Source organism: Micrasema longulum, unplaced genomic scaffold, assembly GCF_059751315.1.
Source record: "Micrasema longulum isolate JH-2025_06_02 unplaced genomic scaffold, ASM5975131v1 h1tg000970l, whole genome shotgun sequence".
In the NCBI taxonomy this organism is placed as follows: Eukaryota; Metazoa; Arthropoda; class Insecta; order Trichoptera; family Brachycentridae; genus Micrasema; species Micrasema longulum.
This window is the reverse complement of record NW_028278161.1, coordinates 213352-285089: the sequence shown is the minus strand read 5'-3', so window position 1 is coordinate 285089 and position 71738 is coordinate 213352. Positions and strand designations below refer to the sequence as shown.

General features: G+C 34.5%; 7 protein-coding genes across 10 annotated transcripts in view; 3 read left to right on the top strand and 4 right to left on the bottom strand.

The window, feature by feature from the left end:
• Positions 1-1315, bottom strand: part of LOC148277848 (dual specificity mitogen-activated protein kinase kinase 6-like) — a 5324-nt gene extending 4009 nt beyond the window's left edge. Inside the window, exons 1-3 of the mRNA XM_088232302.1 lie at positions 1191-1315; positions 870-1018; positions 1-6 (exon numbers count right to left, since the gene is read on the bottom strand). The exon at positions 1-6 is cut by the window's left edge and continues 160 nt beyond it. Of these exons, the coding sequence (XP_088088428.1) occupies positions 1-6; positions 870-934 (71 nt within the window). The 5' untranslated portion in view covers positions 935-1018; positions 1191-1315. The remainder of the gene's footprint in view (positions 7-869; positions 1019-1190) is intronic.
• Positions 1316-1393: 78 nt separating this feature from the next.
• Positions 1394-4623, top strand: LOC148277847 (DNA excision repair protein ERCC-6-like). Its single transcript, XM_088232299.1, has one exon. The coding sequence runs from the start codon at positions 1628-1630 to the stop codon at positions 4484-4486; it is 2859 nt and encodes a 952-aa protein (XP_088088425.1). The 5' UTR covers positions 1394-1627; the 3' UTR covers positions 4487-4623.
• A 438-nt stretch (positions 4624-5061) lies between these two features.
• On the bottom strand, positions 5062-7505 carry LOC148277846 (uncharacterized). Its single transcript, XM_088232301.1, has one exon. It carries the CDS (start codon positions 7164-7166, stop codon positions 5091-5093), a length of 2076 nt encoding a protein of 691 aa, XP_088088427.1. The 5' UTR covers positions 7167-7505; the 3' UTR covers positions 5062-5090.
• Positions 7506-18979: 11474 nt separating this feature from the next.
• On the top strand, positions 18980-29627 carry peng (Pumilio and CPL domain-containing protein penguin). Its single transcript, XM_088232297.1, has 7 exons — positions 18980-20102; positions 21073-21200; positions 22775-22940; positions 23716-23892; positions 25192-25423; positions 28206-28417; positions 29399-29627. The coding sequence occupies exons 1-7, from the start codon at positions 19170-19172 to the stop codon at positions 29570-29572; spliced, it is 2022 nt and encodes a 673-aa protein (XP_088088423.1). The 5' UTR covers positions 18980-19169; the 3' UTR covers positions 29573-29627.
• Positions 29628-50639: 21012 nt separating this feature from the next.
• Positions 50640-58167, bottom strand: LOC148277844 (uncharacterized). Its single transcript, XM_088232298.1, has 4 exons — positions 57793-58167; positions 56234-56334; positions 53003-53150; positions 50640-52459 (listed from the first exon to the last, which is right to left on the bottom strand). Exons 1-4 carry the CDS (start codon positions 57866-57868, stop codon positions 52158-52160), a joined length of 627 nt encoding a protein of 208 aa, XP_088088424.1. The 5' UTR covers positions 57869-58167; the 3' UTR covers positions 50640-52157.
• Positions 58168-58306: 139 nt separating this feature from the next.
• On the top strand, positions 58307-61975 carry LOC148277843 (uncharacterized). 4 transcript variants are annotated; one of them, XM_088232292.1, is made up of 6 exons: positions 58323-58462; positions 58566-58646; positions 58722-58852; positions 59991-60082; positions 60677-60890; positions 61308-61975. In XM_088232292.1, the coding sequence occupies exons 3-6, from the start codon at positions 58741-58743 to the stop codon at positions 61676-61678; spliced, it is 789 nt and encodes a 262-aa protein (XP_088088418.1). In that variant the 5' UTR covers positions 58323-58462; positions 58566-58646; positions 58722-58740; the 3' UTR covers positions 61679-61975. The 4 variants fall into 4 exon arrangements, with proteins under 4 accessions (XP_088088419.1, XP_088088418.1, XP_088088420.1 ...); XM_088232293.1 differs by having other exon boundaries at positions 58307-58646; XM_088232294.1 differs by lacking the exon at positions 58566-58646 and having other exon boundaries at positions 58335-58462.
• A 3751-nt stretch (positions 61976-65726) lies between these two features.
• On the bottom strand, positions 65727-71413 carry LOC148277842 (Golgi to ER traffic protein 4 homolog). Its single transcript, XM_088232290.1, has 4 exons — positions 71288-71413; positions 70921-71203; positions 68673-68980; positions 65727-66382 (listed from the first exon to the last, which is right to left on the bottom strand). Exons 1-4 carry the CDS (start codon positions 71398-71400, stop codon positions 66121-66123), a joined length of 966 nt encoding a protein of 321 aa, XP_088088416.1. The 5' UTR covers positions 71401-71413; the 3' UTR covers positions 65727-66120.
• Between the last annotated feature and the right edge of the window lie 325 nt (positions 71414-71738).

Here is a 71738-nt window from a genome sequence, read left to right as displayed (position 1 = left end):
GCGGACCTGCCCACAAAAAGCAATGTCAAAAAATCGGCACCGTACTGCAGTAGGGCTCCGACCTTGATGTATCTTGATAATTTTTATTACATGGAAGGTAAGGTGATCAGTTTACACTTCAGGGGCCAGTCCAGGGACAGTGTAATATTTTTTTAAGTTCAATAATTTTGTCAACAGAGTGAGAAAGAAAGGATATGGAAAGAAGTTATGAATCATACACCACAACACCCTGAACCTGCGATGCTAGTTTTACAATCGGCCGTTTAACCAACTGAGCCACAAAGCCTATCTAAGAGTTAGCGTATTTAGTTAATATGCATAAAATTTGGAGTTTGATTCCCAACATTGACATGAAATATTTATTTAATAGGTGGGACCCTGGATATTTAAAATGAGACTCGTCATTTTGCCTTCATGGAACAAACGAACAAGATAGAACTTATATTTCAATAAATCAAATATACTCGGTACACTTTCAGTTGTTTATTGAACCAATATTCATATTCTAAAGAGCATTGTCAGATTGGTCCTAAAGGCATATTTTATGTAGCAAATAACAGTTTAAATTTGGCATTTAGCATTTGCATATAAAACTGACCAAATTTCAATAAATACATGTTATTTTCATACAGTTTAAATTACGTATTGTTAAATTCTGTTTCATTAAATTAGGTTTTTGATAGTGTTCAAGGATTGTTATGTAAATCATAATATAAACACAGTAAATATAATGTATGAATTCAGTAAACGGTCAATTTTGTAACCTTGATGTTATAGCTCAAACAAATGCAAAAATCCCAGAAAAGAGTCATAAAAGTAAAACTTTAAGTGAGTTGGATGCAAATAAAAATAAAATGTGATAAACTTACACCGCGGGAATGAATTCATCCGACACTTGAAGCTTCAGGTTAGCGCGTTTTTTTCTACCAGACATTTTGTTACCGGTTTTATCAAAAATTCAAAGTGATAGCCTTTCTCATAGGTCTATAATAGTTTTGTAAAAGAATCTAACTCGAATCTAAAAAGAAAAGAAAAATTACATCTTAAATGCGCATCAAGACTTAAATAGCGGTATAGTATTCATAAATAAAAATTGTACAGTATAAATAACTATGGAATTCTTTATTAATTTAGATTGACAGAATAATTGTAAATATTTTGTAATCAAAATAACGAAAGTATCGGATTACCGCAAGCAGCTCGGTAAAAAAATGTCACAAATGTTTTCGTTAATTTCTAAAATTAATTTTTGGCTATGAAATGCGTTACATAAATGGTTTGGAAACGAATTTTCATTATGAATATTCAAATGGTAACACTCAAAACAACTGTCAAATGTTCCACAGAGAAAAGTAAAAAATAAAGATTTATGTCGTCTCGTCTAACCAGTTGTCTGTTGTCTGATTGTCTGAATAGTTCTACATTGTCTCTGATTGTCTGTCGTTTGGCACATGTCACAACAATATATTAGTATTTAGTACGGTAATCTCGTAATCTGTGCATAATATGCAAACGGGCGACGAATGACAACTGTGAACAATTTCGTAATTTGTGAATATGTAAATGCAAGCATAAATAATAAATAAACTTGTGCCAGTTTTAATTTTGGAAGACCTTTTTTGTCGTCATGTCTGACATGGAGAGCTATTTCGAAAACCAGAAAAAACTTCTTTCTAGTTCAAAGATTAAGAATGTTCCTAAAAATGTAAGGGCCACACAAACGAAAACAAAAGTAAACGATTCTTGCGGTGATTCCCAACCCGGTCACTCCAATGCTAACCAATTGCTCCATAATGAGGAAAAAAGTGAAGACTCCGAGACTCATTCAGATGATGTTTCCGGAAGTGAATATTGCCCTTCTGAGGAAAGTGACACTGATGCCGATCCATCGTCGCCGTTTACCACAAAGAATATTACGAAAAGCTCCTCTAAACTGGGCAAAGAATATGATGACGGCGACAATGATAGGTTCCAGGCTAGAATAAATCAATGGAAATTGAATAAAAAGAAATCTTCAATTAATAAAAGAAAAACTTTAGAACCCGATGAAGATAAAGAATCCTCCAATTCCGAAGAAGCTTGTCACGAGCTCCCGGGGGGGCTCCTTGTTCCTGAATGTATTTGGAAGAAGCTTTTCCGGTATCAGAAGACAGGAGTCAAGTGGCTTTGGGAGCTACACCAGATGGAGACCGGCGGCTTGTTGGGGGACGAGATGGGACTCGGGAAAACTGTGCAAATCATCGCTTTCCTGGCGGCCTTGTCGGTGTCCAGGATGGGGGCTTGGAATGGGCTCGGCCCGTGTCTCATTGTGGCTCCCGCCACTGTCTTGCACCAGTGGGTTCTACATTTCCATCACTGGTGGCCCCCGCTACGGGTGGCGGTGCTTCACGCTTCCGGCTCTTTTCAGGGAGCTCCCGAGCGACTCATCAGAGACATTAACTCCTCTCACGGCATTCTAATCACCACGTACACCGGCATTATCAAGCACGAGTCAGCTATCGAGTCCCGGCGCTGGCACTACATTGTACTGGACGAAGGACACAAGATAAGAAACTCGGACACGCAAGTTAGTAAGGCCGTCAGGAAAATAAGAACTCCTCATCGTATCGTAGTCACGGGTTCTCCCATGCAGAACAATTTGCAGGAGTTGTGGTCCCTGTTCGACTTCATGTCTCCCGGTCTCCTGGGTACGTTGCACGCTTTTGTGGACCATTTTGCAGGTCCCATCACCCAGGGCGGCTACACCAATGCTTCGAAAGCCCAAGAGACTGCGGCCCTCGCCCTCGCTGTGACCCTTAAGGACACCATCACTCCGTACATGCTCCGACGTACTAAGACTCAAGTCAAGGAACACTTGAAGTTACCCGAAAAAAAAGAGCAAGTACTTTTTTGCAGTTTAAGTGCTGAGCAGAAAGACCTTTACAAAAGTTTTCTTCTCGGTAGTGATGTCAGAAGTATCTTGGATAAAGAGCAGCGTTATGGAGTTCCGATTCGAGCCAGAATACTCGTAGCTCTCGGTATTTTACGTAAAATATGTAATCATCCGGATTTATATATCTGCGAAGTAGATGAGGATCTTCCGGAGGAATCCAGTCTGCCGTCGGACCGTACATTTGGATTTTGGAAAAGAGCTGGAAAGATGGTAGTTATTAATTCGCTTCTTAAAATATGGAAGAAACAAGGTCATCGAGCCTTGATATTCACGCAATCTAGAGCTATGATCTGCATTTTAGAAATGTTCTTGCAGCAGAATGATTACAAATATCTTAAAATGGATGGTACGACAAGCATTGGTTCCCGACAACCTATTATTAGTACTTTCAACAACGATAGTGCATACTTGGTGTTTCTAGCGACCACTCGAGTAGGGGGATTGGGAGTGAACCTTACCGGAGCAGACCGGGTGATCATATATGACCCGGATTGGAATCCTGCTATAGACGGCCAAGCCAAGGAAAGAGCCTGGAGAATCGGACAAAATCGCGATGTGACAATTTACCGTCTGCTTTCTGCAGGCACAGTGGAAGAAAAAATTTATCAACGTCAAGTGTTCAAACAGTTGCTGGGTAACAAGGTACTGCTGGACCCCAAACAAAAAAATTATCTGAAAACCAGCACTCTCCAAGGCTTATTCTCTCTTGAGGAACCTGGCAAGGAAGGATCTACAGAAACTACCAATATATTCAAACATACACAAATTAAATCTAGAAAACCGGGTAGTGAAACTCTTCTTTTGAATGGTGGTGTCTCTTTCTCTCAGTCTAAAATGGAAGCCATGAGGAGATTAGCTCAACAAATTAGTAAGAACATATCCACTAGTAATGCGAACTCCAAGACTGTTAAGCCGGAACAACCAGATCCAAGAGAAGTATATAAAATTAAGCGTATACCACCCCCTCCTATACCGGAGGAGCCACTTGTTAACATGGTGAATGATCAGGAGACCAAGGCTGATTTCTCCGCTGTTCTATCTGAAATAGATATTGTAAATATGTACAGTAAAGTAGAACCTATGGATTTCCTTAATTGGGAAGATGAACCTTCAGCTGCAAATACATCTGCTGATGTGAAGATAGATGCTGATGATAAGAAAGAAGATAAAACTGAATCCAAGGAAACTAATAACGTTATTGAGGATAAAAAGTTAGATAAAAATAAGAAAGTCAAGAACAGACGCAAGGAAAAAGATTTAGAGTGCATGTTGAATGAGAATGGACTCCACAATGATGAAGAATTTAGAAAAATAGTTCGTAAAGTAAAAAATAAGCGGAGAAAAATTGAGAAAGAAGTACAGGATGATCCCGATCAATATGTCCTGGAGAAGTTGTTTGCTAAATCCGGAGTGCAGAGTGCGCTGCAGCACGATAAGGTGGTCGGCTTAGCTGCGAGGGAAGAAGCAGATCGTATGCACGGACAAGCGCAACTTCGAGCTGTGTTAGCTCTAAAGGCCCTACGCAAGTCTAGGGTTAAAAACTGGAGATGGTGATCTTTTTACGAACATATAAATTGATGTATCATATGGGTGCCTATATAAGTTTAAAGCTATATAAATATATATGCAACTAATATAAATTTTTGTATATGGCTGGGTACCATATTTATTCAGCAAGTGCAAATAATAATAATATAAATTGTATTATGTTAAAATTTTACTGTAAAAAGTTTTAGATATATTAAGGTTTTTTCTAATTTTACAATGTATTTTTTACTACCTGTCTAATAATCAAGTTTGCCCCTCCCCCCCCTTTTTGTTTCAGTACACTAAATACAACTCATGCATTTTTTTTTTAATCATTGATCTTCAATTCTCAATTGTTAATACGGTATGTTGCACAAAAATATAGCCTTTGTATGAAGTAATTCTCCCCATGAGGTTTACCAACCATCCAGAATGTTTACATGAAGGAGAAGATGATGTAATATTAATATTAAATGTGTTGTTATTATAAATAAAAATCAAAGATTTTGATTGTGTGTGTTGTGCGTACTCGTACAAACTAATTGTATAATTCATTGAAGTCAAATAAAATATTTTGTCAGGAGGAAAATAATAATACCAACTGTTAAGGAAATACATTTTATTACAGATTTCATAACCTCCTGCTTCTTGTTTTAGCGACACTTTTTTGTTTACCAATAGTCATAAAGGCAGAAAACCTATCATTCTCATCCTCCATGTCTGAACCATCATCAGCATTAAAAAACTTATCCAAGTTAGCTTTGTCCATTTTGGCTTCAAACACAACTAACATTCTGGAAGATATCACTTCCTTGGGTGTCCTGAGAGGTTTTACCTTGGAGAATTTCTTAAAATTGACTTTACTTTCTAAAGATGAGTTTGTAATGTTCTGAAAAGATTCTTTGCGGTCCGTTACACTTATTGCTATCAAATTGTTGCTGATTTCTACTATTGCCGGTTGCAAATTCAGTTCTTCTAATTTAGACAAAATATCGCTGTCTGTTGAAGCATCGATCTCTTCTTTCTTGATCGCTGTGTTGTTTATAAAACTTTTTTTACATAACCACTCCCCACCGATTGGAGAAGAGGATTCATAGGTATTAAGTTTCGCTGTACTATTTGCAGGAGTACCAGAACTGAGACTATCCAAGAATTTGTCTTCTTTGCTTCCATCTACAGTGTCGGGAATATCACACATGCGCTTTGTAGATTTGCGCAAATTTAATGTAGTGACAGTTTCACCGGTCTGGGAAGGGAAGGAATTTGTTTGGGAGGTAAAAACCTTAGGTTTTTCTTCTGAAATAAAATTGAAGAGGTTTTCTTCCTTACAAGGGCTCGCGGAGCGCTTCCTTTTTGAACTCTGAAATGTCAATTGTAAAGATGCGGACGGTTTCGGTATACTTGCACGTGTATCATCTTCAATGAAATTGAACAGAAGATTTTGATCTGAATTAGGCGCCAACATTCTGGAAGACTCTACGTGTTTCTTTTTTGACGCTGGTTCCTCGGGGATGGGAGACGCTTTTGTTTTTTTGCCTCTTGATGGTTCTTCAAATTTAAAATGATTCCTATCAAATATTCCCACACTTTCTTTAGAGCACGAGGACGAAGGGGAAGCGAGACTACGGAGGGTTTCCTGAACAATAGCGGAGCGCACACTGGAGCCCTGCGAGTCTAAGTCCTGAGTCTCGGGAGCGAGTACGCATGGGGCACCCGCGGGTGGCTGGATGTCTCTCTTCTCCGTCAATACGGATGCGAAACTAAATAACGGGTTGCAATATTTCTCTATAGACATGTAAAGAATGGCCAAGCCGATGTCAGATTCCGGTACAGCGCGACACTTCTTGGAGGCCATGTATTTGATAATACTGTCGATGCGCATCTGGATATCCTGGGAATCCTGAGTAAGGCGGTTGGAAGAGTACTGCACCACTACAGAGGATGGAGCACACAGCTGGGAATTAGTCATCAGGGAGTCCTTCAGGAATACACTCTCCCCCCCAGCTGCGACAATTAACTCTCTATAATTATTGAGCTGACTGCGAGAAAAGAAGATAAACTTCTTCCCTCTGAAAAGAGTGGTCCTTTCTGGGTTGGCGTCGAAGTTAGCGCTCTGGTTGAGGTGAGCCTCGCTAACTCGGGGCCGGTAGCGCTCGGGGGGAGGCAGCGGGAGGCGAAGGTCACGGCAGCGGAGACACTCGGCCCAGAAGGCCGGGCTGACAATGGGCCGCTGGTGTACGAGAGCCTGTACCACCTTGAGAGTTAGAGTGATGCAGGGCATGGTGAGGTGAGTGCAGTCCGGCTGCCACTCCTTAGACACGGGTACACCTAGCTCTTTGAGCTGCGTCTTTAAATCACTGATCTCTTCCTTGACAGTGGACAAGCATGTCTTGTAGTCGAGTTTCTCTAAAGTCCACACATTTTCTAGTTTCCCAAACCTAATGGTATCGCCAGATTTCAGATGAGCTTGTAAACCGGGATCAAGACGCTTATCCTGTGAAATACCTTCGTTTATGTATATTCCGAATGTGGACTTAAGATCTGTGATGGAAATTGCATCAGATGTAACATTTATTATAGCGTGTTTCCTACTAATAGATTTGTCACCAGGAAACGTAATATCGCCTATGTTTCGTCCTATTATACTCTCTTTGTTAGGCTTGATATAAATAATTGTGTCAACGTTATCTTGTTTTAAAAACCACATGTTTGTTTAATACTCAATATAAATGCCAGAATTATAATTATCAGCTAATAATATAAACTAACAATACCGATTTGCAAATTGATCATTTGTTTTTCAAATAATATAGTGCATAAAATTGAAATATAATGATTGTTACAATAAACTTATACTATTTTGTATTTCGGAATAATTTAATGAATCACAACTACTGGTTTGGTTTTCGGGCTTTTGACTTTTAGCGCTTTGACTGGCCTCGTGGCTTGGATTTTGACTTGACCTCACAAATTATACTTTTCTTGACTATCTTGACCAAAACTCGAGAATTTTACGTTCGACCGATTTGACAATATTATTTGACATACAAATAACCACAGACTACAGATATCTTGAAATAACCACAGATTGCGATAGGCTCAAAGACAATGAAGTCATGTGCAAAGTGCTCAAAGCATCTCCTCATTTCGTATTTTGTCATTGAATCGTTCATATTTATGTTTTCGCCAAATAATAAATATGATTGAAAATATTTACACAAAAATATAACACAATACAGATAAAAATAAATATACACGATAAAAACTTTTTTTTTTAAATACGGAAAAATACTCGATGAAACAAAATAATTATCTAATCAGCATCAAGTTTATACTAACATATCAATGTTCAGTCGTTTCTTTTGCCACCATTTTTTAAAATTCACAATTGTGTCATGTGTATTATGTATTCCTGGGATTGTTTCGTATAGACGTAGTGCGACACGAGCTATACAATACATGCGTGTCTTAAATATTCATCATGAAAAAATATATTTTCCCCGTAAAATGAGCAGATATTTTCATAGTTCACAAATCTGTATTTGTATTGGGAAATTGACAGGGCAATATTTTTAAAAGATTCAACTATATGTTCCAATACATCAGCAATATCTTCAACTTGAGGCCCCACAAAAGTACCATTACGTTTGCGTCTTATAAATAACAATGTTAAAATGCGCTGATAGCTTAACCGACATAATATTTTTCGTTTTGCGTGTCAGCAGTGTTAAATTTTTGCCTTTTTTACCGTTATTAATTTCAAGTGGATCAGACACTGTTTCTTCGTTTTTCTTGGCCCTAAGATTCGGAAAGACGTTGTTCATATTCGTCGTGATGACTTTTATAATGAATGTCTCGAAATCTTTTGATTCATCAACTGAGAAGGCATTAGAGTCTGTGGTGTCCGTATCGCTATGACAATTTTTTCAATGTTCTCCTTCTTTGTAAGGTGTAGGTATCTTTTGATTCTGATGGCAGAGAAAAATCTTTCAGATTATTATTATTACCCTATTAGGGTATTTTCATAAACTGGGGATATGATTTTTAATGTATTCAGTATTTGAAGAATATTTTTACGATTGGAACCATATTACTATCAAAATCTGAAACGAATGTTTTCATTTATAATTTCCTATTTAAAGTTTGATAGAAATAAAACGGCCCGTAACTGGCCAAAAGGGTTGATGACGTCACGCGTGACTTATATATCCTACGTTCACTCAAATCCTATACTGAGATACTCCGACACGGGTGGCTTGTGGCTTTTTATTGGTTTTTTATAGTTAAATTTCGTCTTTTCCTTTGTTTTTTTTTTGTTTTCATTTATAAACATCCATAGCATTATGACTGAAATTGGTTTTTTACAAGGAAAATCCGATAACTTGCCCAAAGTAGATATAATCATGATGGGTATTTTTTTCTCATCCAATACAAACTTTTTAAGTTCCGAGTATAGAAATGTAAAGGCCGTAAGGTAAGCAAATATATAATGTTTGCTTCCAGAATGCATTCATTTTAATAGTTGTATTATTTGCATGTACTATAAATATATTGTTTCGCGTACATTTAATGCAAAAGGGAAGTAACGTGACTTTGACACAACATAATCCAGAAAATACCATTGCTTGTAAACATCTCTGTTGCTCCAGTGCGTGTTAATGCCTTTTTTTATGAAATGTGATTTACTTAATAATAAATCAGCTAGGGTAAATTACGGAGACAATGCCATAGGTTACATTCAAGTAAAACGGACGGGTGATATTTGAATGGTAAAAGGTCGAGTCACCCCAGCAGAACATAAAGTTAGAACCAAATAGAACTCGGTGACGTTGATTTGCGATGAAGTCTAGGAAATAATAGATTCCTGCAAGTGTGAAGACTGTCCAGCATCTCAAGGTCAGTTGCCATTTTGTAAATGCAATAAATTTCACAAATAAATAAGGTAGGTTTTCATACAGTAATTTTTTAGTAATTTTATTTTTTATTCATATAGAAAACCAACAGTTCAACAAATTAAACTAAGTAACATAAGTACAGAAATATAATACAAATATAAACAATAACGTTCAAAGAATAAACTATTTTAGTACCTGTCAAGCTTTATAAGTGCTAATTTCAGTACCTACTGTTAGTAAATGTTTATAGTCTACAGTCTACACCATAAAATATAGTATTTTGTACTGAACAAGACCTACGGAAAAAAGAATAGTGGTTTGTTTTTTTTAACATCTCGTTTCATAACGTTCAAATGCGTTCAACCATTTTTTCTGCATTTTTTCATTAGGTTAGTACCTAGTGGAATGGCCAAAAAAGCTTTATTTTGCGTCTTCACCGTAGTGTTTGTGCACATCGGAACTAAACAGTACTTGTATCTTATAACTAAAGACATTCTATGCGCGTTAATTAGTTAAAACAGTGTAAAACAACCGATTACAACAAAAACAACACGTAGGCTTTACAAATTCGTATGAATTTGTTTGAACGGTCAGTCAAATTCGTAACGCGTGACGTCACAAGCCCATACGCAAGGCCTACTACATACTAGTAGGCCTTGCCCATACGGCATCCGAATGTTCGTTTTGGCGCCAATTCAAAGTATACGTTTTTAAACCGCTCTGAAAAATTAACGCGTGGACATAAAAAAATAAAAACTGTACAGTTACCATCGTAATTTTTTTGTCTATTTTTTGGCAAAATAAAAAAAAAAACGTTAAAATACCCTAGTGCTTGTCATTTTCAGCGTGTATTTGAATTAAAAACCCCATCAGATTTTTAAATCGTGTTTGTTGAATCTTTGGCAAAAAGTCTGATTTCTGAGCCAGTTTGAACAAAACATCCGCTTACCTCGTTTAGAATCATGTTTTTTTCGCTTACTTCATTTTCTTTTTTATTTTCTGTTTTATTTAAGCAGTAGGTACCTACTTGCATTTTCTTCTGGTCGGCTGATGTATTCTTTTTCTGTAATCTGGTTTTCATCTTGGATAATGTATTTTCAAAGTAGTATGTAGCGACAACTCTAGACTTGGGCAAAATTGTCAAATCACTAGCCAAGAAATAAAAGGGAATTTCAACCACTTAAACATCTATTGTGTTTGTTAAAATAGATTTACAGAAATACATTCTATAGCGTTATTATTATTTATGCAATAAAATAAATACATTTTACCTGCCTCGTTTCAACACAAACTCCGCAACAACGAAAGTTTTGATATTATTTGTAGATAAACACAAACTTTTACTTCTCAAATGTAGTTTTAATGATACCAGTAATTTTTTAAACTTTAATACATGATTTAATTTTATTGACAAAGTGAAATTAATTTTTCTAAATAAAAGGCAAAATATGCACACATTTTTTTCTTTCAAACATGTTCAATTATAAGTTGCCAATGAAGATATTTTAAATTTTCATGCAAGTATACTTTTTTTAATACACGAATATCGTTTTTTTTTACAGACAAACAAAAGACAAGAAAAATATAAGTACAAGAATAACAACAAAATATAAATTGTAATAATAAACACATATCTAAACCAATAAAAATTTCAACATAAATTGAAATAGGCACTAACAGAAAAACCCACCAAAACCTGATAGTGCCTATTTAACAGAAAATAGAAACTTACAGTAAAATTAGAAGGAAAATAGAACTTAATAACTAGAAAAATTACAACAAAATAATCAAAATATTAACAAACTTAATCTAATATTAATGATAAATTATAACTATTAAAATTAAAATTAAAAATTAAAAATTAAACGTCGGAAGTAATAATGACAGAATATTTTACATAAACCTAAAAATGTAAGATAAATTTATTGTAAAAAAGTAAAGAATTAATTCAAACATAATTATTTCAATGACACAATTATTACAAATCATAATAGGGAACAGTTTGAACTTAACAAAATATAAACAGAATTGATCAATAAACAATTTGTACAAGAAAAAAATTGAGATAAATGAATTGGAAAGGTTATAAAAAACATCAAATAATAAGTAAAATATCAAATAATTTTTTCCTCCCAGTCATTAAAGGACATGTAAAAAAAATGTGATTAAGATCTCCAATGCACATTCGCAGGCATTGGAGTCTAAAATTTTAATATTAAAAAGATGGGACGGAGTGCAACAGTGGCCAGATCTGATACGGCAAAAAGTTATAATCCTAGACCTATTGAGTTTACACGCGCTATTGTACCAAGGTTTGGAGGGAATATCAGGCTGGATATTACTATAAAAAATTCTCAAATTAGAAATATCTGAGAAATCCACCCGGTCGTATTTTAAATTACCAACTTCAGATCCCCACCTTGCAAGAGAATCCGCTTTTTCATTGCCTGATATTCCAATGTGGCTTGGAATCCAGGCGAAAACAATATTTTTGGCGCATTGATATAATTTAAAAAGAGAAGCAAAAATATTACAAACGATAATTGAAAAGTTAGAACTAAATGAGGATGACTGAAGTAATTTTAAGCAACTGAGTGAATCAATAAAAATAACGGACTGCGAATAGTTCATTTTTTCAATATGGATTAAAGATTCCAGAATTGCTATGCATTCAGCATTAAAATTAGAGAGTAAAGAAGGGAGTTTAAAAATACCAAATAAATTGTCTTGTTCACAAAGAAAGGAAGCGCCAACGCCATTATTTGATTTCGAACCATCGGTAAATACATACTTGTGATTGGGCCACTTACAGTTAATAATTTCTGAAAATTCAATATTAATAGAAGAAATCGATTTGTGAGTGGTTTGAAATTTTGAAAAGCCAAGATCGAGATGAATTTCAACGTTTGAGAAAAAACTGAAATATGGAGAAGAATAAAGTGGTAAAGTATGATAACGAAAAATCTTAGTAGTAAAATAGGAAAAACGCTCGTGACTAATCGAAAGAGCAGGGTGATTTTTGTTTCGCCAAAAAGGAGAATTATTGCAAATGGAATGAAGATATTGGACTTTAGACAGAACAGGATGATTTTGAAAACGGATGCGTTTGATTAAGAACGAATCCGCTTGTTGTTGTCGTCTTCTAATGTGAAGGGGGGGTCAACATTTTCAACCTGTAAGATATTAGTTGGAGTAGATTTCATGCAGCCAGAAATAAGACGAAGTGATTTGAATTGAATTTTATCGAGTTTAGAAGACAAATGTTTTGTTAGTGGTTTGAGCAAGAATGATGCATAATCTAAATGGGATCTAATAAGAGCATTGTAAAGGAGTTTAAGGGTCTTGGGGTGAGATCCCCACGAAACGCCAGCTGTAGACTTTAAAATATTGAAACTTTTATTACATTTCGAAATAATATGCTGAATGTGAGTATGCCAAGCTAATTTAGAATCGAAATGAATGCCCAATTTAATTTCGTTGGTAAATTCAATGCAAAAGTTTTTCATCAAAAGATTAAGAAGGAGTGATAAATTTCTTTTTATTGTGAAGACCATAATTTTACATTTATCAGGGGCCAAAATGAGTTTGTTTTTGGTAATCCAGGAATCAAAGAGATCAAGCAAAAATTTCATTTGGTTCAACAGAAAAGGAAGTTCTTTACCAGAAATATAAATATTTTTTTTATTTTTTTTTTATTTATTAATAAAACATATAATACATGAATATCATGATATTATATTCCCAGGAGTTGTACGAGAAAACTCATTTGGGACGGTACATAAAAAAAATAGTACATTTCTTGTAACAATACATAGTATACATTTAAACAATAAAAATTTTAACAAATTTTAACAATCTATGAACTTAATATTAAAAAAGGAAAGAAAACATTTAAACAATCTGCGAATTGTAAAAAATTACAAGAATGATTAAGACAGTGAAAAAGATCATGAGTATAAATATTAAAAAGAAGAGGACTAAGTGGACTACCTTGAGAAAGCCCTTTCCAAACGGATTTAGATCCCACTGTGTGGCCGTTGACCAAAATATCAACAGTTCTACTAAGAAAAATATTATTTACAAAATTTACAATTTTCGAGGGGACATTCAGAGAAGAGAGTTTTTTAATGAGAAGCGGAATTTCAACGTTATCATATGCTTCTTTGATGTCCAGAAAGGAAGCTATTAGAATTTCTTTTTTACTTAAAGCAATTTGGATGTCTGTGACAAAAACAGAAAGGTTGTCTCGCGTTTCCTTACCTCTCCTGAATCCAAATTGGAAATTTGGAAGAATCTTGTTGCTTTCAACAAACCAATCAAGCCGATTTTTAACTAGATGTTCAAGAATTTTTTGAAAACAGGAAGATAATGCAATAGGTCTATATGAGGAGCCAATATGAGGATTTTTACCAACTTTCAAAATGGGAATAAGATACTGCACTTTCCAGGAGTCTGGAATACAACCTGAATCGAAAATTTGATTATAAATATTTAAAAGAAAACTACGAAAAACAGTATTTGAACATTTTATAAGGGAATAAGGAATGTCATCAGGACCGGGAGCAGAGTTATTTAAATTTAGGAAAACCTTTTCCAGTTCAGCGGAAGAAAAGGGAGCGTTAAGCGGAGCATAGGAATAAGGAACGGGAGAACAAATAATTTCTTCAATATTGGGACAGTAGAAGGAGCTAATTTATTAAGGAAGTCGTCCAACCAAAGTGCTACCGGCACACGCTCAATTGAGGGATTATAAGAACCTCTGAATTTTCGAATCATGGTCCATATAGATTTTTAAGTGCTCGAAGGGGAAAGTCGTTCGCAAAATTGAGACCATCCATATTTTTTTTTACTCCTTAACAACCGTCTGGTCTGAATCTGAACCTGTTTTAGTTTTAAAAAGTTTTCCAAAGTCATATGTTTACAATAAGATTTGCAAGCTAATTTTCTTTTCAAAATTGCTTCAGTACATTCAAAGTCCCACCACGGGGGGGACGAAAGGTGACTGTTAATATTTTTAGAAAAAGGAATAAATTTTTTAGCTGTTACATGGAAAATTTTAAGCATGTTTACCCAAGAAGTTTTACAATTTCCAGGAATAACCTGAGGAAATTTGGAAGTTTCCACTTCAAGAAGCGTTTTAAATGCTATTGGGTTAGCTTTTGGTGAATTTAATTTGTATTTTGGTATTGAATTATTGGCAAATGCTGCAAAAACGTCTGATGAAGATATTAATATCGGAAGATGGTCACTGCCATGTGAATCCGATAAAACCTCCCATGAAAAAGAAGATGCTAAACCAATTGAACAGAAAGAGAGATCCAAAGCATTACGGGATTGGTTTGGGGGAGGAATGCGCGTCGGAGAGCCATCATTCAAAACACATAAATAAGATTCATCTAAAAATTCGTTAATCAATCTACCGGATTTATCGTCTTTAATGCAGCCCCATAGAGTGGAGTGGGCGTTGAAATCATCCATGAATAAAATAGGTTTGGGAAGGGAAGAATAAAAGTTTGACCACCATTGAGTATTAAATAGAGAATTTGGGGAGGTATAGGATGAAACAAAGGTAATATTGTTAATCCTAACTGCGCATACTTGCGTGAGATTATCAGGAGGGGTGACCGGTATACGCTGGAAAGAGATGGAATTTTTCACAAAGATGGCACAGCCACCGCCCCCATCAGAGCGGTCACATCTAACACACGAGTACCCACCCAATCTGAAAACCAGATCGGATTTGAACCATGTCTCAGAAATGGCAGCAACTGAAATTGAAAAAGAAGTTAATAAATGAAAAACATTAATATTATTGGATACAGCACTTCTGCTGTTCCATTGAAGAATTCGAGCCATTGCTAACCGCTTGAAGTAAAATATTTATTATATCGGCAGCGTTGGACGGTATTTTATTAGACGTAGTAATGTTATTAAGAGGTTGACTAAAGTTTTGATAAGTTCTTGGGGATTATCAAAGCTTTTATCAGAGGAGAATGCAACACCATTAGAATGGTCAGAATCAGAGTTATTACCGTCAGGGGAGATAATTATATAGATTTAATTAAATCTTTATCTTTACTTAAATGGAGATTTTCAGGACGTTTTGGAGTTCGGTATGTGAAAATGGTTTTTTTTACAAGAAGTAGAAGGCGAAGTATTACTACCGAAAATTACATTAGCCGGGCGAGAGAAAGAAGAGAAAAAGAAGGTTTGGCAGGAGGAACAATCTTAGCTGCTTCAAAATACGAAATATTATCCGCAGCCATATGGTGTTTAATACTCTTCTGTCGAGAATATTCTGGACATTGATTATTAATAGCAGTGTGAGAACCTTGACAGTTATCACACTTTGAGTTATCACACTGGAGGTTTGTCGGAAAGACAGGATTCACCCAAATGATTCTCAGAACATTTGAAACAACAAGGAAGTGATCTGCATACCGTTTTGCTGTGACCAAAGCGGCAGCACTGGAAACATAAAATGGTGGGGAAGATATATTTTTCTACAGGAATGGAGTTGTAGTGGATATAAACATGAGGGGGTAAAGACTGACCTTCAAAATATACAATAACTGACTGAGACGGATTCCAAATTACAGATCCAGATTTTGTATGTTTATAATTTAGTCGTCGGACTTTAAAAAGTTTTCCGTATCTTTCTGGAACCCGACATTCAGAGATAATTTCATCATCCGACATTTCAGTCGGAACTCCTTTAATCAAACCGAAACGAGTGATTTAGTATGAGGGAATTAACGCCTTAAAATCGTTATTTGTAATTGTCACTGAATTTGAAAAATCGTTGGCAGATTTGAAATCCTTAAATTCAACTGAAATACGAAATTTGCCAAGAGATTTTACCCCTCCGGGTAAAATGTTTTTGAAATTTTGATGGGACAAGAAGTTACCAAAAGAGATGGGATGAATCGGTGAAGATTTTTCATCGGTTAAAGCTTTTTGTACATGTACAATAAATGGACCACTGTCAGAAGATTTGTAGCAAGCCTCTGGGAGTACAATTTTTGGTTTTTTGAGAGGGACATTGTTGTCCACATCACGCCTCTTTCTCACGCCAGCATAATCATGATCGTCTACTGGTGCGGGAGATGGCCTCGCAGCCGTCTCCGCGGGATCCTCCATTATGGGCTATCCAAGCCCTAAGCGGGAGGAAAAAACAGTTTACTAACAATTAAAAGAAAACACACCCGGTAAATTGATTGAAAAATGAAAAGGGCAAGAAAATAAGAAGGAAAATTAAGAAAGAGTATCAGAATAAATCATATATTCTATAAAAATAATTAAAAAATTACAGAAAGCAGAAGAGAAACAGAAAAACAGGCCGCGAAAGCAGCAAAAGCAGTGACGGTTTCTAAGCAGCGAAAAAAGAAAAAACAAAAAAAATATTCTATTTTTTTATTGTATTTCTTTTTTATTAGGGTTACATACAATAAATACATGACTTTTTACATTCACGTCCCGGCTTTCTAGAAATAAAATCTGTATTAGAACGTAACTTCTGTTTTTCATATAATATTATTAGTTTAAGTAAAATAAAAATTCAAAACATTTGAAAATATTCTAAAACGTAACCAAGTCTAAGTTTTCATACAATGTAGGTATCGTTTTTAACAATATGCTTGTGTTCATATTGTTATTCCTTTATATTTGTGTTGTTTTTAATTTTAATTTGTAAATCTATGTCACTTGTTTTTGGCCGATGTTATCACATTTTGGTAGAAGGCTCTTTTTCTTATAAAGGAAAGAAAAGTACCTAACATTCCCAAAGCATGGATATTTCTCCCGAAAAACGGAGTTTGTCTTTGAATAAATTTCTGTGTATCTGTGGTATACCGGAAATAAACGATTCATTCGAATGATTAATTTGATTATTTCCTTCATTCGATTAGTAAATTTAGTCGATTATTTTCATCAGCGATGCGAATTACTACCAATTCCATTACTACCGACACAAGGAGGGTAAAACACTTCGGAATAGGGACTGTCACCCCAGTGATTCGGTCGTCAAGATGGATAGGTTGGAAAATTCTCAACACTGATGGATCTCGGTCAGATTCGCCAACTCATACGGGTACGGCTATATATTGTGAAGACGACAACTTTCAAAGATTGTACAAATTGCACAAGAATGCATATGTATTTACCGCAGAATGTATCGCAATCCAAGAAGCTGTCAAGTACGCCTTAAGCTCACAACATGGCAAGTTCCTAATTCAGTCGGATTCCTTGAGTGCCTTAGAAAAAGTCAAATCCCCTCCATCCTTTTATCCCGACGATGAGCTCTGCGTGGAAACTCGATTTCTTCTTTCATTATCAGAGGCATCCGATAAAAGTATTGTTATGTCCTGGATCCCTAGCCATTGTGGTATTCCCGGGAACGAAAAAGTGGACGCGTTAGCAAAGGAGGCGGTCCACTCCGGAGATCCTGCCTATAGTAATTTACTACCACTAAGTGATCTCCTTGTTATGACGAAGGAGAAGCAATTTCGCACATGGCAAGAATATTGGATAGCCCCCTCCCAAGCCAAGGGTAGACATTTTTTCCAACTGAAGCCAAGTTCTTCATACTATGTACTTTTTGGTTAGGATGTATATTGTATATTTTATAATTGTATATTGTAGTATAAATTTATTAGTCTATCATATTATGTATTTTGTTATAATTGTTATACATTAAACTGGTCCATTTCTGGTTGATCTTTAAATGATGTACTTTTTTTATAATTGTTAGATTTTTCTTTCAAGGTAAGATGTTTGTTTGTAGTTAGGATGTATATTTTTAATTGTATAATTGTTACACTTTAAACTGGCATATCTCTATTGAAATTAATCTGATCTGGTTGATCTTCAAATTTCTATTTGTATGAACTGGTTTAAAATTAGCCAGAAATGCGATGTCTCTTGTAACTCTTTATATCATGTACATACTTTATAAAATTGTTATATTTTCCTCAGTCCCGGAATGAGTTCTAATAACTCCTGGGAGTATAATGTATATGCATTGTATGATTATATTAAATAAAAAAAAAAAAAAAAAAAAAAAAAATGTAACAGAAAAGCCTCGGTTTTCCAAAGTGATTCTGAACAAGTTTGAGACATCCTTCATATGCAGAATGCACATTGAGCACTGCTGAAATAGTTCTCTTCTGTTCAGAATCCATGTCCGGGACTCTGCCATTTGCGAATGTCAGCTATATGAGGAACATTTAAACAATATTTTTTTTGGATGCCCCATAAATGATTGTAATCCCGATTTCCTATCAGACCTCTCTGATATTAATATCCCATTCCCTATTCATATTCTAACTCTCCTGTCCCCACTCAATAAACGTGTATTTAAAACCTTATGTAAATATCTAGTTATAAATGGTGTAAAGCTGTATATATGTTCTATTTTTATATGTTTATGTTATATTAAATACAAACATACTAACTTGTTTATATCATATTACTAACACAAGTGTAAATATGTAAAAAAAAAAAAAATACTCGACACGGGCCAGAACACCTTAGTTGAGATGTGATTTGAAAAGGCCATGAAAAGACGAAGAAGAAGAAAAAAAAGAACTCTAGTTTATTAGTTTTGGTTCATTAATTTATTTCATCTATGGCTGCGCATGCTCCCAAGCGGATTGAGCGCATTGCATGTTTTTGACACTTTGACAACGGGCTGGATATTTTAGGTTATATTTCTTGTCGCTCGTTTGCTAAAAACTCATAGGGTTGTTTAATAATGTGCAGTGGATTAAATTATCATACATAAAATAGAGATATAAATATATTATAGAAATATAACAATGATAGGGGAGAAAAGAAAACGCTCGGAAACTGTTGATAAACCGGCCAAATTAAAAAAGCATGGTGAAACAGATAAACTAAAACCGAAGTTTGAGAAGCATGGAGGGACAAATAAAGTAAAACCAGCCAAATTCGAAAAGATTGGAAATACAGATAAAGTAAAACCAGCCAAATTCGAAAGGAATGGAAAATCAGACAAAGTTAAACCATCAAAAATAAAAAAACAAGAAGGAACTGATAATCAGAAACCTAAATATACTAAAAGCGTAAAAAAATCGGTCGGCGACAGCCCTACGAAAATTTTTCATGCCAAGAAAAATTTCAAAAAAGATGATAAAACCGCTGGTAAGCCATTAAAAAAAGGTCAAGAAAGCGCTGAAGCTCCTCCCGACTGGGCAGAATTCAAGAAGAAAAAAAAGGAATTGAGAGAAACTAGGCGGTTGTCTAAAATCACCAAAACCAAGCCTGACGCTCATAGCCTGGTGGCTCAAGCTAAAGTGATAAGCGAGACGTTGCGGAGAAAAAAGGGCACGCCAGAATCGAGGGTTAAACTGACAGAAGAGTTACACGGGCTTCTACGCACCAACGGAAGTTATAAACAGATGGCCCTGGCACACGACACCACGCGCATCATACAGTGGCTGCTCAAGTTCGCATCTCCCCACATCCGAATGGAAGTTTCTCGCGAGTTGATGGGTCTGCTTGTGCAGATGATCCAGTCCAAGTATGCCAGGAACTGTGTGAAGAGGATCCTGAAGTACGGATCGGGGGAGACTCGCGCCCAGGTGTTGGAGGCGCTGCACGGGAACATCGTGAAGCTCGCCTCCCACACGCTGAGCGCCCCCATCCTGGACTATGCGTATGGAGAAATTGCCAACAAGAAACAGAAGTTGCTCTTGGAGCAAGAATTCTACGGAGATATTTACAGAACCGTAAGTTAATACTTTCACTTTGTTTTTTAAATATATTTCTATTTATTTTTGGAACAATAATAAACTATTAGCAACACTCTCATATTCATGTACAAACCAAAATAACTGGACCACTAATCCTCAAGGCTCGAGACACAAACTAGGCGGCAATTTGAATTAAAAATCCACCAAATAATCTCCTTGCAATAACATAATGGAATGACTGAGTGTTCGGGAGATTAAAATATGACATAAACATATTACAACAGAGATGGAGAACATTTTAGGGAAGGGAATATGTAAGTCTAGGCATTTACAGGGCTTATGACCTGTCGTTGGCTGGTTTTAGTGGCCACTTTACGCACATATTTCTTCAATTCTTCCATCTGTTGACTTTTGTGAAGCAAAAGAACTGAAAACTATTTTGATGCGGGTGAGATTCATCTGACAGAAATATTTCACCTATATACTACACAAGGAAAATTATAATAAATGCTTACTTTCTAAATTTACAATGCAGATTAATAAACATTCTTATTTTTCCACAATATTTACATCGTGGATAAGATTTTTTACACACCTTAAGAATTTTCGCGACACATTTTATATAAAAAAAATTACCACTGTTTCATGAATCGGGAGACACTTCCTCTTGTTAGTAGACATGTTTATATTTTGAGGGTTAGTTTTGAACTGATCTGACATCACCCGCCCGTAATGTTTATTATGCATTGACTATAGAACATTTAAGAAAATTGAAAAGCATTGTAAATAAGGATGTCATTCATAAAATACAAAAGAAGTTGTAAATTGTAATGTGGTGCCGAGCCAGGACTTACTCACAAAGCTTGGATTTTTTACAAACAATTTTAACCATGTGTGACATTTTTCAATGTTGTCGACGAAAACACCAATTAGGTACTAAGACACTTACATAGTATCATAAACACCACCCGTTCCTTTAATATTGTAAATTACTAATGAATTACAGAGCAAAGATGCCTCCATCGGACATTTGTCTGACACATACAAGAAAAGTCCTGAGATGAAGGCGGCTATGCTTGGCGCTACTAAAGATAATCTTCTACGAGTTCTTAACAAGAATGTCCACGACTGCGGGTAAGAAGCCATTTCTTAGATTTTTTATAATCAGCTTGAATAAAATATTAGCTGCAGTATTTCTGGGTTTAATTGGTTGGTTACATTGCAACTAACACACGATTTGTTTCATTATATAATTAATGTTTCAGTAAAATTTTTAAAAAAAACAACGGCAGTAAAAAAAATTAAAATTTTTTACATATAACGTTGTATCGTTACAAAATAAATTGTAAGAACCAATGGCATGTAACAATATTTCAATATTCACAAGACTGCTGCGTTAGTGAGGTGACCGTCTCAAGCAAGTTCTTGGGATTATTTTTTAATTTCTTTTGTTTCCAGTGTTGCAACTTTGATAAATCTAATCATAGTGGAATTGAGAACTACTTAACGTCGTTGCACTGGTAATATATGTGCAGAAATATTTTAAAACGGTTCATGAGATGAATTAATTAATGTATATTTTTTGGTGCCTGCTTTTTTATTGATAACAAAAAGGATAAATTAAAAATACTTAAAAAAAGGATTACCTCTTTTTTAGGTTGGTATTTCTTTGAGTTTTTTTGTACATTTTGCCTAAACATGTATTCAAACAAACCGTCATACTGTTTCGAGTAGGGGTAGGCAGACAGAATAGAACGCCATATCACCCTGTCTTTGCATACAGACCTCGCATTCATTTATCTTTCCACACACGCGCGCTGATTTGACATGTCCATCATTAAGCATTTGTTGGATTTGGTCATGCCGCATCTTTTTCAGTCGTACCCGTTTTATATATCCATCTACATTCACATTGTAAATCTTTTTGGCTGTCCATTCGTTCTACATTTTCAAACCAACGCAGAACTCCTTTCTTGATTTTGTCGATAATGCTTAATCTCAGCCTTAGATAATTGTGCATAGTTTGACAATGCATTTACAAGAGACATAAATAGGTACTATTTATGTAAAAATTATATCTGTTTATTATCACACATCAAATAAATTTAAATGTTCACTTCAACTTCAACAACAACAACAATATTTATGTATTAGTAAATATTAGTATTTAACCACTTACCGACTTTTTATGTCTATCAGTTTCGAGACGTACCTGTCTCTTCGTCAGGACACTTACTTCACCAACATACAAATACTAAAATATACTTTCACCTTTACCGTCACCATAGTATACATAGTATTTATGAAAAATACATAAATTACATGCAGTGCTAAAGGGATGCAAACACCACCATGTATTTTAGTAATTGCATATTGGTGTAGTGAGTGTCCTGACGAAGAGACGGGTACGTCTCGAAACCGGTAGACATAAAAAGTCGGTAAGTAGTTGAATACTAATATTTACTAACATTAATTAAAATGTTTGACCACAAAGTTTGAACAATGCTTTGAACATGAATAATATTTTAAGTAATTTATAAATCTGAAACCGCTCTGCTGGAGAGCAGTTTTATAATTTTTATTTTAAGAAGGTAGTTTGCCTTTGAATTAAGTGTTTTTCTATCTGCTAACAAGTCTATAGAAATATTTCTTTAAAATCTAACCTGTTTTTATTTCTGTATTAAGAATCATGTGTTTTGTCTTTGCAGTTTGGTCCACGCCGTCTTGTACGAATACCTGAAAGAGTGTACCAGTGATGAGCGAACAGAATTGATCAGCACCCTGTGTCCTCTGATCGCTCCTCTGAGCAACTCCAAAGCTGGAGTTCGCGCAGCTGTGATGTGTGTCTGGCACGGCTCCAATAAGGACAAAAAAGTAAACTAATTTATCTAGGTGTTTTATATGCTTATTATTGTTTTTTATTCATAAATATAATAAATATCAGCACCGTGGAACTCCTGTAACCATACCACTCTCACTACAGCTCCCTTACACACTTATTGTACATCCTTTCCTCCCTACTGGCATTTAATTTATTTAAAAAAAAAACATGTAATTTTTATTGTGTTTTAGGTGTTATTATTGTTGTTGTTGACTGTAAACACTTTTTTGTTTTTTGTTATTCTGGTTTGTCTGCCTCGTGGTGTAATGGTCAGTGAGTTTGTCTACCATGCAGGAGGCCTTGGGTTTGATTCCCGACATGGTTGACATGAATTTGTTTTAAAAATGTGTTTTTACATCAGAATATTTCATAGTCCCTGGACTGGCACCTGAAGTGTAAGACTGATCATCTTACCCTTATGTAGTAAAAATTATCAAGATGGTGCGGTTGGTGAACCAATTCAGTGCCCTATGCACCATTAGGTGTGGAAATGGAATAAAGAAGTTTTGATTGAATTTCAGTTATTTCTGTTGGGTTCATGGTCGATAAATAATCGATGACACAGACGTGCTAAAACGTTTCACCTGAAATATTGACTTTTCTTTGGATATGGTCCAAAGTATTACAAAATCCATAATGTTGGTTGAAGTGCCAATGTAGTGCCCTGTGCACCAACGTGTTGAGATAGAGGAATGATGATGATGAATAAGGACTAAATAATCGGTAGTTTCCAGTGTTGTGGTTTAATATGCGTATCCTGTATTTTAGACTATTCTGAAGGTGGTTAAGGAACACGCTGTGTCTCTCAGCAGTCACGAGCACGGCCACCTGCTCATCCTCGCCATCCTGAGCTCCGTGGACGACACAGTCCTCGTGTCCAAGGCTTTGCTCTCCACTCTGCTGAAGGAAGCCACCAGCCTCGCCAAGGATGAGTGGGGCAGGAAGGTAAATTACTCCCGTTATCTAATTACTCTAGTAGGATTTTTTGCTTTTTGATGTAGGGAGCTCCTACCCTAGTTAGAGTCGAACAGAAGAAATAATGTTGAAGTTCCGATGTTTGTTTATTACGTGTTGAATAAGATGCAGAACTTGTTTATGAAGCGTGAAAGTAACGGCGATGATGAATGGACTGGGCTGACTGAACTGACGATTGCTTGGTTTTACCAGGCCCTATGGTCCTTTTATAGGTCGTATTAGACATTTCATTTATTTTTTTATTTTTTTTGCACCACAACAGGCCAGGAGGCCCAATTACAGTGGTGAATTACATTACAGAACAACCAGGCTTGAGAAATATCACTTTTTTTTTTTTTTTTTGTGTTGTTTTTTTTTGAACCCGGAACCTTCCGTGCGTGAGTCAAGCGTCTTGACCACTACACCACGGAAGCCGCCGGGGCCCATGAAGGCATGGCGGGGATGAAGTTAATGTACTCCAAAAGGTGCTGTGTCCAAAACATCCTGTGTGTAATTATGATCTTTTAGAGAGTGTTAGGGTAACCAATATAACTATAGTAGCTTTTACCCGTGGCTTTGCTCGTGTGGTATTAGGGAGAAATTAGTTTTGTTGTCTAACAATAAGAACTTTCCCAATTGAATGATGTGTTTTCGGGATAAAAAGTAGCTTACAACACTTTTCAGCTCTCCGGCTATCCCTATGCATCAAATCATGTCAATCAGTCACTTCGGAGTGTATAGACTTCTAGGATTATGGGTTAGTGGTAAATGGACCAATCGGCGCATGATGAAATCAGGCGAGAGTGTAAATCTGAGTCAAGTATAGTTGATAAGATTAAGAAAGGGTCTCTGAGATGGTTTGGTCACGTAGAATGAATGGACGATGAAAGAATGGTAAAACAAGTATATATGGCGAAAATTAACGGTAACATGAGACGAGGACGACCAAGGAAGACGTGGCATGATCAGATAAACCAAAATCTTAAGTCTGGTCATGTCAAAAGCAGATAGAACCGAAGGACATGTATGACAAGATGTATGAATGTGGAAGAAGCTAGGAATGTATGCCAGGATAGATGTGTGTGGCGGTCTATTCTCTCTGCTTACCCCTACGGAGAAATGGCGTGATGGTAGGAGTAGTAGTAGTAGACCAATCGGCAGAACTGACAGAGAATAAGCGGAAGAGAACCTCTGTCGTCACATGCGAAATAATTTCAGAAATACAAAACACGTTCAAAACATTCATTTTTAAAAAACCACTGAATTTCCTCATAATATGTCTTTATCTAGGTCCTCCTGTGGCTCGTGGCCCCCGGGGAGCAGGCGCACTTCCACCCCGCCACCGTGGGCTGGCTGCGTGCGGGCGCGGTGGCGGGCGCCAGCAGGAAGCCAGCGGAGCAGCGTGCCGCTGAACTGCTGTTGGTAGCCGCGCCTGCCCTGCTGGCCTCTCTGCAGCAGGACTCCGCCTTCTGGATGTCCTCGGGAGCTCTGGGCCTGCTCACGGTCGCCATTCTCAAGGCTGGTGGGTAAAACTTGCGCAGTAAATGTGATCAAAATATGTGGTGAATGAAATTTTATAGCATCAACTGCTGACGTTACATCCATTTAAAGTAATAAGTCTGATCAGTTGAGATAGTCAGTGTCAAGTTTGAACATGTTGTGCCTCATCAGTCAGTTTCTAGACCCGGAAGAGTGGGGTCGTGTTTACCGTGCCTATGGAGCTTTTTTTAAAAGCTTTTTTTTTAATTCCAAAAAAGTGCTCGAGAAGCTTACGAAAAGTCAGTGTATGGAGTGACGTCTTACAATAATATGTTTTTTTTTTTTTTAATTTGTCTACTTAATATTTTCAATATAAAATATGAATTACAAAAAAATATACATTAATGAATGAACGAAAAAGAATTATGAATATAATTTTTGATCCAACAATGTTTTGAGTATATCCAAATGCTTGCAGACTGGCTGGATTTCCTCCCTATTCATATTTAAATTTGTGAGAGGGAATACATTTTTGAGAGGGGAATATGGAAGTCTAGGCATTTACAGGGCTTATGACCTGTCATCGGCTGGTTTAAGTGGCCACTTTACACACTGTAACATTCGCCATTCTGCCTATGTTTGAACATCCACATTTCCTCAACTCTTCCATCTGTTAACTTTTGTGAAGTAAAAGAGCTGAAACCTTTGTCATGTGGATGAGATTCATCCGGCTGAACCAATTTACCTACTAGGCAATGCCTGAAAACAATCCAATTTTCATACTTCTTATTTTGTCAGGTAGTTAATTCAACAATGTTTTGAGTATGCCTAAATGTTTGCAGACTGGCTGGATTTCCTCCTTGGGGAGTTATTCATATTTAAATTTGTTGCAACAGAGAGGGAAAATATTTTTGAGAAGGGAATATGGAATTGATGATGATTGATTTTTAAAAGTAGGCAGAATGGTGAATGTTACACAGCGTGTGAAGTAGCCACTGAAACCATCCAATGACAGGTCATTGAAGATTGCTTTTCCGTTCAACAGAACCTCAATTCTCTAGATGAGTGGTGTAAAGAAAATAAAATGTACTTAAGCACTAAAAATGTCAGATCATTCATTTTCATCGAATAAAAAAACCGCTCATTTTTTGTTACAGTATTGGCGGTGTCAATCTTTCTACAGTATCAGTGATAAAGGATCTCGGGGTATTTTTTGATGAAAAATTGTCTTTTGTATATCATGTCAATGAAATTTCAACAAGGCATTAAAAATGTTAGGATTTATTTTGAGAAAATTTCAAGTCCATCCGATCATTGAAAATGTTATACTGTTCTCTTGTAAGAAGTAATTTAGATTTTAATTCATCAATATGGTCACCCTGCTATAATGTTCATGTTTATAATATAGAAAACATTCAACATAAATTTCTACGATATATAAACTACAAACTAAACATTCCAATACAAAATGTTAATTATGACTATTTATTAACACTGCTTAACCTAACAACACTTTCCGAAAGAAGAACTATTAATGATCTCACTGTACTGTATAAAATTGTAAACTCTCTTTTTGACGCACAAAAAATACTTGGAATTGATTAATTTTAGAGTACCTGCTGTCTACACTAGGAGTACTTTATTGTTTCATTGCTCCAGTACTTCTTCCAACCAACAAGACAATTCATTGGTACTGAGACTGCATAGGTTAGGTAACACTTATGGAACAGCTGCAGACATTCTGTCCAATTCTTTACTATCTTATAACTCCACAATATCAAGTTTATTTGTAGCTGCTCGTCAAACTATTATTGACAATTCAATTTCATAAATTAAAAAAAAATACTTACTTATTTATTTTTATTACCTTATACTTGTTTTTTATTTTTTACTATTATATCAAATTGCATTGTAGTATTGGCAAATACGCATTTCATATATACATATTTTTATTTCTTATTTTTTCGTGATAATATATGCTTGCTTGTTTATTAATTTAGATTAAAAATGTCTTTCTTGCTTACCGTAACACTTTATTTATTGTTTGCTTTACAGAATTTATTTCATAAGCTTATATATTTGCATTTTTGTTTATATGCTTACTGTTTTTTCTTGCACCCCTTTGTTATTATTGTTTTTTTTTTTACTTTGTAAAACTTTTTATCATATCCTTTTTAACTAATTTCACAATTTTTTTCTGTAAATTGTTTATTATTTAGTATGTTAGCATGTATTTCATTTATTTTTTGTAAATGCCTTTTGGGCGTTAATGAACAAAATAAATAAGCACTGTAAATGCCTAGACTTCCACATTCCCTTCTCAAAAATGTTTTCCCTCTCTGTTGCAACAAATTCAAATAATTTTTTATTTCTTTCTTAAATATGTTGTATTCCTGACTGCACTTTTTATTTCCTTTGTTCATTTCAATTAAGAAAAATATTCCTCTGTAAGCGTAATGATGTGCTGTTGTTGTCTTAAATTTATATATTATTTGTTTATATTTATCATGATGTTCTTATCTATGTAAAAGTTGTTAATTTATAAACAAATGTTTCCCTCGGCACCGTGCCCAAACATAGTAAATATTTAAATAATTTTATATAATACAAAGATTTTAGTTCGCATTTTTGTTAACGTTTTAGGTAACTTTGCAGCGTCCATAATTAGAATTTATTTCATTTGTGTTGGTATATGTGTAACCTTATGTATTTAGTATTAAAATTTGTACTGTGTCGCAGTCGGTCTGTAAATGCTTCTACTTTTTTATTGCCTCTAATAATTCATTTGTACCTGTCGAGATATTTACCTAACATGTTGCTTCTAGCTACCGGCGATGGATTGAAGTCCGGTCTTGACGCCGTGGGACGCCACATTTGCCGCGAGGAGTGGAGCGTGACAGAGGAAGGAGGCGCCGAGGTGCGTGGGGTGGAGCACACGGGGCTGCACGTGAGCCTCAAGAGACTGGCGCAGGGGGACAAGGCCGGCCCCGACCACACTCTGGGCCAGGCCGTATGCAACCATCTCACACCACAAGTGGTAGGCCTTGATTAAGATAATTTTGTAGATACTATCTTATCACAAATCCGACTTTTTACTGTCAATTTGGCGCTAACACTGTATTATTTCGCTGTCGTGTAGAGAAACTAAAACAAAATCAATATACTGACAGTGTGTAATTTGATTGATCACCTATTAACAATATTGCAGTGAGGGGTACAATGTAAGCTTTTAAAGTTTCTATGTTTTGTTATTTTTGCAGTTTGATTGTGAAGAAATATGACTTTTTTGCTAAATTAGTTTGAAAAAATTGATAGTAAATATGCAAAACTGAAGGTCACTAGTATTTCCATTTTGGGAAAGGCATGGGAGCTTTCATTTCATATATTTATGCTGTCAAAAATGTGAAATAGTACAAATTGGAATGACAACACCAAATTATAAATGGCTTTTTTTTATTGGCTATGACATTCTAGTCTAACAAGAGAAATTAGCATATCATGCCTTCGTTTCACAAGTTTGTATGCAATACAACTATTTCACCCTAATTTTATCAAAGTTGTATCCGGACTCGTTCTGTCTCTTGCTCGCAGTACTGCTGTTTTAGTGTTAAGCTTTACCAAAAGAGGAAAACCACAAAAACACCAGCACCCTCAACAGCGTCGGATCTAATGGGATCTAGCGCCCTGTCACTTACTGAAAAGGGACGGAATATACACATTAGTAAATCTTTAGGAACATATTATTCTCCTCTCCTTTGTAAGCAAGTGTCGCGGTTCTTTGTGGCAACTGAACCTATGGTAGGTCCAGCTCTGACCCTTGATCGATTTCTGTTTTCTATTTTCCCGCACCCTTGTTCCATGATTCATCTGTTATTATTTATTCAAAGAAAAAAACTTCTAATTTTAGATTTTATTTCGTAGAAATAAAATCACCTATGTACATACATTCATTGTGCATTAGATCCACACAAGTTGTATATTTATGGCTTCTATAATCCATTTTGTATTACATTTTCAGGTAGAATCATGGATGTCAACAAACCGTGGTTGCTTCCTTCTAATAGTGCTGTTTGAAAACAACTCTCTAGAAGTGCAGAATAGTCTCAAAACTCTGATACAACCTCATGTGAAGAAACTTAAGAAACAAGCTACCGGGGGAGCCAAGATATTACTCGCCAAGATCACGGAATGATAATTATACATTGTTGTACTTGTGATATGAATAAAATAAGAGTTATTTTATAAAATATGGTATTTATTAAAACGTATTTACAAAATTAGGATATCATCAGCCAGCTGCAATATAATGTTTCAAGAGTTACACTATTTTTCTTTATACTTTATAATGGTATAATTTAAAAACAAATTGTTTGAAAAATATGCAAATATACAGGTTGGTAAAAATACATTTTTTTTTTTTAAAAGTAAAAAGAAATATTTGCATTCTTATAATTTACGCAAATATTTAATTTTGAGGGCAATTTTTAATGAGTTGTAAATAACTCACTATTAGAAAATGTAAATCAAGTTGGGGTAGAGTGGAATTCGAACTACGGATCTTTGATCCATGAGTCCAAGACACTAGCCACGGGACCACAACCCGATTCTTAAATAAAGTTTTAAATAGATTTAACGAAGAAAGAATAGTTACATTATTAAATTAAACAATCATGTCTTGTGTTGAAAACAATAATATAAGAAAGAAAAAAAAATGTCTCCACAAAGATTAAAGGAAACAATTATTTGATGGATACCTCAACAAGCTATCATTATATATATACCCATTTAATATATATGTATATTAAATTTTGTGCTCTTAAAAGTTGACCAATGTATATTTTTTTTAAATAGATAATTAGAAATAGAAAATCGTACTCTCAAAATACTCCAATACCAGTAAACTAGTCAGAGGCCTTAAAAACCCAGTAAAAGTTCATTTTAATGTTAACTTCCAAAAATTAAATGAAAAAGTCGATAAGTTCTTGGATCAATTAGAATTGCAATCACATTACGCTCCTGTCTGGTAAAACGATGCATCTATAGTTGCATAGTTTTGCCGTAAGACGGCTCAAAATATTCTACTCTCTGAGATCTGTCATATGGTAATTAAGATTACTTTTTATAAAGCTTCCTAGCCAATTGACAACTTGGTGTAACTATGGAAAAGTTCTGATTTAATTGCCATAAAACATTTTAAAAGTGATTATCTCAGTTTGACCTTTTTTGAGATGCATCGTTTTGCCATAAGACAGGCGCACTGCAGAAAATCCACCAACAAATTATTCGTAGAACTGATTGTGCATAACCTGAACCGTGTCTATCGTTCATATGTGGATTGAGCAAAACTTGAATATCCAATGGACGAGCCAGCAAGCGAGAGTACCTTCGACAGATGTTTCTCACAAGTGGCTTTTACAATATAACCGTATAATGGATTAAGTTATATAAAAATTGATATAAAGTTAAAAAAATTTAGGTATCAATATCATTTGTTAAAAACACAATTATATTACAAGAAAAAAAATGTCTACAAAAAAGTCAGTACAGGTATATAAAATAAATACAAGTGAATAATAATATGGCACAGTTGCTTTTTACAAATCGTTATTACAGTGCATCGTAAAATATTTATTCAGAGATGATATGAGAATTCACAGAGAACCGAGTTAAAAATGTCAATATGAGAGGTACATTTCTTTCCTGGTCTGTGTATACGCGGTATAGGTGAATGACAAAGATTGTTGCTTTGAGAAAGGTGACAATAATATAGCGGATTTTGTCTAGTTCTTTGTGTTGGTATTAAATCCAGGAGTGCAAAACCAAATTTAGTTATTTATTGTATGTGCAGAAAATTAGTAGAATTCCACAATGAAATTTAGTAAGGTATCCAAAACAAAACACTTTTATTGTGTTACATCTTGTTGGGACATTATCAAACTGACTTGAATATTTACAAAGTATCCTTATATACTCACAATAATTGCTGTTTAATGATATATGTGTGTAATAGTGCTAATAGTTTATGGGGTACTGAGAATTTTTGTATATACTAAGAAAAGTAAAGTAATTAAAAAATCAATTAGGTACATTACTACTCAAGCAGTACTTTACCGACGATTAAAACTTAAACTTCACAAAGTGATCCAAACCTGTGGTTTAACAATCGCTGCATCAAGTTTAAAATAGTTCCAAAGTACATTCAATATTCACCAGAACCAGATCATCTACAGCCATTTTCCAGACTAAAAAAAAAGGGAATTAGTAAGTATCTTGTAAACGTTGCAATTGATTACTTTACTGATAGAAAAGTGCAACTTGATGCAGATACAGTAATGGAAACTGGAGGGGGAGTTCCACAGGGGTCAGTTATGGGACCCACCTTGTGGAATATATGATGAAGTAATGTCAATCGAAGTTCCACAGGGGGTCGAACTGATATTCTATGCGGACGACCTAGCCATTTCAATAACAGCCAGATACAAAGAAGAAATGGTTCCTAAAGCTAATGAGGCAATACAGGCCATAATATGCATAGGCAGAAATTGAAGATTGCTCCGGAAAAAAGTTGCTATTGTTTTTAACAGAAGAGTTGAATAGGGACAGGTAGAGTTCAACTGCGATGGAGTTATTATCAGACCAGAAAATTGTGTAAAATATTTAGGGATAAACCTGGACTCAAGTCTGTGTTTCGCGAAACACATTGAAACAGATAAAGATTTTGATTCACTTAAAGTAATAAATATTTTGTATGTAGCACTAGTTCGCAGTCAGTTAGAATATAATTCCATTGTGTGGTCTCCTCTGTATAAATTACACATTAAGAACATAGAGAGAATTAAAAAAAAGTATTTGAGATTTGTAAATTTTAAATTAAATATTCCCTTAGATAACATAAATTACACGTATTTATTAGACACTTTAAATTTAATTTTATTAGAAGATCGTAGAAAAATAAATGACCTCCTTTTTTTATTTAAAATTTTAAATTCGGAGCTCGATTGTTGTGAACTCCTGAATCTCATTAACTTCAAAATACCTAATCAAGTCACTAGAAGTACGGAGTTGTTTGCAACTACGAGTACATACGTGGGTACTAACTATGCACGACACTCTCCGATTCCGCGTTTACATTCCTTAGCCAACAAATTTACTTGTGAAATAGACATTTTTAATACGACAATTATTAATTTTAAAACGTTCTTAAATGCACTGTTTGAAGCAAATTATTAATGTCGTAATAAAACTTTCTTTTTCATACAATTCTTTCTCTGTTTTTGATGTGTATTATTATTATCTTATCTCTTTCTGATATTAATTTATCAAATATTTTTGTGTACCGTATATTATATTATTTTCACACATATACTTACTGTTAACTAATTTTCATTATTTGTTTTTAAGATTAATTTGTTAATAACATTTTTTTTTTATACGTATATATGTGTATATATGTGTGTATATATATATTTAGAATTCTTAACAAGTTATTTACAATTTGTTTTTTAATTTTAACATTGTTCTTATATTCATATTTTTTAATCTTTTTTTTTTTGAATGCAAAGTTTCGCTTTTTATTTTGCATTGCAGTTTGCTTTTTATTGTTTCTACATGTATATAAAATCTTTTTTTATTTCTTTTAATGTGTTGTGTATTTATAAAATTATTACTTTCTTTGTTTGTAGTTACCTGTATATTTATTTTTATACTTATAAGTATATGAAAATGTATTTATTTTTTTTGTTTGAATTCTTTACAAGTAACTTACAATTTGCTTTTTAATTCAATTACTTTTATTATATCCATAAAAATTATTTTTTTCTTTTTACTATGTAAAGTTTTACTTTTTATTTTGCATGGCAGTATGCTTCTTATTGTTTCTAAATGTATTGTTTATCTTTTAAATGTTTACGCACTATGTTTGTACTTAACTGTATATTTTTTGTAAATGCCCCTTGGGCGTATTGTAAAATTAAATAAATAAATAAATATAGGCCAAAAAACTATTAAAGCAATGGGAGCTATTTTACCAAATACACGTGGTCCGAAGGCAATAAAAAGAAGAACACTGGCTTTAGCTGTGCAGTCCATAATAATATATGGAGCACCAATATGGAAAAAAGCACTGAGAAAAAAATAAACAAGAAAAAAATACTAAGTGTATAGAGAACTGTAGGTCTCAGAGTATGTGTAGCCAACAGACGCGGTTCTGATATTAGCTAATTTAGTCCCTTTGCATCTTTTGGCAAAGGAGATGAAAGAAATCTATAAGAATAGAGAAAGAGATTGCCCAGAAATGAGAAAGCGGTCAATCGAAAGATGGCAACAAGAATGGGAGGTGAGTCAAAAAAGACAATGGACAAATAAACCAATAAAAAATATTGACAAATGGACCAACGGGAAACATGGACAACTAAACAACTATGTAACTCGATGTCTAACCGGACATGGAGTTTTCATGGAGTACGTGGCCAGAATAGGCAAAAGAGATGGGCCAAACTGCACATTGTTTCGGAGGATGGTTGTATGTCTCCGGTTATTCAATTTAAACCTAGGCATAAACGTCCCAGGGTTGGGAAAGTAGACTCCCTGGAAGAAACCCTTTCCACAATGTTGGGAAACGAAAGTAGTACTGAAACAAAAGCCCCAGTAATTATTACATACCCCAGTAATACATGCGGACCTTTTGTTGTCTTTATCCAGAACATAGATTTCTCAAAGCCAATTCATCCTCCTTTTTTTGGGAAAATTCTGTTAATAATGTGAAACATATTTCACCCGGAGGAGTAAAACCCGAAGGAAGAAATAAAATTTCTACAACATTTAAGAACCGCGAATCGGCAAACTCCTTTTTGGTTTCCCTCCTTCAAAGTAAAAAAAATTTGAAGGCCTATGTACCAAGGTACAAGGTAACAAAAATGGGTTTAGTCAGAGGAGTATCCACCGACTTTTCGTAATCGAAAGTGCGTCTGTGCCACCTGGCATTGGTAAACTTGTCGCTGCGAGAAGGCTTAATTTCAAAGATCGAACATCAGGAGAGATAGTTTGGAAACCATCTCAAACTATGATTGTTACTTTTGAGTGCATCAGGATTATCCCAGGTCATTTTGGATGAGGTGAAACTATTTAAGAGAGAAAATACTAAACATAAATTTATAGCTCAAAGCTGTGACGGGGCCAATGTTACGAGTGGACACATAAATGGAGTGCATGCAACAGTTAGACAGATTTATCCATACGCACACTTTACTCATTGTTATGCACATCAACATAATTTGATCCTGGAAAAAGCTTTTTCAAAAAATATTCAAGTCAAGAATTTTTTCGCTCATTTACACAGCTTTCCAAATTTTTTTTCACTCAGCAAAACGCAAGGCTATTTTAAATGAAATAGTGTCTAACAAAATTGAGTCAGTCCCTCAAACACAGTAAAACTATAATATTCGAACTGTCTCTACTATATTCCGGCATAGACTCCCATTAATAAAATGTATGGCAAATATAACAAATTCATTAACAACCGATAATAATACCCTTAATCAAGCTGGATACTATTACATTATCTTAATGACGAAGATTTCAATTTTTGTCTCTCTTTCTTTAGTGATGTTTTACCGCACAGTGAAGCGTTATTCAAGCAATTGCGGGGACGATCAATTGACACAATTCAAGTAAAATTGTTCTTTGGAAGGTGCTTTTAAAATTTGAGAAATTCCTTGGATAACAGTGTTGAGCCACAAGCAAAAAGTAGACAACTGGACCGACCTTTTTCTGCCATTAGTTTCAAAGATTGCGACTTCATAACAACCGGAATTATCGATCGTTTTAAATTTACACAACATTTATTAGCGGCTAAATTATTTTTTACTGATAAGTTCCATACATACAAAAACAATTTCCCAGAGGAAGAGTTTACAGTGACTATTTGTGCTTATGATTTTTTAGGTAAAGTGAAGCTCAAAAACGAGTTACGTGACCTTTACTCTCGAAATGATTTTGCGAACGCTGACGGAGTGTAACCTGGGGTGGAGTGTTTTAGCGAAACAGTGAAACTTTTAAAAATCATTTGTACAATTTCGATGACAACTGTTGAGTGCAAAATGTGTTTTTCTACGATAAAACGTGTGAAAACGTTTCTGAGAAACACTATGTCCCAAGAGCGTCTGAATGCTTTGTCAATGATGAGCATCGAAAAAAGTTTGATATCGTCCATACCAGAGTTCAACAATCGTGTCATTGAAAAGTTTTCTCAAATAGATTTTCTTTACAAATAAATGTAAGTCGTATGGGCCTTCCTTTAATCTTTTGAAACAAAATACTTGTGTACTTATTTTATGTACTGTGATAGAGAAGTTCCGGGGGGCGAAGCACCCACCTGAACTTTCTTAAAACCTTTTACCAAAACAAATCCCCTCCATCCCATGCGACCTACGCACCACACGAATCCTCGAATAAAACACATTTTTCAAATTCAACATTTTTTTATTTTAATCCTCTTGAAAATATAAGCTCCGACTGAGACAAAAAAATATGGTAACGATATATCGAAATTGTAAAGCTATAATATGTTCTCTACTGAGATAATACAGTGTAGGAACAATTTATAAAAAATGTATAGAACCTAATGTTTCCTAATGAGATGATACAATGTAGGAACAATATATAAAATTTACAATGCTAAAAATGTAAAACCTGCGATGAATAACATCACCTCACCAGATTATGACATAACCCACTGCCGTCAAAGGAATTTGATAAAATGATTACTCAAATTGCATTGTTACCCATCACAAGGTATTTACATCAAGCTAAAAGTTGAATTATATTTCCTGCAAGATAAATTTGTTCCATATTGAATTTGTACATCAAGTCAGACCATTGTTAATTTAAAATGACAAATAATGAATTTACTAATCAGCACAATTATATATCACTGACCTCCGTCCAGGCGGATTTCACATCATACATCCAATACGAGAATTCTTCGTCAGTCTGGGACTCCCGTTGGGTGATAATTTGGTACTGTTTGTGGCGCCACTGTCGATTAATTCTAGACCAATGAGCGTCTAGACCATAGGTCATCAACCCGAGGCTGCAGCAGAAGTATTATGCCCATCGCAAATGCAACTTTTTACTAAAGTATGTCTGGCGTTACAGTTGCAAGGAGGGTAGAATAACTGGCAGGCGATATTGAAAGAACATTAAAGGTGTTGCGTATCGCAATGTGTTGACAGGTTTGCTCGAGTTTTATTCAAAATACATCTTCGTTTCAAATTTTCCTAAAATCAAAGATCATGCACTAAAAATGACGTCACTTTTTTGAACCACATATCTATGCGAGCAATTGTTCTAAAAGTGATTGAGAGATATTATTCCCTAGTATTGCGGCCCGCTCAACAAAAACCAAAATTTTTTTGGCCATTGACTTCAAAAAGGTTGAAGACCCCTGGTCTAGACCAACCGGAACCACTATTTTATTTTTCTGCTTCCTGCCCGGCTTCTGCCATGTTGTTTTACTGTTCCCGGCAAAGTGGCGTCTTTTGAGTTTGTGTTTTTCGCACGGTATTTTATACATCAGCTGCTTTACGTGAAGTATATTCACATTTTTCCTTCAACATGCCGAATCGCTGTGTAGCGAACTGCAAGTCAAGAATTAATCTTCGCCGTTTTCCGATACAATAGCCACATGTATTTCAAGAATGGATGAACCATATTCTGAGTCCCAAGTTTGTCAATTTATCCCATCACCAGGTAAACCGGCGTTGCTTGGTGTGTTTAACGCATTCAACTTTAACCCTTACAATGACAACAAGCTTTTTTATTGCTCCGTGCCTACCATTGGGGTGCCAGGTAAATTGCATTATATTTTATTATTATTTAAATAACGCGACACATTTATTTTGTGTTTTTTTTTCTCTGTGGTTAGACTTGAGAAGAGTTCAACTGTCAAAGTGCTACGAGTTTATTTACTGTAATTGTGTCAAATGTTTGTATTTATGTACCCAATTGTGTCAGATTAAGTATTTCTGTTTATTCTTTGCTTACAGTAATATGTTTTCAGTAATAAGTACTGTTATTATCTGTAATCTCTTCATTAATTGTGAGTTAGTCCTACCTGACTGAAACTTACAACAATAACCGTATTTTACATTTCTATTTTTAACTACTTTTTATTTTAATAATATAATATGTAATATGGAGGGCGGGGAGAAACCTCCTGATCCTCCGGATGAAAAAGGAACAGTGAGATTTGCTGAAGAGGATGCCTGTGGTATAAGTTCACCTATTTTACAGTCATCAAAAGTCCGAAATAAACTCCTTCTGAAGGCTGACTCATTTGAGGAGCCACTTCCGCCCGCAAAGGCGGTAAGTGTTGATCCTTCTTCTTCTTCCGCTTATATTCCCCCAACCAAGTTCCTCCTAATCCTTCCACCCAAACTCTTCCGAATCGCGCAAATTTATATTCAAATAAATCGGATGGACCTTTCATAGTCCATGTTCAGCAAATGCGGGGCCGGACAGATCCACCCTATGGATTTTGATAAGTTCTTATTAAAAAAAAATTCAAAAACATTGTCAACGGCTCTCTCAAGTCGGAAACGTTATCTCTACACGATTTCGTAACCAAGCAGAGTTTTATTTCAAGTTTTGACAGTTAAAACCGTCAGTGAACCCGCTTTATATTGCATCTTATTGAAAATTGTAACATGACATACTGTGAAATATTAATAATCAATAATGTTTGTAGATATCAACAGTGATGACACATCAACCATATTTCATATTTCTGGCCCAAGTGTACTCCAGCGGAGCTCCCCAAAAAGTTAGTATGTAAAGAGTAGCAGTCTGACAATTTAAGTCATATCATTTTCTATAAATATTCTCAAACATTAGTAGTTTGGCATCAAATCTATTATAACATTGAGACCTCAAGTCAAGTATCAATTCAAATTGATTTCAACAGAAAAAAATATACTTGCCGGCGTTCTAGATGTAAGTATTTTAAGACAAATGTTTGTAATCGAGAAGCACGCAATCATTACATAAATAAAACACGAGTGATACTTTAATCCACAAATTTGGAATATCCAGTGACCGGTTTCATCGCTTTCGCGACATCTTCGAGACTGGTATATTTATTAAAAAGTTAAATGTATTTATACAGAACAGAGGTAAGGATACATAATTCAAAGTTATATGTAAGTAAATTAAATAAAGTTATTTTTATCTTAAGGATCATTATCGACAAATTTTCTATGGGTTAACAAATGAATGGATATAATGTTATTTTAATGAGTTTAAGTATTTTATTTTATTGTTGGTGTCCCATCCTTCGTGAGTGTGGTTTTGTAATCTCACCTGTACTTGCAGAATTTTTTATGGATTTTATTGAAAATAAAATAATAAACCTAAAATTATTTCAATATGTTAAATTCTATCGTCGATATGTCGACGATATCATTATTTTGTGGGTCGGAACGAAACGCCAGCTTGATATGTTCCTTTTAGAATTAAACTCAGTTAATAAGTCAATCCAATTTACAATGGAGTTAGGAGGGGAAAAACTCAACTTCTTAGACTTAACGTTAAATATAGAATCAAACAAAATGCATTTCAATATTTTTAGGAAACCAACGTATAGTGATAACATTATACATAATAATTCGCGACATCATATTACACATAAATTGTCTGTATTTCACTCCTTAATTCATAGACTGTTATTCGTACCGCTTAACAAACATAATTATAACAATGAGTTAAACATAATTAAATCTATCGCGATAAATAACGGATATAACAATACACTAGTTGATAACCTAATAAGAAAGAAACAAAAGCGTCTCGTAAACAATAAATTAACCCAAAGTTTGACACCAAAAAACAATAATAATAAAGACCGAAAGCGGTGGGCAAAACTTTCGTATATTGGAAAAACTAGTGATAAAATTGGACAAATAATAAATAAAAATAAATGCACTGCAGCCTTTTACAATAATAATTCCTTAGCTAATTTGTTGGTAAATACTAAAGACAAAAAAGATAAGTTTTCCAACTCAGGAACTTACCTTCTTAATTGTATACGTGAGATGAAGAATGGTGGAGTACTAGTCCACCCGAGTACTAAGGATGAGGCAATAAAACTTACTAATGCGCCTGAACTCACCAATTCTGGTCTCGTTGCCAAAATCGCGCTGCACAAACTTCCTCGTGTCGCAATTTATGACCTGCCGCAAGATTTTCCCCTTGAAGAAATCGTCACTGCAATACATAACCAAACTAAAGATGACACAGGCTTACCGCTTGATTCGCTTATGGACCAAATTAAATTTTCACACAAATCTGGTCCACGTTCTGGTAACTGCATACATGTTGTCAGAGTGCCCTCTGCAGTCCGACACTCACTAATAACCTCGGCGAGACTAGCTTATAACTGGGACATCCACAAGGTGCGCGACTGGATCGACAATCTTAAATGTGCCCACTGCCAACTTTATGGCCATATAGCCACTAAATGCCCATCAGATGCTCCTACTTGCTCCCATTGTGCTAAAACCGGACACAATAAAAATTCGTGCTCGAAGCTAGACAAGCCTCCAGTGTGCGCCACTTGTACATTCTTCCGAAAACCTGCCACACATCCAACAGGGTCTTCTGATTGTCCAGCGAGAAAAGCTTCCGAAGCCAAGGAATTATCAAAGATCGATTTTTTAGCCAAAAACTAAATCGTCCAGTTGCAACCTCTAACTCATTTTCATACTACTACCAAAATGTACGAGGTGTAAATACTAAATTAAATTCTCTCATGTGCAATATTGCTATCTGCCACTATGACATCATTTTTCTCACCGAAACATGGCTAAATGATAGTATCGAATCTTCTGAACTTGGGCTGACTGACTACAATATTTTTAGATGCGATCGTTCTACAACTTATGGCAAGACGAGAGGAGGAGGTGTTATGATTTGTGTCAGCAAAAGAATATCTTGTAATGTAATTGATTCATCAAACTGTGTAGCTGATCAAATATATTTGTGTGTTAGAATTGGTCACAAAAAACTTGTAATTGGGTGTGTCTACATTCCTCCGACATCGTCAATTGATATTTACAAATCCCATTCTGACATGGTGGAAAAAGTATCGGTAGTTTCTAACTCTATTTTCATCTGCGGAGACTATAACTTGCCTAAAGTAACTTGGATCAACGACAATGAAGGCGTTAATGTGGCAAACCCCATATCTGTAAATGCTTCTCTAATTGTTAACATTTTCTCATATTTAAACATGTTCCAATTGAATTCTATACTTAACTGCTCAAACTAATGCCTTGATCTAATCTTTAGCAATAATTCTAATTCTACTGTCATTGAATCCATTGATCCATTATTACCAGTCGATAAACATCACCCTCCACTTTCTGGAGATATTTGCCATTCATTTTCTAATAACTTACTCAAACCTAATGACTCATTATATCTTAAATTTAAAGATGGTGATTATGCTGGCCTCAGTCAATATCTTTCAGAAATTGATTGGAACAGTATTCTAAGCAATTCTCATATAAATGATGCAGTCATCTTATTTAATGATAAAGTCGCAATTGGGATGGAACAATTTATCCCAAAAGGAAATTTTATTCAACCTAAGTTTCCAAAATGGTTTAGCTCTGATTTAAAGACTCTGATTTTGAAAAAGAAAAGGATCCACAAACTTTATAAACAAACTGGGAATCTCAAATTTTATCAACAATTTTCTCAACTAAGAGAACTTGCGAAGTCTGAATCATCCAATTGTTATAGATCATACATCAATGAAACTGAAACAATGTTGTCCATAAATCCCAAAAAGTTTTGGAGTTTTGTTTCTAATAAGCGTTTCAATAACGATCTGCCAATAAGTATGTTTCTTAAAGATAAACACGCATCTAATGGTACCGACATAGCTAATCTTTTTGCAACGCATTTTTCTTCAGTATATGTTAATAATTCTTCCAATGTTAATTCCTTATTTAGCTATACTAATACTGTAGACCTGAATAATTGTGAAGTGTCAGCTGAGGATGTCAGAATCGCTCTAAGTAAACTTGGTAATGGTAAATGTATTGGTCCAGATGGTATTCCTGAAATACTACTATCAAATTGTAAATCTAGTCTTGCCAAGCCTCTGTCTTTACTGTTTAATATGTCTTTAACAACGAGTGTATTTCCTGATATTTGGAAAATTTCTATAATAAGACCGATATTCAAATCTGGTGATAAATCTAACGTAACTAACTATAGACCCATTTCAATGATATCTCCTGTACCTAAACTATTCGAATCAATTATTACAAAAAAAATAACACCTATATTTAAAAATGTGCTGATTGAGGAGCAGCATGGATTTAGGACAGCCAAATCAACGACGACCAATTTGCTTTCTTTTACTGATACTATTTTTACAGCGTTCGAGAATAATCTTCAAGCTGATGTACTGTATACAGACTTCTCCAAGGCCTTTGACAAAGTTGATCACAACATTTTATGTGCTAAACTTCGTGCTGTAGGCATTAGAGATCCCTTTTTATCGTTTTTAAAATCCTACCTCTCACATAGAAAACAAAGTGTAAAAATCAATAACTTCATATCAAATAGCTTCCTAGTAACTTCTGGTGTACCACAGGGTGCCCACTTGGCCCCTCTTCTATTTAATCTGTTTGTTAATGATGCTGCTAATGTTTTTTCTTTTACAAAATTCTGGCTTTTTGCTGACGATAACAAGATACTTAAGCTAATTAAAAATATTGATGACTGTGTCAGACTCCAAGAAGACATAAATGCATTTCATACTTGGTGCAAAACTAATAACATGGAACTTAACATCGATAAATGCAAAATTATTTCATACCATAAATGTAAACATCCTTTTATTTTTGATTATAAACTTAATGGCCAAGTTCTTTCGATTGTCACCTCTATAAGAGATCTTGGAGTGATCCTAGATAATAAACTAACTTTTCTGGAACACTTTGATAATATAGTAAACAGATCCTTAAAAATTTTAGGCTTTATTAATAGAACTACGTCTGATTTCCAAAGTATGCTTACACTTAAAACACTTTATTGCTCTTTAGTTCGCCCTATTCTTGAATATGCATCTGTAATCTGGTCCCCTCATTATGCTGTTCATATCAAGCGCCTTGAATCAGTTCAACATCGTTTTATAAGAAAAATTGCATGGAAGATGGGATTGGAAAGAGGAGACTATTCATATTCTGATATGGAGAGGTTTTTAAGCATATCAAGTCTTGAAAAACGCAGATGCATTGCAGATATAATCTGCATGTATAAAATTATGAACTGTCTCATTGATGCCCCTGAAATTTTGCAAAAGATTCTTTTTAACGTTCCCACCCGTAGACTAAGAAATAATGAAATGCTTTTCCTCGGTCACTACAGGACCAATTATGGTGCACAGTCGCCTTTGCCCAGAATGATCAGGCGGGTGAACGATCATCAAGATCTTGATTATTATGGTGTAAGGATGTCTTTCTTTACAAATCAGCTAAAGAATCTGTATAGTTAGCCTATGCTTTTTACTTAATCTAAAAAATCTATCATCTGTCTTTGCTGCTTATTTCTGTTCCTTATATTTTTTTATTCCTTTGTAAAAATTTCTTTTAATTGTAATGTTTATAATGGACTTTGTCCGTAAATAAATAAATAAATAAATAAATAAACAATTGTAAAAATACATGCTACGTAGGCCAAACGGGTAGAGCCTTTAAAACACGCATAAAAGAGCACATACAATCATGGTCTAATAATAAAGATAATTCAAATTTTGCCAATCATTTAATAGAAAACAAACATTCTTTCGAATTAAAAAATAATGTAAAAATAATTCATATTGCACCCAAAGGCCATAAACTTGACAAATTAGAAATTCTCGAAATTAATAGATTAAAAAATAAACCCGACGTAGAATTACTTAATGAACAGATAACACATGTGCATTCTCCATTACTTTACCCATTGTAATATAATTTTACTAATGACTTTTTACCCCTTGTTTTTCAGAAATCATTACAAAACCACACTCACGAAGGATGGGACACCAACAATAAAATAAAATACTTAAACTCATTAAAATAACATTATATCCATTCATTTGTTAACCCATAGAAAATTTGTCGATAATGATCCCTAAGATAAAAATAACTTTATTTAATTTACTTACATATAACTTTGAATTATGTATCCTTACCTCTGTTCTGTATAAATACATTTAACTTTTTAATAAATATACCAGTCTCGAAGATGTCGCGAAAGCGATGAAACCGGTCACTGGATATTCCAAATTTGTGGATTAAAGTATCACTCGTGTTTTATTTATATAATAAATTACAATGAACTTCCATCAAGAATTTTCACTTACAAACTTAAATGTTTTAATCATTACATATTTATCAGTTGTATATTTCATAAAAAATAATAATTTTATTTCAGAATTATGGCATACTTATCGAGCAGTGACAGTGCGGATTTGGCATTAGTGAATGATGAATCTTCTAGTGATGAACATGATGTCGATATTCCAGCTGTGAGACGTCGGCGTATTTTTAGACAAAGGCCTGATTTCTTCAATTATTTTGAGGATATTGACTTTAAAATAAGATCTAGGTTGTCTAAAAGCACCGTTGGACTAATTTTAAGTGCAGTCGGAAGTCAACTGAAGTCTGCAACAAATCGAAACTGCCCAGTGACTCCTGCTCAACAAATATTATTGACGTTGAGGTTTTATGCTCTGGGTCAATGTTGCAAGCGGCCGGAGATTTTCAGGAGTCTCTGAGTCTAGTGCATGTGTCATTGTGTGGAGAGTAACACAAATAATTGCCTCCTTGAGACAAACATATATTCGTATGAATCGTGAAAATGCTATTGATTTTTACAGAATATCAAGATTTCCCAAGGTTATCGGAGCCATAGATTGCACTCATGTAAGAATTCAGTCCCTGGGGGGAGGAACAAGCCGAGACTTATAGAAACCGAAAGGGATATTTCTCAATTAATGTTCAAGCTGTATGTGATGCTAAATTATGCTTAAATAATATTGTAGCTCGGTGGCCGGGTTCTGCTCATGACGCAACGATATTTGCAAATTCGTCATTAAAAGCCAAATTCGAGCAAGGATACGCTAGTAGGAGACAGTGGTTATCCAAGAAAAAGATACCCAAGAAAGCCAATGAGGAATCCAGTCACACATGTTGGAACACTATATCATGAATCCCAAATCAGGACAAGAAACTGCATGGAACAATGTTTTGGTGTTTGGAAACGCAGGAAGTACATAATTGAATGTGTTCGTAAGATAAACTCAAAAATCTATATTGTTCGAAGTTCAAATGAACTGCGGAAAAAAAATATCAACACCAGAAATAATACCTATAGCTATTTAAGAGATGAAATTTTAATTTAAAAAATTACTAAAAAATTGAGTATTGCCATGAACATGGCAGATTTTTATTTAATGAAAAAAAAAACATAAATTAAGCAACAGCTATTATATAAAAGACCATTGTCCGTGTTTCATGACATTTTATTTTTTTTTACTATGTTTATCGTCTGTCGAATGTAATAACTAAATAAAACTACGTGGAAATTAAGTCCTACGAAAATATTTAATTAAAAAATGTTTTCTTATGCGCGGTAAAAATTAAAGCATTAAATTTTACGGCGAAATTTCTTAAAAATGCAAGAAAAAAAGATTTTAATAAAAACAAAATATTTCGAACTTCCTCGTTACTATTTTTATCTTTAAAAATCTTTTGTATAAAGCTGTTTAGTCGTATATATGAAAACCTGGTTCTATTCACGCTATTTGACAAATTATTTGAAAAAAAAAAATCCATATCGTAATAAAGACTGCCACAACACTATTTTCAACTGTCAAAAATACCTTCCAGGATTGATTCTACTATAGTGCTGCAGTTAGACTTTATCGTGAGAGGTTTCCTCTCAGAGGGCCGATTTCCAAACCAAGCACACGATGAAGGGAGAATTGCTGAATAAAAAATTGAAAACGTGCTACAACCAGTAATACCATAAAACACGGCGGGTACCTTGTGGCAATGGAGTCAGAGGGTTTTTTTAGCCGGCACTACCCAAAAAGGGTGTCCATGAAGGATTTTCTCTCCAAAAAAAAAAAAAAAAAGTATTCATATTTGAAGGAGAGCAGGAGAAACAAGACATAACCATCATGAGAAGAATTGTAGATGTCAGTTCTCACAACTCAATATTCGGATGTTATTTCAGCTGTTTACAGATTACCTCTGAACAGAAGTTCTCGACAATTTTATTTGAATGCTGAATTTGTGAAGAAAAATTTGATGCCAAATTGGTCAAAAAAGGGTATTTAAGCCACTAAGCTGTATTAGGAATTATTTCACGTGGATCCGGTCATTCTCATTTGTAAACCCATACTGCATCCATGGGTTTACCTGGCATTTCTCTTAAATACTACGAATCCATCAACGCCAACGTTTGTGACTGGTGGGATACCACAGCAGCTGAATGCATGAACAAAGCGGTAAAGGAGGAGGCAGACTATGCATCATTCACCGGAAGTGTAAAGAAGTGAAAAGGGGAGACCTTTAATTCCTGTTGCCTTTGATGGGTGTTGGAGCAAACAATTGTTTGGAAAACAATACAACGCGTTGTCAGGAGCGGCAGCAATTATCGGGTCGACTTTTTGCAAAGTTTTATACCTGGGCGTAAAAAAATAAATACTGTTCATTCTGTGTACGTGCTGGGAAAGGTGAAGAGTACAAAATTTCAGAACACAAGCGCTACAAAAACTTTTCAGGTCTATCTACCGCGATGGAATCGCCCATTATTCTGGGAGGCTTCATCGTTTACTCCCCGACTGCGGAGATATATATCACAAGCACTTTTGAAAAAATCAAGGTGCACGATCATACGGCGATTTGGTTGTTGAAGAAATTGAGTGCAAAAACCATAGTTTTCGTAACTACTGCAATGCGTGTCAGAATGTGCTCGTGAATGTGTGCCAGAATACAAATTATTGGTACTTACACATTCAAACTGGTGTCACTGCGATAAAACACTGGGAGGTTCAAAATTTAACACATCCACTAGAAGTCGATAAATTAACTGAAGACTTCCTAAATGACCCATAACACGTGTTTGGCATTCATGAAAAATGTAAGGATTATTTTTGTATGCCAGAAAAGCGGCGTTATGAGCCCATAAGCCTACTAGCAGCATTAGATGGTTGCAGGCTCATGAGTGAGATGGTGAGTTTAAGTCGAAAGCTCTCTCAACATGCCGAAAGCTTAATTTATAAGGTAACCAGTAATTTGGTAGAAAGTTATAATGCTCAGATTGCTAATTATGTGCAAGGAAAAATAATCAACTTCTCTCAGTGTCGGCCTTACGCAAGCTGTTGCGCTGCTAGGCTTATTAGTTTTAATATGGGTACCCTGTGTTAAGTAAATAATAGCATTTATCGATACTATTCCTGGCCGATAACCTTTCTTTCCCATCCTTCCCTTGACCCATCCTTATGGTACCTACCTAACATCAAGATAGAAGAAATTCTAAATTAGAAGATTAGGATTTAGAACAAAGACCAAACAACATTTTTCGCTTTACAAAAAAGTGATTGGATTCGTCTCGCGTCGTTGAAAACATTGTTACATTTTATAGTGCATTTTGTCATTCAGTGCCCGAAATTGAAGAACATTCAGATCATATTAAAGGTAGGTATCCATTCCATGTTCCTATCCTTTCTTCAAATATTTCCCTATCACAAAACTGAATGAAATTCGTTTTTCATTTACAGTCCGCCATTTCGTTAACACCCTGCACATATAACCCACAAAACCGTTTTCCAAACTGACCCAAACAGTTTGATTGCAAAAGTGGAACAGGCGAGTCTAAAAAAAAACAACAAACAAAACCCAAAAACATCAAAACGCACCAGCTGCATCTAAAGATGCTTACTACGGCGACAATTGTGAAAAACCAGATGTGCCTCTGGAAATATTTGAGTCAGATAAGATAGATTTCCTAGATGGCTTAAAACTGTCTTTTGGGGAAAGAATGGAATCGGAAAGAGTCAAGATAAGCCAACAAAATAGAGCTGAGTTAATGAGCAGGAGAAGGAAGCTATTAACATCCTCGACTTTTGGAGAAGTTTGTAAGAGACAACATACTAGTTTTAAGGGTCCCCTGTTAAAAATAATGTTTTATGATAGCAATATATCCTTCGTGGCTGCAGTAAAATACGGTGTAGATAATGAGGAAGTAGCAAAACTGGAGCAACAAGCAGGTGTTATAATTCAAAGATACGACCAAGATCGCAATTTACCTTTGAAAGAAGCGAAGAAAAAACATTATTTTGGGAAACAAGATAAGTCAAAGGAATATGTTATCAACACAATATAAAATCAACGAGTTAACTATAAATTCTTCTACGGAAGTCCGTGACCTTGGTGTTGTACTTGATAGTAAACTTACATTTAACAAACATATGGAAAATACTGTAGAAAAAGCTTACAAAATGTTAGGGTTTGTCATACGATCAACCAAACCTTTCACAAGAACTGACGCATTAAGAAAACTTTTTTTTCATATGTACGTAGTGTCCTCGAGTTTGGTTCGCCGATTTGGAATCCCCAATATAATACGTACAAAAATCGTATTGAACATATTCAAAATTATTTTCTTAGACAATTAGATTTCAGAAATAATGTTTCATTCTCAAGTAGGACTGAGTCAGCTAATTTTCACAAGGTTCAGAATCTCGCAACTCGGCGTACCATGTTGGATATGAGCTTTCTATACAAAATTGTTAATAACGTAATTGATAGCCCAGAAATTGTTAGAGGCATTTCATATCGAGTCCCTGTCCGTAGAACTCGTCAATCTGTACTCTTCGACATTCCTAACTCAATGACTAATTATTTAAAAAATAGCACTTTACGAAGAATACAGATTACCTATAATGACAGTTTTAGTGACATCGACATACTACATTGTAAATACCATATTTTTATCAGATCAGTTAAAGACATTTTAAATTTATCTCCTGCTTGACTTTTAACTTTTAATTTGATTCTTAATTTTGTCTTTCAATTTTAACTTTTTAATTTTAATTCTTAATTTTAACTTTTAATTTAAACTTTTAACTTAATTTTAATTTACACTTTTCATTTTATTTTTAACTTTTACTTTTAATTTTAATCATTTGATTTCAACTCTTAATTTATACTTACCTACATCTACTACCTGCATCGAATAATTTATTGTTAGTTGTGATTTTTTTTACAATTAAATTGAAATGTTCATGGAAGCAGAGAGAGAGGGAGGAAAGTAGAGTAGCTTTACAATGTCTTCTCCTTTTTATGAACTTTTTATGTAATATTTTTATTTTTACTTTTTTAGAATTAAATTATTTTTCCCCTCTCCTCCTGCATTCATTAGTGTGAAATCTGTAATTGGTCTTACTTTTTAAAATTGTTCTTTTGTACCTTGTTTTTTATATAAAGACTGTATGATTTCATTAATAAATAAATAAATAAACACGCAACACCATTGGCATTTTCAAATATAAGGCCAGTAGCACATCACCGGAAGTGAAATTGGCATGCTTGCTTGGTTTGGCACAGATTTAGAAATTAAAGATTATTTAATCGAAAAAGACGACCAGTTTTGGGAAACAAAAATGCAGCCAAAACTTGTAAAATGTACGCTTGAATTTCTGTGCAAACATAATATAGAAAATGAGTTCGGAGATTGCCGATGTTGTCCCATGTGCAGGTTTAAAGTTTGTGAACGAATTGATTAGAAATGGGAAGGTAAATACATTAAATTTTGAAAGATTACAATTGATTTAAGGGAGGCGTAGATCGTTTCGACCAACTGACTTCTGCCTATAATATGTCATGGAAGTCAAGACGATGGTGGATGAAATTGTTTTATCTCATCGAGAATAGCTACATTTTATATTGAGAAACCGTGAAAGTAAATAATGAAAAACCGATGTCTCATTTAAATTTTAGAAGCTTGCTTGCCAACGAATAATTTGGGGGATTCAGTGGAAAAAAAAGCTATCCAAAGTACCAAAAATGCAAGGCGTAATGAAAAAATCTTGGCAATCATATACCAATTACTGGTACGTGGCGAAGGTGTGCATATTGACGGACAAAAAAAACAGTCAAACGCAGCTACCTAATATGCAATACGTATTTTTCAATGTGATTTTCAATAATAAACTATATTTCATAATATTTGGTTTGTTTATTTAGTAGTAATATTGTAAAACAATTGAATTTTACCAACAAATAAAAAGTGGTCAATATGTTTGCCACCGTGGGTTAACAGTTTATTGTTTCCTAAACATTAGGTGGTATTATAATTGACCTGCTTCTGGAGCTTATTACAAATGATTTTTAAAAAATAATTTATCCTTACTCCATAAACGGACATTAATCGGCTTTAATTAAGTTTTCATTAAAAATGCAAAAAAATGGTCCCGTTCTATAAATGGTTAAAAAATATTTTTATTTGTCAATTTAAAAGATATTCCAATTCCGAAACATGGTTTCGGAAAAAAACTATAAACTATATTTTTGATTTAAGATTTGCTTTAGGTGTATTATCTTTTTATTGTTTATTATTAATTCAGAATGAAATTTTAAGTTTTCGAAAGTCCTTTGTCATTTTATTAATGTAGGTATGTTTTAGAATATTACTTAAAAAAAAAAAAAAATTACACAACAATTGATGTGAAAGTATGTACTATTATGTATAAAATAAATAATACAGTGACACTCCGGAACGTGCCTGTGGGCCAGTGGAGTGGCTACATCCATAAATAAAAAGGAAATTATAATGTACCTATTGTATAAACATTTTCTTTTGTAAACTATGTATTTGTTTTCTATATTGGATTAAATAAATTTTTAAAAAATATATATTTTTATTTGCTGATCTACAATCTACTAAAGTAAACCTTATTATAATATCAAATATTTTTTTATCGTTCATTATTAATTATATTATGTTTATTTGCCTATGTACAATTTACCAAAATAAACCCACCCTATATCAATTATTATTTATCAGTATTATATTTATGTATCTATGGGTTCCAATGATGATTATTCAACTCTATGCTGACGTGCTCGATATTATGATGATGGTACTTATTGGTAATGGTTGATATCTGAGGAACAACTTTTATAAAAAAAAATATAGTAAGCATTTTCTTTATTTTGTTAATTTTAAGCTTATTTTCATAATATATTGTTTATTCTTATGATACGTCATAATACACCTTCTGGGTGCTTTGTATACTGCGCTACATGCAGTGAAGAAAGCATACGTCATGTTTACACAAAAGTTTTTTTAAAATTTTTGTTTTTTGGGTTTGCCTTACTGGTTGATTCTAGGCACGCTACTGTTAGTGACCGCTATTTTATTTTAAACAACCTGTCCAACAATACCCCACACGATAAGGTGAGCGAAAAAATTGTCATCCCTCAGTTATATCTTACCTATCAATCCGTAATTGTTTTTGTCGTAATTTCATTGCACAATGAGGAATTCCAGCCCAACCCGGAATTAAATTTAAAAAATGTTTTAGTGTACACATAAATATTTAAAAATTTTGGAGTAGGATGAAATATCTCAAAAACGCATGCAAAAATAAATAAAAAATGTTAAAAATAGTATTCATTTTAAAATCGTAAATAATGACGTCATTCCTTATATCTACGTGTAGTATTCCGGTTTCCGCTTTAAAGCCCCCGCAACGTTTTGACCATAGAAAAAAAGAGTATAATTGGTATAATTTGACATTTCAACCAGAGATTACGTCAACTTTCTAGGTTTTTCTAAATCGAATCGTTCGTAAAAACAACCATAACATAGAAATGAGCAAATTACGATTAACTAAATGAAGTAATCAAAGCAATATTGCATAGATTCTTGTCAGGTCAGTGAAAATAAGAACGCCAACCGTTTCATGATGTCACTAATGAAAAGTGACACACTGATTACAAGTCATTTGGCGCGGTATTTGATAAATGTAACTTTAAAAAATCATATCTTTGTAAATAACGCACAAAAAAAAAAAATATATTTTTGCTAAGTTAAATAGTACGCTAATAGAAAAAAATAAATTAGAAAACAGTGGAATTCCTCATTGTAGGGCGGTTCAAATCTACCTGCCTGTGAAATTTCATCGGAATCGATGGAGGAATAATACACCTGTGACATACAAACATACGGACCAACGAGACGAAATTGTAAGAGTTTTATTTTGGCTACCGAATCCAAAAATGACAAAATTGAATTACGCAACCTTGAAATTCCTGAAAATGAAACTCATCTTCATTTTGTCAAAAAAGTGGATTCCAAAATGAAACCCAGATTTGAATTTGAGTAAAATAAAAAAAAAGCACAAATTATAATTTGCCAAAAATATGAGTACCGGTCCGTTAGGAAAATAGGTATAGACGGGTTTACGTTCAAGGCGCACGAAAGGAATGCGGTAATGTGTTTCCACGCTGCCTGGTTGAGTTTTTTTGATTGGGGCGTCGATATTCAAGAATATCGACCATCTAATTTTTATCTCGACTCAACCGGACAGTGTCACAACACACTACCGCGTTCCTTTCGTACGCCTTGAACGTAGACCCTGACTATTATAACTGAATTCATATAACCAATGTAACAACTATTTATCACTTAGAAAATAGTCTTTAGTTTTATCACTCCTTCCAAAGAAGTGGAGTTTCATGCCCCTTTACCGTGCCGTAAACTGCCAGAGTATTTTCCAACAAACTTTGGTGAACATCTTCCACGCTCTTGTCGGCATCTATGATTTCCCACGAGGAGTCCTGCATTTGGAAGAATAGGTCCATAACTTTCTTCTGGAACTCCGAGACCTCATAACGCTCTTCCCCGAAGCCTTTCCTCTTAGCCTGAGCCTCCGTAGACATTGTCAGCAAGAACACTCGGTCTGGCCGGGGAAGGCCGATATCGGAAGACTTGCACCATTCTATATCTAAGCCTGGAATACAAAAATAAATTAATACTCTGTAATTGAAAAATTAAAATGTGATGTAAATTGAACAGGAAGGTATTTTGTTTATTATCATATAATCAAACAGTTAAATATATAACAAATAAAACAATTTTTGAAAAAAAAAAAATTAACTGTTCATTACAGCTAAAAAAAAATTGTTTTTGCAATGTGTGGATCTGATAAGAGGCCACAAGACCTTTAATACGGATCTGGGTAAGTAGGTGGGGCCTTTCAATGTGACCTTGAACACATTAAAAATAAAACGTAATAAACCCCATAGTAAAAATAAAACGTAATAAACCTTGAACACATAATAAACCCCATGCGTTTTTGGATTTATTGTTATGGATTTTTTAAACATTTTTACAAGATGTGTTTGCTTAATCTTCATTTCTTCATATTCATACAGTGCAAAGAGGCTGAATGACAGTGCCTTCCATTGTGATTTAACTACATATTAATTTTGTGTAAAATCACCAACACAATGAATTATTTAAGAAATTTTAAGTTGAATGATTTTTAATAAACCTTTGGCTGCGGAGAAGGCAACTCCAGAGAAGGCGTACCGGTCCACTACTAGAGTAGTACCGCTGATCAGCTGGTCCCGGATGGAGCGAGACATCTCCCAGCGATTGGCTGAGAACAGGAGGTGGATCACTTCATCAGCCAAGTCCACCTAAACAAACATTATCATTATCAGACAGATATTTGCAGATGATACAAAGCTGCATGCAAACCCACTCACTCACTCAACTCAACTACAGCAAGACCTGGACAGTATTCATGAATGGACCAAGAAATGGCTTCTCACACTCAATGTCAACAAATCTACAGTTCTTCGTATTGGCTCGAAAAACCCCAAACTTATATATAGTCTGAATGGTGAAGTTTTGAAAGCTGTGAAACAACAAAAAGACCTCGGAATAACAATAACAGATGATTTAAAATGGGAATGTCTCATATTAAACGTAATTAAAAAATCCAATTCAATTATTTACTTAATAAAAAAAGCCTTCACACATATAACAACGAATGTGTTACAAAAATATACAAAACCTATATCAGATCTATAATATGTATCTTTTTTGGGTGATACCGTGTATGTTGGATTTGATCCGACGTTTCGGCTACCATTGCAGGAGCCATCTTCAGGGAAAACTGTGTGTTTTATAGAGAAAAGTATGTGTTTATGTACTAGTAATTTGTACCGTGTCACAGTCAGCAGTAGGCACATTTCTAGTTTTGTAGGAAAGAATAATTATGTTTATGTACTAGTAATTTGTACTGTGCAATATGTAAGTTGTAATGTGTAAGTAATTTGTAACATCGGATCAAATCCAACATACACGGTATCACCCAAAAAAGATACATAATATTGATAACAGTGACCGTGAAAACCTTCGCACCTATATAAGATCTACTGTCGAATACAAGTTTCGGATATGGAATCCCTGCATTGTTTGAGCAATAGGGTTGTTGATGGTTGTAAGCTGCCACGAGAGCTGATCTCAATGTGTAGTCTCAATGGGTTCAAAAATGGACTAGATTTGTTTCGGAAAAGTTGCCAACAGCTAACATTTGTTGAAATAGATTTAAGCAAATCAGCTTTAAGCTGCTCGCTTATAATTAATATAATAATAATCTATATATTGTTACTCTAGAAATTATTGATTGCATATGTCCTCCTCTGTATGGGCCCGCTGGACGTCCGGTCAACGTGGGCACATGCCGCAGACTGAGAGAGTAACTGGATTACAAAAGACGCCACCCTTCCAGTCAACGAGGATGACAAAAATATTGTATACATGAAATGCCTAGCGACCGAATCCACAGGTGCAATTATTTTTTTTAATGTTTCAAATGGCAGATAAAATATTTATATAAATTCTGGTAACACAGGTTTTTTTGTTCGATTAATAAAATAATAATAACAAAAATCTTAGTTTATATATTTTAACGTTTCACAGTTCGTTCGCTAGATGGCAGTAGTAAAAGCAGTTATTTTTATGTTTTTATTTTGATTATAAAAAAAGACGAGACGAGTATTTGGTTTGTGGTGAATTAAAAACAAAAAAAATACAACAGACAGGAAGAAAAAGCAGCTTTAATCACATTTAATATTTGTGTTCTCCCCAGAAATCAAACCCGGAACCTTCCATGCATGAGTCAAGCGTCTTAACCACTTCACCACGAAGGCTGCCGGGATATTGAATATATTATAGCTGTGTGGTTTTTGAAGCGTTATTCTGAGTAACAGATTATTATTTTTTTTATAAATATTTGTGTTTTTATGATTTACCCAAACGATTTATTTATTAGAAAATGAGAACCAAGTTGTGGTAAAGCGTGATGTGATGCTCGGACCTCTGATCCCTGGGTTTGGGATCACACCTTTAAATAAATTGTGAGGGTCAAAAGGGTGAAATTTCACAGTGCCCGAGATTCAAATAATTCAAATGAGTTTCTTAACATCTAACAGTCAGCGAAAGCCAACTGTTGCCTGCAAGTTATTATTATTATTACAGCGGTTTTTTGGGTTGACTTTGGAACGCTTTTCAAGTTCCCCTGTTGAAAAATTCGATTGATAGTTACACGGTATTGGAGTAACATCGACGGTATAGATTTAAGAATGGGAGCAAAAATGAGTGGTATAATTGTTAACTGTCTTCTGCATGCTAGCAGCAAAGGAGACCCGCAATTCTTGGTAACAAAAGTCTACGATGTATGCAAGAAAAGCGATTCGCTTATGAATGTTGATAAATCGAAAGTGATAAAAATTTAACTAAATGTGAGATCAGTGTGAACGGAGATATTCTGAATCAGGTAGAAGAATTTGTGTAATTGGGAAGTATTTTTATTGGGTATGGAAAGACCGAGAAAGATATTGAAAGGAGGGTGAGTGCCGGGAACAGGGTTAATGGTGCACTGAAATCTACTTTGGCAAACTAATGTTTATCGCAGGAGGCTAAACTAGCAGTTCACAACGGAGTTCTAGTGCCAACTCTAATGTATAGGAGCAAAGTATGGAATTGGAAAAATGACTATGAAAGTAGGTTGAATGCTGTCGAAGTGCGATCCCTCAGGCAAATGTGTGGTAAAACGATGTATGATAGCACAAATGTCGAGATCCGTGAAGTGTGTAAGGCTGAGACATGCATTATCGACAGAATGAATCCAGAAAGGGGTGCTGCGTTGGTTTGGACATGTAGAGCGAATGGACAGCAAATGAACGGCTAAAAGGATCTACGATGCAAATGTTGATGGATGCAGAAAACGAGGAAGACCGAGAAAGACATGGCACGATCAAGTCCATCAAATACTTGAAGATGGACATGTCAAAAGTAGGAATAATTGGCATGCGTGCATGAGAAGATGTATGAATGTAGAGGAAGCGAGGTCTGTATGCCAAGATAGAGTGTTATGGCGTTCTATTCTCTCTGCCTACCCCTACGGCGAAACGGCGTGATGGTTTGTTTGTTTTGTTTATCGACGACATATTTGCTCTGTTTTTCAGTTGCAGCGCAATTAAAGCATTGTTTCACCACATACAAGTGCATAGTTCTGCATAGCTTCACACCCGATCGTGAAGGAAGTATGTTAGAGAATGAAGACACAGGAGGCAATAAATTACCCACAAATTTGTGTCCATTTAATTACGCTTCATTGGCTGTCCGATAATCAAATGCAAAATTATAGATAATGTCCTTTGACGGCGAAACGCTTGTTTCTTCCGAAGTTTTAGATAGAAGCAAAACCCACCTTAGAAACCAGGTACTGATGTATGATCTGTCCTATTGGTGTTGTTCTGTCGGGAAAGTTCAAATACTTGGCTTCGACGTTATGCTTCTGCAGAGCGGTAACTGAAACAATCAGATAAGGATCAGATTTTGAATAAATTTGTTTTATTATCAGATAGTCGAGTTTGCGCTAAGACAGACAAATTCGCGACTAAGGTATTGCTATTGGTACTAAACTAATGTTTAACTTTCATATTATGTAGTCTTAACTCGACTTAATGCGACTTCTGTGTCGTTTTTGATAAAAAAATATCCTTCATTAGTCGCATAAACAACATAATATAACATAACAAAATAATATAATATAATAAAATTTCAGAGTTAGTGTTGCCTTTCAAGTTATTAAATAATGTTCTTGACAGTCCCGAACTTTAAAATTGTGTGAAATTTTATGTGAGACAGCGTGGGACGGGACAAAATACTCCTTTTGCTGTTGATTTGCATAGTTAAAACTATGCTAAATACTCACCTATTCCACGGTTTGACATGTTAGCAAACTTAGATTTATTTAATTTATCCTATCCACAAATTAAAATCATTACTTTTTAGTCACTTCTTTTCTAAATTATAAAAATGTACAAAGTGTTATACTTGTTTTACTGTTTATGCTATGATACATCGCCTCTGTTACTTCAATACTTTTATATTGTTAATTTGCTGCATACCTACGTTTATTATTTCCCTTTTTTCTGCTGATTTTATTTCATGTATCTATATTTTCTATACGGTGTACGGTGTTTTGTTTCATTATAATTGTTTATCAATGTTATTTTATACTTTGTCAAAGGCGTAAGCCGTCGAAATAAATAAATAACAAAAAAAGATATTAATAATTGGCTTTTTAATTTTTATTATTTACTTTAAATACCTCATTATATCCAAATTTTTTACTACGCAAAGTTTTAATTTTGATTTTGCATACCAGTATACTTTTTTGGTTCCTACATGTCTAAAAAAAAAGTTTTGTTTTTTTAAAAAATTATTACTATGATTGTACTTACCTGTATTTTTTTTGTAAATGTCCCTTGGGCGTATTGTAAAATATAATATAAAAAAATAACTAGTAAATCACTGAAAATGTTGGGCTTCATGTTATGTGTGACTAAGGAATATGGACTTCTTACTACTTTATTATGTTTTTAAAATATAAACCAAAGGGACAACATGAGGGCAACTTTGATTTTCTTAACCCACAATGACGTTTCAAATGGCGATTGTTTTAAGATTTTTATTTTATTCCTAATTTGAATTTCTTTTTAAGTTTTGACCACTGACCAAGAGCAGTTACAGCACTAAGTACCTACCTAATTTGTGCAATAAGTAAGAAATACATTTGAAACTAAGGTAGACAGTAAATTTGCGGTACGTCTAAACGTCGTTTATTCTTAAATCTTGCGTCTTGAAACTAAAACTAAAGAGGCGCCAGACTAGGGAGTGAAATTTTAAATTGTACTTTTTGATGCACTATAGCATACAACACAATAATTACAAAACAACATAATAAATTGAATATATTCTTACCTAATTGTTTACACTGTGTAGTTTTGCCGGAACGATCACATCCTTCCACAACAATCAGCGCACCACGTGATTTCATTTGAGATGTAATTTAATTCGTATAAATTAGAAAAATACCTATTTATAGTAAATAGGAACAATCTGCATTTGTTTGGACCTTTGGTTATAAACCTTTTTCTTATGTAGAAAATCGACAACTGTATTTCGAAGATCTTGAAACGCACGTGGCACAACAATATGTAAACAATGCACCGCTATAAATATAAAAAGGCTTTATTAAATAAATGATGACAGCTAACTAAAAGAGCTATATTGTATCACTATTGTATATTTCAACTTTGAACGCGCTTTCGTGGTGCTTCCATTCTGCTCGCGACCATAAATAATCTATGGGGCAATTGGGGCCATAAAAACTGTTTTTGCCGCCAAAACGAAGTATGGAATCCGAACTTTCATGTAAGTAGATAGATATTTATATTTTATCGTTAATGGTAACATTATCGATAACTTGTTTTCTCTATAATCTATGGTTTAATAAGAGTTCTACTGTCAAAATCATATGTGATCTGTGATCCTGCTTTTGAATTTGGCATTGAAAATACAATATTTTATCGTAATATACTGTCCTCTTGTACGTTGTGACGTAAAGCACAGCCCAACCTTGAAATAGAACGTTAGTTGGCAATTGCTTTGTGTATTTTATTAGCATTTTAATCGTAATTTGTTAGTGGTAAATGATCTATCAGTCTCCTTTAAATGTTTCGCTCTTTCCACAGAGTTTACAGACTCTCCACCGTAGATTGCGGAAATGTAAAATTATTACACGTTCCGAAATCGTGCACGAGAGATAAGCGTTGGTGAGAGACCATCTTATCATTTAGGTTGTTTATCTAAACAACTAATATATAATCATATCTTTGTTCTTTTTTCAGTTATTTTTCTGACAAGAAAATGGCAAGTCTAGATGACATTTTTAAAGGAACACAAGATCGCTATAACGGCATAACTGTTGAATCTGTAGAAGAAAAATGTAGCAACGATTTATTTCCCAAGAAACTAGAAGGTTTGTTAAGTGCATTTTTATTGCTATTTTTTGGAGTTCTGACTAAATAAAATTAATAACGTAGACTAATTTTTTTGAAAACTTTGGTAAAATATTATGCAGTTTCTATTTCGGTGTTAAGCTGAAGTTGACAGGCGCCGTGGGGCAGTTGGTGAGACGGCCAACTGCGAAACTGGCATCGCGGGTTAGATTCCAGCCAGTTGTAGGATAAAAATCCAAGAAAGTTTTTTTTCTCAACTGGTCTGGGTGTTGTGGTGTATTTTTCGTTACCTGCTTCCATATCCCCTCTATCCCGCTTGCTGAGAAGCCTCAAAATAGAGGCTTAGGGGGTTATTCCTTTAAAAAAAAGCTTGTTATTTATTATTTAGTTGCATTCTATCACATTTCTCCATCATGTCCCTATCTGCACCCTGTGGTGCATAGGGCACTGCATTGTTACACCAAATGCAGCATGTATTGACCATCTGTATCATGAAGGTAAGGTGATCAATTTTACGCTTCAAATGCCAGTCCAAGAACAATGAAATATTGCAATGTAAAACTTGCAAACAATGTAAATAAAAACATGTTCAGTTTCTCAGGAATCAAACGTAGTACCTCAAGAATATATCAATCGAGTATGCTTAACTCTGACAAAATAAAGTGAGGGTTATTACTAGAGCCCTTACAGAGCACTGCAGATTGAATAAACACCTTGCTATAATGAACCTTTCTGAAACTTCTATATTTAGGTTTTGCAGTGCAGATGAGGAAACACGTATACACACTCTATGTGAATGTGATGCTTTATAACATTAAAGAAGTCACATCCTCAGGGGACCACTCGTTAAACCTGAGGGTGTTAAAGAGCTCCGTCCTACCTAATTGTTCGATACTTTACGGATCTGGGCTTGGAGAGATGATTTACTAAAATGAGAACTGTTGCCTTCCACACAGTAGCCAGGATCTTTATAGACCGGGGCTAGGAGGGCGAGAACTTTTTACGGGCACTCGTCACAATAGATCTTCACGGTTTGCAGTGATGTCAGGAGATTATTTAGCACTGACCCCCCACTTAAAGGAATAAGAATAGGATCTCAAGAAAGTTAGGCAAATATTTTGATGAATGTAAAATAATATATTAATATTTTCATTTCAGCCTCTCTTCAGTCATGGATTGAAAACGGCAAAAGAGGAATATGGTTCAAAGTTAATTTGGGAGATGCTGAATGGGTACCAGTTTTAGCCAAAGTAAGTTTAAACAAATAGAAGGCTGACTATTATAATGTTGAGATGACCTTTCATGATAACTGTTCATATATTATAACAGACCTATCGGTCCCTTAAGCCAAAAAACCGCGCAAGTCATTTTTGTTATTTTTAAATAAATCACGGCTCGCCACTGCTATTCACAGTGTAATCGTAAAGTAAAAAAAAAGAATAAACAAACAAATCTGCGGTAGAAACCAAAGTTCGATTGGTGGGTGGGTATTTCACCTACCTATTTAATTTCAGTTATTCAGTTAACCGAGGTGTTGACATCTGTGGGTTAATGTCTAAGGGGTTTGTAAGGGAGGTGAGGGGGATCCGACATCTTGCAAAGGAAACATTGTCAATAATCTTGTACAAAATAAGTTTTACACACGTACTTTCAGGATATTGTTAATTGATGCTTATTCCTAAGAGATAATTCCGACATTTGACTGGATTATTTGCTGTAGTCATCAACATGTATCAACATTTATATCATAAATCTTTTTAGTTGTTCCTTCGCTGTACATTTTCTAACTCCTTCCATTCAGTGTTTATTCCATTTGTCATAGTTAGTTTATTTTTTATTTTTAGAATGGTTTCAAATACCACCACGCTAGCGATGGATTCGTCATGATGTACAAATGGCTGTCGGAGAAGACGGAAGCTTGTAACATTCCTCCTTACGCCCACACCAACCTTGGTGTCGGAGCCATTGTCATCAATGACTCTAACCAGGTCCTCGCTGTTCAAGAGAAATATTTCCAGGTGCCGCATTGGAAGTTACCCGGGGGATATGTTGAAAAAGGTAGGAATTATCTAATTTTATTGATTGAATCGGCATTTACTTTGTAACATCATTTTCCTCACCGTAACCGGTGGTGCTTAGGGCACTGCAAGTAGAGAAATCCGCTTGGTAGTGTAGTGGTTGGCGCGTTAACCTACCACGCTTGAGGTCCGTGATTCGATTCCTGGCAGGGTGTCAATCAATGACTTTAACTGCTTTTTTTGTATTATGTAGATTTTAAATTTGAATGAATTTTCCAGGCAAATCAAACACTGTTGACTGATTCTGACAGCTTATGAATAGAGCTTCAAAATAACATGTATGTCAATGATTTGCTACAGCACATACACAAGTGCTGAAATCTAGTGTCAAATTCCGGTTTTTAAGTTATAGACCTAATAGTAATTATAATATAAAAATTTGAAATGAAATTTTAAGGCGAGGACATTGTTGATGCTGCAATCCGGGAAGTAAAAGAAGAGACGGGAATCACGGCGGAGTTTCACTCTCTTATTTCCTTCCGCCACGCTCACCAGGCTATGTTTGGCAACTCCGACATCTACATGATCGTGCAGCTTAAGCCCCTGAGCCTAGATATCTCGTGCTGCGAGAGGGAACTGAAGGGGTGCCAGTGGATGGACCTTGAAGAATTCCTCAACCACCCTCACGTCCACGACTTGAACAGGAAACTGGTCAACGAGGCTTTAGAATTCAAAAAGAGGGGTATTAAAATATCGGCTAAAAAAGATTTGTACAAGTTACTTACGATGCAAAAAGAATTTACAATGTTCACATTAGAATCTACGTAGATTAAAAATTACTATAGGGTAATTAGTAATTAGACATCAAATAAAACTCACTGTTCTTATAACATGGTTTATTACAATTTATTGTGACAGTAATTTTAGTGGACAATCATAATGACGATTTGAACGTGGTGGCGTCTGCTGGGAGAAAAAGGCGGCTAGTAGGAGCTTCAGTGCTGCCACACTAGCGGTTGGGTATATTAGAGTTGCCATCTCACTGGGGTTGCCATCGTTATGAAGTGATCTTCTGTACAAATCGATTGTCCGGTTTATTATTAAGACAAGTCTAAAAAAACAAAATTTAAGGTGTGGAGTTTTGTGTAAAATTTTCCTCTCTGGTTTACTCCTCATATAATTACAGAATGCCACCAAAAAAATATTACTATTATTTAATTGAAAACAGGCAGTTTAAATGCCTCTGTCTTATCTTTCTGGTATCCTTATTTTACTTCCTATAATCAAACAGGCGGTGATGTGATAATTTCTTGAGGCAGACCAATTCATGCATCCACATATTTGCAATCGATGAAATATTTAACTGTATTAAAGTTAAACTTTGACTTCTCTAATTTCATCAAATGTTCTCTCAGTTGTGTATTCCGGTTAAATGTGAAAATCTATGTGTAATGTTCTAGTGTGGTCGGGCCAAATTTTTGAAGCCTATCTTCATAATACGGAAGTCAACTGGAAAATAAATGGCGATATTGCTTGGGTCATTTAAAAAACGTTCCTAAATGTGCTGTTAATAAAGCAGACATTTTGTCAACATACACCGCCACTAAACATCAGTTGATAAAATAAGTGAAATTCAGACATAAATCAACCAGGTGACCATTCAAATACTTATTTTATTATTATATCTAAGCTTGTTATGTATTTGGAGTCGTCTTACTAATGAACTGGACAATCCATATCTGTAGTTTAAAAATGGTTATTCAAATATTAAATGCGTACAAAAGTAGGTAAAATCTATAAAAAATAGATATTTGGGTAAATCATAAAAATATTAAAATATGTATAAATTTGTTATGTTAGTAAATGTTCGTAGTGGAAGTTCATCGTAATTTATTATTGATATAGAAGAGTGAATACGATTTTTATAAGAATAATCGCTTGATATTTGAAGACCATAAGTATGTTATTTCCTTTTCTTGTGCCTTATAAGCAGTTTTATTCTGAACGAAAGCGTTGCTAGCAAGTAATTCCCGTTCCCCATCCCCGCGAGTGTTCAGAATACCAACCAAGGTGCCCAACGTTGGCAATAGCTTCTTTATAGTGATAATCTGGGAAATAATTATCAAAGTGGTATCCTGTTGCCTTCTTTATTTTTTTTTCAAAATTTTGTTTTGCAATTGATATCAAAATATTTAAGAAACAATATACATACAACATAGACATAATTCCGCATACTTAAATACTTATTATTTACACAAGTCATCCAATATTTTCACACATTTCGTGGATTTGAGTCAGCACATCGCTAGGTAAAAGTGTAAATTCTTATAAAAATAATACTGAAGTGATATCTACAAATTTCGAATAATCAATGACCTGTTTCATAGTTTTTGCAACATATTCAGGACAACTTTATTATAAAATTCAATCTATTTATACAAAATTAAAATGTCCTTCAGACTTCCTGTTATTTAAATAGAATTTTACTGACTTTGTGACGAAAGCGATGAAACCAGTAGTCACGGGATTTAAATAACATGTCTTATTTATACGTATATTTTCAAAACAAAATATAACTAATTTAATAAGCAATATTATGCAAAAGAAGGGAACTTGTCTATCATTACCTTTATGGTGCAGAAATATTATTGTGGTGAAGGATGTTATTTAATTTAAATATTTTTTTATTGTTTTCTATGTGAATTTCAAACTACACAATCTTTTAACAAATAAAATTAAACAATGTGATTTGAATTAATTTAAGAATGTGAATTAATTTTGTAGATTATTTTCTTAGGCACTAATTTGAAACGAAATATTTGAAAAATATTGCAATGTTTAATAACTTCTATGTGAAATGTTAGTTTAATGGTTTTCAAGAATAAAAAAATTGAAATGCGCATATTTAAAGTTGTTAGATAAAAAAATGTTATGTGTCTTTATGCTTTACAACAGAAAATAGTTTTTTATTTAAGTGAAACATAATTAAAATCCTGAAATAACTTTAAAATTTCATTTTTTAGTATTGGTACAGTGGAATCAATTGTTCAAAAAGAATAACTACCTATGTATCTACTTTATAATTTAATATGTTAGCACAGCAAAACCCAAAAGAAAAAAATGTTCACAATCCGTATCGCTTTCAATATTTGATTTGTATGAAAGCAATGGACAAAAACAGGCGGGAGTAGACCCTCTAGTATTTTTTATTGTAATTCAAATGCTTTATCAACGTTTACCAATACCTTGGAGTATGGAAAATGGCAGCTTTCAAAAAGAACTGGGAGTGGGGCTAGGAATAGCAGGCGCATCATTCAACAGTATGAAGGCTGTCCGGAAATAGGATATTTGCTCAGTGAAAACCAAATGCCGCTTATATAACCTATTATCCTTTGCGGATGCGAATCGTGGCACCTCACTAGGGCCAAAAACAGCAAAATTCTGAGTTTGGAGAATAGATGTCTCTAAAGAATCTTGGTTGAGCTGTGGATTGACTTTGTAAGGAATGAAGTAATAAGAGAACTGACGTAGTAAACTCCGGTGACAACAGGTTCTCGACGTCCTAGACATCCACTGCTGGCTGTTCGTCGGGAGTTCATGTCAGAACTACGGGATGCGAACCTGACTCAGGAGGATGCACAGGAGCTGGCAGCCGATAGATGCCTGGAGGATCTTTGTGGACACCATATGCTCCAACTAGGGAGGCGGACATAGAATGATGATGAAATGCTTTATATTTATATCTCAGCGGGAATGATTTCTAACACAGTTTCAAGTGAATATTTTTTGGCCAGCCTTTGTATGAATTTTTTTGTTCAAATTAAAAATAACACAGTATCCTTTGTTACCTTAACTGTTATAGTGCTGACAAGCGCCATCGCGCTTGTGTGTATACACGTTTAAAGTGCCACAAGCGCGATAACGCTAGCAAAATCAGTTGCTGTTTAGCGCGTGGTGAGGAAGGTTGCTTGCATGCATCTTTTTTTTTTTACTTTCTACGTATTGCATAAGGTTCAAATTATTATATTATTACTAAATAAAATATAAAAAGATCCAGTAAATTAAAATTCAACCCTAATGTTGGAATATGAAAATAGTTGTGAAGAAAGTGATAGTGGGAGTGACATTGTAGTCACACAGCGTGATGCAATTTTTAAGTGGTAGTGATAATAGTGAGGATAACAATTATTTTGCCGACACGGAGCAAATACCGGACTGCAAAAATGACGATGTAACCTTGACCCAATTCACATACTTGCCACCGGATATGCAGTACAATAAACAAACTTCACAATAAATATTTCCATAATTTTCTTATTATTTTATTATTCGTGTACAAGTTTTTTTTGAAGAAAACACCGAAAGAATTTTTAAAATTTAAGTAATTTTTGGAAGAGATGCATTTTTCAAGATAAGGGTAAATGACATCAAAAACGAAAGTTTTCTTTGGCATAAACATAAACAATTATATATGGGTAAAAAATAATGGCACTAAAAAGTTAAATATAAATAACAGCAATATATATAAAAAAAAAAAAATTAGCTAAATTAATAGCTCATATAAATCTGTATTATTTAGGTACTGTAAATACATGTGTTTATTGTTAGTGGTAATAACTACTTTGCTCAATTAAATGTATCATAAAGATTTTTGTAAATATGTAACCAATGTTTTCATAAGAAATTACATAGGAAACTGATATAATTATGAAATTCAACGTGTCAGCTGGTTTATGGAAAAAAGTTATACAAAATAAGTTCTTATGTATCACCAATTGCAGATGTATAAACTGTATTTGATTAAATAGAAATATGTTCATAACTGTAAATTTGTAATAGGTAAAAATAAACAAATAAAATACAAAGACGCAGTGAGTACTTTCTGTTCAAAGTTTATTTTGGAATAATTTCATTAACAATATAAATATCGGTTCCTCTCCTGGAATGTTTATTGTTTGGAGTCTGCTGTAAGATGTTAGAAAACATTATGAAATAAATTTTAAAAAACAAAACGGTGTCTAGTATGTCAAAAATGATTTTCTCAAAACAGGCTCCTTAACATTCCGATTAAATAAAATTCATGTGTCTTAAATATGCAACGAAATTAAGCAAAAATTGACAAACAAGGCACGACTTAGGATAGCGGGGATTCCCTTAACACCATTTAAAAGTGATACCTTAAATATCGTATATTTTATACAGTAAATTTTACATTGTGATTTCAAAATCTCCGGCACCAAAAATATTTAAAGTCAGGCCGATATAGTAGTTTATTCTAGGTCTGATGACTGGACCGGGTGAGACCTAGCATTGGAGTATTCTTCATCCGATGAACTGTCAGCCATGTTCATATTGCCCACCAGAGATTCGATGATGCTTCCCATGAAGCCGTTCCTCTGGGGCTTTGGTTTGAGCGAGATGGCAAAGTAGATATTCCCAATCTTGTCTAAGTAGTCCATGTAAGAGCTGTCTCGGGCAGTGATATGTTTCTGATAGTTGGTAATGATCTCTTTGAATTTTTCCGCATGTTTTCTGAAAAAAAAATCTCGGTTAACAGAGAAAATAATATGTAATGAATTTTATGATTCCATGAGGGAATTTCTGTACATTATAATTAAATCTGTGACAGTATTTCCCAAAGAGAGAATAAATGTTTTATTTTCTTCGCTTGATAAAAAAGATTGAAAATTTAAATTTTCTTCAAGAATTTAAATAATTTTGTTTGGAAATGGTAGTGAGAATCATTTACTTTTCTCATTTTTTAAATATAGTATATTTATTATGATAGATGAGTATATTCCATCTTTGAACTAAAACAAGATGCTCGACTTAAAAGGTCAAAATTTTAAACTGTACAAAACCTGATTCAATCAAAACCCAAGGAGAAGAATTTATGTTGATTTTTCTTTCATAATAATTGTAATAAACTGCAACAAAAATTGCTCATAACATACGATTACGATCTCAACAAGTTTAAAATCAAAGATGTTAAGATTGTGCATTGATAAAAAAAATCAGAAAAATCAACCAATAAGATTTAAGCAACAAATAACATAACGCTCAGCAAAATCAAAAAATAAATTGTACAAATAAATGATGATTCATTAAGAGTTGGGTAGGTCTGTTGTGGAAAATTAAAGTCAACTTCTGGTGAAATGTAGAACGGCATATCAGGTTTTTATATATTTTTATTCTCTTAAAAGACTAAGCTAGAAATCTCTCTGGAAACGGTGCTGTAATATCACAAGATCTTTTATACGGGTATTTAAAAACTAAAAATTAACATGTACATATATAATATACCTTTTAATAAAATATTTTCCATAATTTATAAAAATAATAAGATAGATATATTAAGTCTTGTATTTTATGTAGACTTACGTGACATCATTGCTTAAATATATAACAGACTATACATGCATTTTAAAAATATAAATGTGTTATTTAAAAAGTAAAAAAAATATTGTTCCGTGCATAATTTGATAGTGCTTAAATGGTTTAAGTGGCGCATATTGCCACTAAAAGAATAGAAATCACGTTAGTATTTTTCTTTGTATATATGTATAACATTTTATGAAAATCAGTTTTTTTTCTTTTGATGCAAATGTGTACAGAGTAAATAGTAAATTTCTGCTTCAGCAAAGATAGATGTTTAAAAATAGTGCAGTATTTACACAACTGTGCTAGACACATTCAATATGCGTTCCTAAAACACAAAACTTTTATATAATTTCATGTCCATAACATGTATAATGTAGGAGTAATATAACAAAAAAACTAATTTGATAACATTCTGCTGTGAATTTTTAGGTCAATTTTTGAGATATTAATGCCATTTTTTCTCCTGAATGAGTTAAATAGAAAGGAATATTTAAAACCAACAAAATGTGGCTGCCTGTCTTATAAATTGTAGGAAATAAAATATAGGGAAACGGCTGATGAAAAACAGTCAAAAAGTCACAATGAGGAACTTCAGCCCTATGGGATACAATGTTTTCTTGCGCGCAGTAAAAATTAGAGCACTAAATTGTACGTTTCTTAAAAATGTAGGAAAAAAATATTTTAATAAAAACAAACTACTTTGAATGATGTCACTGGTTCATATGAATCAACCGATGATAAGAGAGTTATGGCAGATTTCAATGTCAATGAACCAATGCCAATGGGCAGAACTGATCGAAAATAAGCGGAAGAGAACCTCTAACGTCACACGCGGAGTTATTTCAGAAATATATTAAAAAAATTATAAGAAAATTAAAAAAAATTTTTTTGGTTAATAGTCCATTAACAAATAAAAAAACCACTGAACTTCCTGATTGCTGCAATAAGCTTGTTTTTGTTTGTTTTTTCTGTGGTTGTATGTAAAAATATATATTACATTATTTGAAAACCTATTTTATTCAATATATGAACATAGTGTCCCCCACAAATAAGGTTGCAATTCTTTTTTTTTATTAGCCAATAAGTTCGTTTTTGCTGTGAAATCTTCATTTAGGTTTATACAGTTCCGTGTTTGAAAAAGAACCAGAATCTTGGACAAATTTTACTTGATGGCTAGAATAGTCTGCCTCAAGATCTACTGAGTAGGATGTTTGCTTTCTGTCTGAGATCATGGGTTTAATTCTTGAATGTACTTGAAATATTGATTTATTCAGTGGTTTTTTATTGCATTATTCATGGTCCTTGGCATGATGGCAGATGACCCGCTAATGATCATTGAGACGCTGCAATTAGTGACATCAATCAATAACCGGATGGGGGGCGGTTAATATGGTAATTTACATTCTCGGGGTGCTTAAAAAGGATAAGTTTGTTCACTTACAATTCTATACACTCCAATACGAAGAACAGGAAGTTGAATAGGGGAAAATCGTACGGCAAGTCTTTCTTCTTGATATCCGGATGGTCTGCGATGTAGCGGTTAAAGGTCTCTCGCGCGAGTTCCTTCCTCCGCAGGGTCAGGGCGTGGAGGGCGGCCTGGACCAGGAAGATGTCCACCTCGGACTTGAACCCCCGCTCGGTGTGCATCTCGATGAGCATCTCCGCAAAGGAGCGGCCATCGGAAGAACGTAGGAAGTGACGTCGGGCTTGTTGGGTATTCTTCTGCTCCCAGTATATCTTGGCAATTTGCTGAAAACGGGTAGATAAGATAGGACTTACTAAGATAGAATTAACTGAACAAATATTTTTGTACTGTATTTAATATAATATATACATATAATAATATAACATATTTACAGCTTTACACCATTTATTACTAGATATTTACATAGGATTTTAAATACATGTTTATTGGATGGGGACAGGAGAGTTAGAATATGAATAGGGAATGGGATATTAATATCAGTGAGGTCGGATAGGAAATTAGGATAACAATCATTTATGGGGCATCCAAAAGTCGGAATAATCGACGTGCGTGCATGAGAAGATGTATGAATGTGAAGGAAGCAAAGGAAGTGTGCCAGGACAGAGTGGTGTGGCGTTCTATCCTCTCTGCCTACCCCTCCGGGGAAATGGCGTGATGGTTAGTTAGTTAGTTAGTCAAAAAAATATGGTTTAAATCTTCCTCATCTAGCTGACATTCGCAAATGGCAGAGTCCCGGACATGGATTCTGAACAGGTGAGAACTATTGCAGCAGTGCCCAATGCACATTCTGCATATGGAGGATGTCTCAAACTTTTTCAGAATCACTTTGGAAAACCAAGGCTTTTCTGTTACATTTGGTTTCAGTTGGAAAAGATGTCTACCCTAGGCTTGGGAGGAGGGTTCTCAATATTCTTGCCATGTGCAAAGTTGCTTCTCCTTCGTCATAACAAGGAGATCACCTAGTGGTAGTAAATTACTGTAGGCAGGATCCCCGGTTGTGGACCGCCTCCTTTGCTAACGCGTCCACTTTTTCGTTCCCGGGAATACCACAACGGCTAGGGATCCAGGACATAACAATACTCTTATTGGATGCCTCTGATAAAGAAAGAAGAAATCGAGTTTCCATGTAGAGCTCATCCTCGGGATAAGAGGATGGAGGGGATTTGATTTTTTGTAAGGCACTCAAGGAATCTGACAGGATTAGGAACTTGCTTTATTGTGAGCCTAAGGCGTACTTGACAGCTTCTCGGATTGCGATACATTCTGCGGTAAATACAGTTGCATTCTTGTGCAATTTGTACAATCTTTGAAAGTTGTTGTCTACACAATATATAGCCGCACCCGTATGGGTTGGCGAATATGACCGAGATCCATCAGTGTAAATAAATTAATTAATTAAACACCCAGGCTTGAGAGAAAACACATTTGACTAGATGTTGTGATTTCACTTAGAATCGAACCCAGATTTGTGCGTTTTACTTCTCAAGTTATTAGACAAACAAATGTTTGTCGCAGGAGGAAAAACTAGCAGTTCACAATAGAGTTCTAGTACCAACACTAATGTGTGGGAGCGAAGTATGGAATTGGAAAAATAATTAGGAAAGCCGGTTAAATACTGTCAAAATGCGACTTCTCAGGCGAATGTGTGTTACATGATATATGATAGGTGCACAAATGTCGAGATCCGTGGACTATTTGAGGCTGAGACATGCATTATCAACAGAATCAAGAAATCAGGGCGCTGCGTTGGTTTAGACATGCAGAGCGAATGGACAACGAAAGAATGGAAAGACCGAGAACGACATTGCACGATCAAGTCCATCAAATACTTGAAGATGGACATGTCAAGAGTAGGAATAATCGGCGTGCGTGCATGAGAAGATGCATAAATGTAGAGGATGCGAGGTCTGTATGCAAAGACGAAAAGGTGTGATGGTTTGTTTGTTTGGTAGCTCAGTGAATAATTGATCTCAATTAATAAGGTCAACTTGGTTAAAAAAAACTAATCGGGTTGAGGTCCCTTGGCTCACGGATCAGAGGTCCGAGGTTCGAACCTCACTCTACCCCAACTTGATTCCCATTTTCTAATAGTGAGTTATTTACAATTCGTTGAAAATGGCTCCAAGAATCGAAATATTTGGGTAAATAATAAGAACGGAAATATTTCCTTTTTTTTTTTAATAAAATGTTTTAATGGACTCACCGCATGAAATAGCGGACTGCCGTAAGTGTTGTTCCCCATCGACCACCTCGTGGCATTTGCAACATACGTTTCCCTTTCTGGCATCGACGGGTTCATAAGAGAAAACAGTCGAGTTATTTTACTTATTCGTTCTTCAGTCACATCGAACTTGGACTTGATTAAAACATCAATGAGTGTTATTGCTAAATCCGATCCACTTTCCATTTGCTTTTTCTCCAGCAACAGTTTAGCGCCATTTTCTAACAAATCTATTAATTCTGTGAATTTATTTTGCGCTAATAATCTGAAAAATAAGGTTAAGGGTGAACGACAGTGCATATTTTTAGCTGTCTAGTATAATAAAACACAAATCTGGTAACTTTTATACCTGAAGTATAAAGTTTTGTAGAGTTGATGAGCTTCATAAAATTTTTCGGAAGATATAGAAATATTTAGTTTTTCCTGGATTCTGCTGATTCCCCGCTCCTTACCCGCCGCCATGTTTACCAATTTTGATTTTGACGTTCGTGGACTTTGTTGCCTTAGCTTCAAAAATATGCAGCCAGATGTTTAATTAGATAAGTAATCACTTTTTATTTAAAAAACAGCGGGGTAAGTTGTATATATGTTTTTGTTTGCTAGTAAATATAGCCGTGGTGTAATGGTCAGGACGTTGCCTACCATGCAAGAGGTCTCGATCTCGATTCCCGACATGGTTGATATGAAGTATATATTTAAAAGAGTGTTTTTAAACTAAAATATTTTACAGTCCCTGGACTTAATTATTACTTACATTACGGACATTAAGACTTAATGTGTAAGACAAATCTTCTTACCTT

Excerpts from the sequence above, each read along its gene's own strand:
- LOC148277844 (XM_088232298.1), bottom strand. The coding sequence starts at position 57,868 with ATGAAATCACGTGGTGCGCTGATTGTTGTGGAAGGATGTGATCGTTCC. Across the intron at positions 53,151-56,233 it reads ATCAGTACCTGGTTTCTAAG|GTGGACTTGGCTGATGAAGT; the intron begins GTGGGTTTTGCT and ends ATGTTTGTTTAG. Across the intron at positions 52,460-53,002 it reads TGCCTTCTCCGCAGCCAAAG|GCTTAGATATAGAATGGTGC; the intron begins GTTTATTAAAAA and ends TTTGTATTCCAG.
- LOC148277843 (XM_088232293.1), top strand. The coding sequence starts at position 58,546 with ATGTTTCGCTCTTTCCACAGAGTTTACAGACTCTCCACCGTAGATTGC. Across the intron at positions 58,647-58,721 it reads TGCACGAGAGATAAGCGTTG|TTATTTTTCTGACAAGAAAA; the intron begins GTGAGAGACCAT and ends TTCTTTTTTCAG. Across the intron at positions 58,853-59,990 it reads ATTTCCCAAGAAACTAGAAG|CCTCTCTTCAGTCATGGATT; the intron begins GTTTGTTAAGTG and ends TTTTCATTTCAG.
- LOC148277846 (XM_088232301.1), bottom strand. The coding sequence starts at position 7,166 with ATGTGGTTTTTAAAACAAGATAACGTTGACACAATTATTTATATCAAG.
- LOC148277842 (XM_088232290.1), bottom strand. The coding sequence starts at position 71,400 with ATGGCGGCGGGTAAGGAGCGGGGAATCAGCAGAATCCAGGAAAAACTA. Across the intron at positions 68,981-70,920 it reads GCAGTCCGCTATTTCATGCG|CAAATTGCCAAGATATACTG; the intron begins GTGAGTCCATTA and ends ACCCGTTTTCAG. Across the intron at positions 66,383-68,672 it reads GTATTGGAGTGTATAGAATT|AAAACATGCGGAAAAATTCA; the intron begins GTAAGTGAACAA and ends TTTTTTTTTCAG.
- LOC148277847 (XM_088232299.1), top strand. The coding sequence starts at position 1,628 with ATGTCTGACATGGAGAGCTATTTCGAAAACCAGAAAAAACTTCTTTCT.
- peng (XM_088232297.1), top strand. The coding sequence starts at position 19,170 with ATGATAGGGGAGAAAAGAAAACGCTCGGAAACTGTTGATAAACCGGCC. Across the intron at positions 22,941-23,715 it reads GCTCCAATAAGGACAAAAAA|ACTATTCTGAAGGTGGTTAA; the intron begins GTAAACTAATTT and ends CCTGTATTTTAG. Across the intron at positions 25,424-28,205 it reads GGTCGCCATTCTCAAGGCTG|CTACCGGCGATGGATTGAAG; the intron begins GTGGGTAAAACT and ends TGTTGCTTCTAG.